General features: G+C 34.3%; 8 protein-coding genes across 13 annotated transcripts; 6 read left to right on the top strand and 2 right to left on the bottom strand.

Annotated features, from left to right (window-relative positions):
• The first annotated feature begins 5190 nt into the window (after positions 1-5190).
• Positions 5191-9984, top strand: LOC112293993 (agamous-like MADS-box protein AGL11). Of its 2 annotated transcripts, none has more exons than XM_073539985.2 (10): positions 5191-6231; positions 7237-7303; positions 7447-7508; positions 7612-7711; positions 8115-8156; positions 8323-8364; positions 8543-8739; positions 8854-8924; positions 9083-9188; positions 9608-9984. In XM_073539985.2, the coding sequence occupies exons 1-9, from the start codon at positions 5861-5863 to the stop codon at positions 9130-9132; spliced, it is 1002 nt and encodes a 333-aa protein (XP_073396086.1). In that variant the 5' UTR covers positions 5191-5860; the 3' UTR covers positions 9133-9188; positions 9608-9984. The 2 variants fall into 2 exon arrangements, with proteins under 2 accessions (XP_073396086.1, XP_073396087.1); XM_073539986.2 differs by having other exon boundaries at positions 5193-6231; positions 9493-9984.
• Positions 9985-35243: 25259 nt separating this feature from the next.
• On the bottom strand, positions 35244-39303 carry LOC112294700 (protein S-acyltransferase 8). 2 transcript variants are annotated; one of them, XM_024545451.3, is made up of 5 exons: positions 38891-39303; positions 37489-37671; positions 36981-37286; positions 36505-36738; positions 35244-36345 (listed from the first exon to the last, which is right to left on the bottom strand). In XM_024545451.3, exons 1-5 carry the CDS (start codon positions 38954-38956, stop codon positions 35794-35796), a joined length of 1341 nt encoding a protein of 446 aa, XP_024401219.1. In that variant the 5' UTR covers positions 38957-39303; the 3' UTR covers positions 35244-35793. The 2 variants fall into 2 exon arrangements, with proteins under 2 accessions (XP_024401219.1, XP_090100229.1); XM_090244103.1 differs by having other exon boundaries at positions 37489-38757; positions 38891-39091.
• A 1209-nt stretch (positions 39304-40512) lies between these two features.
• On the top strand, positions 40513-42117 carry LOC112278610 (signal recognition particle subunit SRP54 2). Its single transcript, XM_024512209.2, has 5 exons — positions 40513-40621; positions 40750-40850; positions 41010-41167; positions 41353-41467; positions 41640-42117. Exons 1-5 carry the CDS (start codon positions 40584-40586, stop codon positions 41975-41977), a joined length of 750 nt encoding a protein of 249 aa, XP_024367977.2. The 5' UTR covers positions 40513-40583; the 3' UTR covers positions 41978-42117.
• Positions 42118-43315: 1198 nt separating this feature from the next.
• On the top strand, positions 43316-47206 carry LOC112278609 (signal recognition particle subunit SRP54 2). The gene is made up of 9 exons (XM_024512208.3): positions 43316-43841; positions 44189-44288; positions 44430-44583; positions 44806-44956; positions 45406-45554; positions 45683-45783; positions 45943-46100; positions 46286-46400; positions 46573-47206. Exons 1-9 carry the CDS (start codon positions 43611-43613, stop codon positions 46908-46910), a joined length of 1497 nt encoding a protein of 498 aa, XP_024367976.1. The 5' UTR covers positions 43316-43610; the 3' UTR covers positions 46911-47206.
• Positions 47207-48322: 1116 nt separating this feature from the next.
• LOC112294781 (pre-mRNA splicing factor SR-like 1) lies at positions 48323-50605 on the top strand. Of its 3 annotated transcripts, none has more exons than XM_090244102.1 (2): positions 48323-48461; positions 48849-50605. In XM_090244102.1, exon 2 carries the CDS (start codon positions 49124-49126, stop codon positions 50453-50455), a length of 1332 nt encoding a protein of 443 aa, XP_090100228.1. In that variant the 5' UTR covers positions 48323-48461; positions 48849-49123; the 3' UTR covers positions 50456-50605. The 3 variants fall into 3 exon arrangements, with proteins under 3 accessions (XP_090100228.1, XP_090100227.1, XP_024401375.1); XM_090244101.1 differs by having other exon boundaries at positions 48330-48469; XM_024545607.3 differs by having other exon boundaries at positions 48336-48474.
• A 56-nt stretch (positions 50606-50661) lies between these two features.
• On the top strand, positions 50662-56272 carry LOC149987519 (uncharacterized). The gene is made up of 4 exons (XM_090244009.1): positions 50662-50843; positions 54127-54163; positions 55323-55376; positions 55748-56272. Exons 1-4 carry the CDS (start codon positions 50662-50664, stop codon positions 56129-56131), a joined length of 657 nt encoding a protein of 218 aa, XP_090100135.1. The 3' UTR covers positions 56132-56272.
• Positions 56273-60457: 4185 nt separating this feature from the next.
• On the top strand, positions 60458-62934 carry LOC112294000 (uncharacterized). The gene is made up of 3 exons (XM_024544056.3): positions 60458-60915; positions 61131-61466; positions 61809-62934. The coding sequence occupies exons 1-3, from the start codon at positions 60730-60732 to the stop codon at positions 62610-62612; spliced, it is 1326 nt and encodes a 441-aa protein (XP_024399824.1). The 5' UTR covers positions 60458-60729; the 3' UTR covers positions 62613-62934.
• A 3787-nt stretch (positions 62935-66721) lies between these two features.
• Positions 66722-68000, bottom strand: LOC112294337 (uncharacterized). Of its 2 annotated transcripts, XR_016498136.1 has the most exons (3): positions 67424-68000; positions 67115-67218; positions 66722-66876 (listed from the first exon to the last, which is right to left on the bottom strand). XR_016498136.1 is itself a non-coding variant. In XM_090244099.1 (2 exons), the coding sequence occupies exons 1-2, from the start codon at positions 67952-67954 to the stop codon at positions 67180-67182; spliced, it is 570 nt and encodes a 189-aa protein (XP_090100225.1). In that variant the 5' UTR covers positions 67955-67999; the 3' UTR covers positions 66722-67179. The 2 variants fall into 2 exon arrangements, 1 of the variants encoding a protein (XP_090100225.1); XM_090244099.1 differs by having other exon boundaries at positions 66722-67218; positions 67424-67999.
• Positions 68001-70664: the final 2664 nt, after the last annotated feature.

The following is a 70664-nucleotide window of genomic DNA, read 5'->3' as shown; positions in this document are numbered from 1 at the left end:
TTTGTGGGGTAGAACAAGAGAAAAATAACTATTGGATACAAGTCCACCACACACAAGGTTCTAGTATCACTAAAAGTCAAAAGTTGTGGATTGATGTCTATGTTAGCTCAACATGAAGCTATGATTGTTAAATGATGAACAAATAGAACAATAATAAATAAAATACATTACTTGTTTATCTTCAAATACACACAAAGTGGATACCAATATCCACCACATAAAAACTAGTGTGCATTCAATGTTCTTATTCAACAGTCAACATCGGTTTCAAACTCTCTTGTATTTTGGGATCTTCACTTCCGCACACAAACTGCATATGGATGCATAAATCTTGAAACAACAAATTCAGTGATGCAAGCATTAGCTGCAAGACTAATTTTTTCTCTTTAGAAGGAGAAAAAGATAAACATAAACACAAACATACATGCAGTAGTCTAGAGAAAATCTTGACCAAGTGGATTCTTAGTTGAGGTGACATCACATGATTAGCTTTCCCACTGCAGTAGCAAATCACACTTTTTTAGCCCTAAATTAACTAACCCATGGGGAAAACAGCTTCTATTCTCGTGCAGGCTGCTACACTTCATTTCTTAACATAGTATGAATTGGGTGTGCAAGGAAGTTACCAGCCATCCAGCAGTGTCAATTGTCAAGTTTCACCTTGCAATAAAGCAAGCTTGGTTTTTGTGTATTTTGAACAGAAAATGTTCTCACGTAGCTGTGGATCTCAACTGCAGATGTGCGTTCAGTGCAGTCACAAGGATACTAGAGCTTCCACGACTTGGTTGCTACTTTGTTGTTTTGTTACTCTCTGATGTCCTGACAATCCACTTATTTTTTCTTGTAAGTGGTCATTTCTCAGATCATTCTTCTAGCATTTCTGAAACAAATATATTAAGCATTTATTTCTTTCTATAATTGTCCTGAAATAGACACTAGCATGTGGGCAGATCACCTTTACTCTGTTCTCCTTGCAGCAAAAAAATAATAATTCTGTCCAACACCATCTACCAGGAAACACACAAATACAAACAAATTATTAGTCAAATTGATATTCCACTAGTATGATGACATTAATCGGAAAGAAAAAGAAAAAAATAAGACAATTATGCTTTTGTAAAATTGCAATGGAAAAATTTGTTACTTTGTGTTGACCATGAATAAGCAACCAGAATCACACAAATTGGCCCTTGCTTCCTATAGAAAGATAAGGCAATGGCCATACAGAACAAATGCCAAATGATTTGATCAAGGCTAATCTTGTTAAGAATATTGGAAGTGTTGTCATATGGCATGATTCACAATTTGGGAATACATTGGGTATCTAGCTATAGAGAGTTTAGCTTTAACTTATTGGCCAAGCTCCAGTAAGTGATTTATTCTTAATGTAGAGTGCAAATAAATATAACTATATCAAAAAATATTATATTAATAAAAACCTTTTATATTTAAGAAATTTTGTACATAAGACTTTCTAAAGCATCTAGAAATTTCTTAACATCCTTTGCTATACCAAATTAAGACTAATCATTTGTTGATAAGTCAGATTTTCAATAATTTCAAAGAAAATCTATAATCTCCTTTCAAAACTTATATTTATATCAAAATTTTATCATAGCTCCATGTATCCATCTTGACTCCCAAAAATCTCTTTACTTCATAGAAAATGCTTAAATTATAGCAAAATTCTTTCAAAAATATTTTTTCTATAATATATATATATATATATATATATATATATATTCTTTCTCAAACTTTAGCATTTCATATTTCTTGATCCAATAGTTCAATTTTTTTCAAATTTCTAAGTAATATAGAATTTATTTTAAAGTTTTATTATAGAAAAATAAACCATAAACTTACTACCAATTATTTGGCATCTTAGAAATCCTAGTAGATACTCTAAATCCCAATTTATAAGTACTCAAGTACTATTTTCTTCATATCTCAAAAATCCAAAATTTCAATGCGACAAAAATATTTGTATGCAATTTAATAGTATGATAATACATATTCTTAAAAAAATTGAATCAAAATCTTGTTAAATTACTTGAGATATAGCTCAAAACACAACCACTAAAAAATTGGGTTACTTATTGTTCTTAGATTTTAAACACTAACTTCAACTTCCAATATTTCCTTTATTTTAACTTAAAATTTATTGAACAATTTAAGTAAAGTGTAGCAAAGAAAGTGATTTCTCCAACTTCAATTGCCAATCCTTTATTGCTTTTTATACACATGCGTTATGTCCCAAAGAATGACAATAGGTACAAAATCAATACCTTAATTTTGAGCACCCATATCTCCTCAAAAAAATTCCAAATTATATAAAATTTGCACCAAAACCATATCCAAAATCTAAACTTATTAAACCTTGCTTTTGATGTTTGATTGTCCTTAAAAGAATAATCCTAATCTCCAATAAGGCCTCAAGCAGCCTCCTTCAAGCACATTAGACATGAATTTTGGCTAATAAGAATGGAAATTTTTATCATCCATCACCATTCATCCATATAGATAGTCTAACTACTCTTTTTGATATCAAAATTTTTTCTAATTCTTTTTTCTAATAACTTTTATATAATATGTATCCTAAACATCAAATAAAAAATAAAAAATAAGATTTTAAGAATCACCAATGTATAAAAAAGGTAGCTCTAAATATATAAAACTATTATCAGCATAAAAATCAACCTCAATAGTTGCCATTTTAGACTAACTACTTCAAAGTAATAATTTAATCACATTTTATAATCAATTAAAATCTAATTATATGGCTCTTATTACATTATATAGTAAATTATATTTTAAATATGTGTGTACATTATTTTCACATGATAGCTGAACCACAATATGTCAATGCCAAATCTAGAGAATTTTCAAGGCAATTGATGGCACATAGTGCTTACTGTTGCAGTAGCAATAATAATGATGTGGCCACACTAGACTAAAAATAGCAAGAATAAGCAATGGAATGATGAGATTTTAATATACAATGAATATCTACTACATACTATTTTAATATTTGGTTCCAAATTAAGATTTTTACTCTCTTTGAAATAATAATGACTAATATATATATATATATATATATATATATATTAAAATAATCCAAGATTTTATTAAATCAATCCATTATATTTTAAATTTTTATGCCAACCTCTCCGATTCCTAATTTGAAATGATACATTGATGTAGAGGGCCATAAGTGTGGTGTGGCATTTGTTGATCAAATGGAGGCTGTAGTGAGAATCAATAGCTCCATCTACTAAATAATAATGAAGACATTACTTGGAATGTATTGAATCATAAAACCATCAATCTCCTATAGGCACCTCTAATTCTATTTGATCCATATGCCATACAGTTGTGCACTTGCAGACTATACCAAGCTATAAATTATGCATTTGGATTTTTTGCAATCCACATGCTTAGGTTGTGCCATTTACAAGTAAATCCAATTAAAACTAAACTAAAATAAAATAAAATAAAAATATTCGTAATTCATTTGACTATGCAATATTTCAGATAAAAATTAAAGAAGCTTTAGACTATTTAGTAGAAAAAACTTCATCTGATGAAGAAGAGAATATGCCTATAGAAGAAGATGGTTTTTCTTATTTCAAATTTTGTTCATGCATTGATAAAGGTAGAGCTTGTTTTGTAAGAGTTTTATTTGAAGGACTTGGTATTAATTTAAGAAATAACACACAATCATACAATAACTATACAATGACTATATTAAAAACTTTGGCTCATGTGTGTTGTTACTCCACCTTTAAAAAATGTTGGAATTTCTATTTATTAAAATTAGATGTTTTGCTAATATCATCATTGGAAATCAACATGAAGCCATCATTTTTAAAATGAATGATTACTTTTTAAATTAATGTCTGAAATTGCATTTTTTATGTAATTGTTCCATTATCCATATGTAAAACAAGGATTAGAAAAGAAGTGGTAGGTGATAAAGATATCCATCACACACTGTTGGCTGCATGTATTTGTGCTGTTGAACTTGTACAATTGAGCTATGATCACATACTTGCTAATGGAACAATATTATAGAAACCCTCTTTGCTCCTTCAAATTCTTCATTCTATACTCACAATGATACAAGAATGGGCTTTAGTCGTGCTTTCTACTCATAGGCTCTAGTGTAGTTGAGAGGGTCTTTCCTATTTGGTAATGGTTAGCATGCTCTTAGCAACAATCAAGACATACATGATAAGCTTGCTAGTATAGTCAACATGTTTGTTTCATTGTGATTTTTTTCATGTATTTTCATTTCAAATTTGTATGGAGGTTTGTTATCTAAAATATAAGATTCAATGAACTTGTGCTAATAAAGCCAGATGATTTCATCAAGAGTAGTAGCAAGAAATTGGAGTACCCTTGTGAAGGATATCCAGAATTTGCGCTGGTGGGGCATTCAAATGTTGAAAATTTGTCTCTTATTAACACATTGGTTGCAAGGAGCTTGCACAAACATCCAAGCAACTTGGTTAGTGTAATCTTTGCATAAGATTTCACTTGAATGTCCCACCAGTGCAAATTTGAAATGCATTCACTTTCACTTTGCATAATCTTTGCATAAGATTTCACCTGTGTAGGTTGCTCAAAATCAGCCATGGTTTTATGGTTCAATTCATGCCAAGCAGTGTTCTCACTGCTCTTCAATAGAGGGAGTTGTTGATCCTCACCATAGCCTCCATTTGCCCAACAAACGCCACACCAGGCCCACTGCCCCCATATCAACACATCACCACACTGAGAAGTAGGGAAGGGGGGGATCAGGATAAGAATTGGGAATGGGAGGGGTTGGGATCAACACTAGGAACGGGATGGGTCGATTTAATAAAACCCTGGGGTCACTTTAACATCTCCCTAGCTAGACAGCTAAATATATATATATATATATATATATATGCTTTTCTCATCACGAATTGGTAATAGGCGCAGAGCGATGGTGTGAAAAGTTGAAAGGAGTTGGAATCGGGGAGGAGCTCGGGGGCAGATATATGTTCCGCCCCGGAGCCCGCTCCATCTTTTGCGGGGGCGGCACCAATCCGCCTGCCACATATCCAGTGTTAGTATGGTAGCCTAGGCCAGAGCGCCGCTCTGCGGTGCCTACATATCGTAAATTTTGGGAGAGTGTCAGGCACTAGCATCTCTCTTTTCTCTCTCTCTCTCTCTCTCTCTCCTTATTTTATTATTTTATGCCTGCAACACCCATCTCACTTGGGGATCTCGCTCGCTCGCTCTGCGTATCCTTCAGATTCAAACATCCCGTTCTTTTGACCCTGCTGGGCCACTGATCACAAACATGGTGGACGACTCTCTCACTCTATCCCTGCAGACCCCACCTCGAACAAGTGCTCCCTCCTCTCATCGCTCTCCTGTCTCCACCTGCTGTCAAGAATCCGCCTCTAGAACCCCACCGCGAAAGTCCAAGGCTGGGGCGCCATTTGGCTGAGTGACAGCCGTCGCGGACTCTTGCTGCAGACAAGTTGAGGAAGTTGAGGAAGTTGAGAGTTGGTTCCATGGTCGGCGGGAGCAGAAGCAGAAGCAGGAGCAGCAGCTGGAGTGTGTAGTTAAGTTTAATCTCGAGGCTTTGGTGGAGTGCTTGAAGAGTAATCCTCAAGTGCATTCTGCGAGAGGACAGGGGCTGTTCAGGGATTGATTGGAAGGAACGATGTTTGGTGAGCTGGTCTGGTTTAGTATCTATGTGCAGCGGAATATAAAGTCTGGCGCGAGGTTAGAGGCGCGGCTTTCATTGCGAAGGTCGAGCGATGTGTGTCGAGCAGTAGAGGAAGTAGACGAGGAGACGTGCGAGTCGTAGTTAAGAGGGGAATGGATGATGACAGCGTCTGGGCAGTGCAAAAGCTTGTGCTTTTCTTTGTCGCTCAATTCTTCCAATAAGGGGTCACTTGAGCTGCTGGGAAGAGGCTTGGAAAGTGGCGGAGGGTGTGACGTAGTCACGGCGGATAGCTCGTCTCCCGGTGTGGGAAAGGTGGATCCACCCAAAGAGCGCGAGGTGGTTATGGGTCGCGGGAAAATAGAAATTAAGAAGATTGAGAATCCCACCAGCAGGCAGGTCACATTTTCTAAGAGACGCGGAGGGCTGCTCAAGAAGGCTCATGAGCTGGCTGTGCTCTGCGATGCCGATGTGGCCCTCATCATTTTCTCCAGCACAGGAAAGCTGTTCGAATTCGCCAGCTCAGGCAGGTAGGACGATCATGCAGACTTTCTCAGCGGAATGATCCCAACTTCTTCTCTGCGGGACGCTTTTCTCTTTGACTCGCAGTTTAAATTTTGTTAGATGCTTCAGCTCGACTACGGCTCGATAGTCTTCAATCATTAGCCGAAGCACTAAAAATGCTCTCGTTCTGTATATCCCGAAAATTCCTCTCCATCCCCTGGTGACTAAGCGATTCATGTTTCTGTCACTTGGCATTCTGGGTTACTTCCCCTCATCAGTGCTTACCAATTGTTAAAATTTAATCATCCGCCTCGCTCGCTATTTGTCGTCAGCGTGCTCTATGCATACATAGCTTCTTCCCCTCTCGGTTCCTCCATCCCAATTTCCTCAGGGTTGGGTATGTGTCCCATCTTTTGCTCCACGCATTGAGCTTAACTAATTAGCACCTGGTCTTCTGTACGTTGATATTGGACGACTTCTGCAACTGGTCCTTCCGTAAATGTCCCACTCAATCTCCAGTATGTTCATTAAGTGTCACTCGCTGAGATCCCGAAGGTACTGATTGACATCGGAACCGCAGCGTGCAGCAGTAAGTTCTGAGCGTTTCCAACTTATCCGGCATTGTCGATGTGCAGCTTGGAATAGCATACGCTGAAGAGTAGCGCAATCGCCATGTGATTACGCTTCTGCACTTCGAGAACAGTGTAATCGTCAAATTCATAAATTTTTACAGGATAAGCGCACTGTAGCAACTAGGGGCCTGCAGGGGATAGATTTCTGTAGGTCGAAAGACTTGAATCCTGCTACGGTAGACCCAGCAATTGTCTGATTTTATAATAACGAATTTCCCGTAGAGTTTCGTGTTAGGGTTTAGAATCTCGACAACATTTCATGATACTTCTGTAATGTTCTGGCAGTTGATTATTTAAAGTCGAGACGGTCGAGAGTGATTGATTGTGCGTAGTGCTCCGATCCATTTAAAGGTTTCTGATCCCCTCTTCGTCTGTTGTACCCTTGTTTGCCTTGTGCAGCATGCGCGACATTCTGGAGCGATATAGTAAGTGCCCTGATGGATCCCAGACCGGCGTTAACAGTGACGTACGTCTCATTTAACTCCCTGACGACATTAGTCGTTCTAATGACAGACGAACTTAAAGTGACAAGTTTATTTCGTTCCAATCGATTAGAGGATTCAATGCACTTGCAGCTAGTTGACAGTGTTCTTGTTTGCTCATTGGCAGTTCCTGGGTCGGGAAGTGGTGAAGCTGCGACAGGAGTTGGAGCGGTTGCAGCATTCTCAAAGGTTCCCTCCTCGCAATCCTTCTAATTCTAAGTTTGAATCAAAAGCCTCTGTAGAGTTTGTAGTTTCAACTCGAAACTGAGGATGCGTATACTGTCTGCTGCAGACACATGCTTGGTGAGGATCTCCAAGTGTTAACTGTGCCTGACCTTCTGCAATTGGAGCAGCAACTGGACATGGGTGCTTCTCGAGTTCGAGCGAGGAAGGCAAGTGCCACATTGCTGTTGCGAGGAAATGGAAGGAAGTGTATTTTTGGTGCTATACAGGATTGAAAGGCATTTCTCATGGATGTACATTAGTCTTGACTTACTGGTAGTCCACATTTAATACGTGCAGCGTTTCTCAAGCTTGTGTACTTCGAGTCACGAAGTGAGTTCATGCTGACCTGTGTTATAAGTGTCCTCTCTCATTCTCTGGCCAACAGAGCTTAAAGTCGAGCTTTGTGCAGCTTACGAGTGAAACATTAGGGAGAAGATTGCTCATAATCAGCTGTTTGACGTACAAGTAACTTCTGGATGGCTGTTAGAACACAATCAGATAGAGTGTCGGTAGCTATCAGCAGCTCTACAAACTGAATCACTGATTCATTTCCGGGTTTCACTATTGCAGAACCAACTTTTACTGGAAGAGATTGAAGAGTTGCGTAGAAAGGTGTCCAAACCTACTTAACCCAATCCCCTCCCCGGTTCTTCTCTTTAGGTATCAATAAAAAACAGGGCACTGAAGTGCTTCGTCTCTCGATTAACACGGATTTATGAGCATTGTGTAGATAGCATTCATCATAGATCTGAACCTTGGATTTGTGTTATATTTGCAGGAGCATGACCTGCATGCCGTAAACGAGGAGTTGCGTCAGAGGGTATGCACATGCTCTATTTTTAAATTTTTTTAATGAATTATTTGACCTCGAGCTAAAGGGAAGACGATACGTAATGATAGTTTTGTGCTTTTCCGAACTATCTTGAATTGAAAAATAGTAGACATGTCGCCACCGAAAATAATAATGGACCAAAGGACCTCGTTGTGTTTGTGTTTAGCTTGCGGACGTTAAGGGAATGCTCAGCTTAGAAGCTGGCCCAGCCCGCGCTGCAACATCAGGAAGCCCCGGTGGGCAAGGCGTTAGTGCTCCAACACATGAAGTTGGCGGCAGCTCACAGCAACAGGCGGTCACAGTGTACCCCACACGTATCAATCTCCGAGACCCGCAGACTTCTCAAACCTCTCTACATCTAGGGTGAGCATGCAGCTTCTCATTGGTTTCTCTACGTCCCGCTTCAAACTTAAAATCGGTCACTTGTTTGATTTAGTTTCTAGAGCACAGAACACAATTAATGTGATAACTCTTCAGGTTATTTCCGGAATCATTCATGCCGAGTACAAGCAGAAGGCCGTCCCAGCAAAGTCCAACTGAGCCCGAAGGTGCCAGATAAATTTCACTTTTTTATTGTGCAAATTGTGTACTTGGGTTTGGCTGCTGCTACTTTTCCTGCTTGTGTGGACCTCATGTGAACCTAGACCTAACCAAGTCAAATTTCAATTATTGAATCAATGTATTTGCATGTTGCTAATTGCTGCAGGTGAATCTTCCATGAGATGGGAACATTCACACTACAGAAGTCAGAAGTAGACTCCATGCAATCTTTCCACCACAAGGAAAACAGTATAAGTTACATTGTTCATTTGGTGAGTGATCATGACAGCATAGGCATCACTTAATTTTTTCTAAACTATCATAGATAGATGGTCCCCTCTTATGTCGTGTAGCCTATGATAGCTCTATTCCGAGTTAAGTGCATGCGCTGTAACATGGTTTCTTTCAAACTCACCTTGAATTTCTTTTATTACCGTGCTGCTGACACATAATTAATAGCTTCGATTTGATATGGATGTAGTCAATTGTAGTTTCTTAGTACATTAATATAGTCTCGTGCTTCGACGACGAGTAATCCAGTACTTTATGACAGTATTGTTCTTCTTTATTTGTTAGGAATAAGCACCGCGTGCTGGAGGAGAATGAATGTGGATGGATTTAGGTGCCATCCTTGGCTAAGAGATCCGAAACACTTATTTAAATTCCTCACACGTATCCTGTTGTTGGCCAGGATTTGCACTGGTCTCCAGACAGGCGTTTGCAGATTCATCTGCAATGGCTTGCATGAGTGGCTTGAAGGAAGCTTGCCGAATAGAAGCTTGCAGTATTCTTCAGCAATGTTCGACCCAACTCTGGTAGTGCTTTTACAGTGTGACTTCTACATCTCTTCCACATACATCCGAATTCAATTAGTCCCTTGAAGGTGCTGCCTTGTTTGTGTGTCTCCATACAATGGACTTGCAAACAAGTTGGCACCTATGGTAGGGAAACGAATTCACTGTTAGAATAGCGGCCATTGTTGCATGGTAATTGTAAGCAATTCAACCATTTTTTTGCTGTAAAGCAACATTTCCAACTTTGTAGAATTAACTACAAAGTCTGTAGTCATCTCGTGACCCACTCTCGCTGCCTTACCTCTGATATGTTGTCCACTGTCAAAATTCATGTCTCAAGGTGGGATGGAATGTCACCCGTTTCTTTGGTTCTGTGGATTGCTTGACAAATGGTCGTGACATCAAACAGGAACATATTTCTGCTGAGAGGATTAGTTGTTACATGGGCTTGCTTGAAGTGCAGCAGCAGAATATGTACCCAGCTCGTACATGGTAATGGTTGAATAATAAATGAAATAGGCCCTTTGCACCAAACCATTTTAATCAATCCTTGATCCTGTCTAATTGTTTGTAAATGATTTTGAATTTTTTAAAAAATGATATCAACTCTTAGTCTTCCATCTCTTACATCGTTATTCTAGAGACCTTTAAGAATTCATTGCTTATTAAAATATAAGCACTTGTTGAAAATCAATAAACTTTGATTTAATTATCACTATTTAGAGTTTAATTTTAATGACATGCTGATGGTCAAAAGGCAATAAAAGCTTAGTACAAGTTATTAATGTAGTAGTTAGAATTGTGGGTGGTATCCAAATGAAGAATAATTTAGTGTTTGATTGAATGTAGTAAATTAGGATGAAGATAATTGTATATGAAATCTATCTATTTTTTAGATAATTTCTCTTACTTTGTTTTCTTTAATAGGTTAAGGTCCCATATGCATTTGTTTGTGATTTTTGAAGTTTTTTGAAGACTTAGTTGGCTTGAGAGATAGATCATTTTGATATATATCTTTACATTTTGGATCTTTTAACTTTCAAATTTAGATCTATACTTAAATCTAATTTTTTAGTTTGTTATTGTTGAGTATATTTTAATTTTGGTGTTTATTTTATACTTTGAAGAAATGTTTTAGAATACTAATGTTATATTTTCTTATTAAGTTAGAACTTTGGTAGATTAGCTTTAAAGTTTAAGATATGAAAGAAGCTTGAGGTACTTAATTTATAAGAATAAATATAATTTAAGAGTAACACATCTAATTTATAAGGTTTATATTATTTACAAGACTTGTGAAAAAACTTAAAGAAAAGTTGAAAGTAATTTAAGATATAAATCACTATATATATATTTATTAAGTGGGAATTCTAAGATTTTGTGATAGTAATACCTTCTTGCCCATTTTGAAAACTTTAAAATTCATTTTGTTTCTTTTTAATACATCTCTTCTTTAAAAATGGCTTCAAGTAAAGATAAAGACTTGAAAGTAATTGAGATGTTTAGAAGTAACAATTTCTACAATTGGAAGAAGAAAATTAAACTTTTGATTGCTTCATTTGATCTTTGGGATATTATAGATGAAAGTAAAATCCTCAAAACATATATGTTAATAAGTATAAAAAACAAAAGTACAAATGTCATGAAAAGAAGGCTTTTAGATTGATTGCAATTAATATTGATAAAGCAAAATTTATCATATTATTTTTAAAAAGAACCAATAAAATCATAAAAGACTCTTTGTAACATTTGTAAGAAGAAGAATTCGTCCAACATTCTTTACACAAGCAAGAAGTTTATTACTTGCAAGATACAAGAAGATAAAGACCTCATGGCATAAACATATAAATTTACCTAGATTAAAGGAGTTAGATAGAAGTAGAAGTAGATTCAATAATATCTTATATAAAAACTTCTTAGAAGCTTTATTAGCATTGATTTGACTTTATACATACGTATAGGTGATTGATAGATTAAAATATTAGCCAACAAGTTGGCCACATTTTGCACATGTTGGTGACTTGTGGTACATGTTAGCTACTTGGTGCCTAAGTAGGAAACTTATCTTGTAAGATAGACATGTATTGGAATTTTTATAGAATGTCACCACATAGCTTCTAGTTAGATAGTATAAATAGAAGCAAGAGAAAAGCCTTCTTTATTCTTATTAACGCCCTTCTTATCATTATACTTGTTTCAAGAGTCTTTGGTTTTCTAATCTTCAATAATAACTATTCTATTTTAATATTATATCATCTTTGAGTAATTATCTATTCTTTTCTAGTGACATAAGAATGTATTGATTTTTTTTTTATTGTTGTAATTCATATCCTTGATAATTTAATAAGAATGCTAATTCATTGTTCTTGTTTTGTTTTACAAGTGAATAGATTATATCACTTTTTTTTATTATATTTTAACAATTTTGAAGCATCCATCTTTAAATTATTTTTTTATTTTATAATATTGATTTTTTCTTTCAAAAAAGTAGACTATCTTTCTTTGTGGAAATTATTTTTTGATATGAAAGATTGTAAATTACCTTCATTTAATTTGACTTGAAGATTTGTTGAAGTTGTTAGTTATAAAGATTGAAGAGAAAATTATGTTTACTAAAGTAGGCTAAAGTGAGAATAGATTTGTAAAAATGACAAATCTTTAGGAATTTATCAACACTTTTAGAGTATAAATCTTACATATTATCAATATTAATCATAAAAGTACTATTCCTATGCTTGTTGAAAAAATCAACAATTAATTTCAATATCTACATCAAAAAATTATGCACTTATATCAATCTCAAAATTAAATTTAAAAAACCTTACTACTACAAGTGTGAGAGAAATAAGGTTTAATATGTCAAAGAAGTTTAATGGAATAAGATCAAAATGTCAAAGATTTATACAATAAGTTAAGCTCTATCTAAAATTAAATCTTCTCCAATATCTTCATGGATTTACTCAAGTTGGATTCATAGATACATTTCTATTTGAAAGTGTTTTCTCTTGATTTGCAACTTTGATAGAAAAAAAATTACAAATATTTTATAATTTAAATTTATTCTTAAAAGTATATATGGTGGCATTTGAAGAAAGTGATTAAAAAAAAGGAGATATAAAACTTCTATTTTTATAGTAACAATCATGTTTAGTTACTATATATATTATTGAATTCCAAAATCTTTCTTGCAACATGGATTAGAATGACAAAATCTTTATCAATAAATTTTGATATGGATTGAAAGATAATATCAAAGACTTATTAATAATAATGCAAAAAGCAAAGTTATTATAACAATTTTTTGTTTAAGCCATTGCTTGTAATAATAAACTTTTTGAAATATGCTAAGAATAAAGATTTGGATGAAGAAGAATAAGTCATGTCCTGATAATAATTTCTAAATTTTTAGAAATTTATTCATCAACGCCAAAATTTAGACAAATTAATACAATATATTTTAAATATTTCATTAAGCTAATTTAGACTTGAAGTTGTGAAGAAGAATTATGCTTATATTATAGAGAACTTATATACATTGCTCAATATATCCAAAGAAGTAACACAATCACAAAATAAAGAACATGGTTGCTAAATAAGACAATGTATTGTAAAAACAAGTTTGTCCAATTACAATAGAAATTATGCTACTAGAATCTTATACAACTACCAATAAAGATCATATTCTCTCTTCACATCCAACACCTTGATTTATAATAGATATTTTTTTAGGATCAAAATATTATAAAGTGTTTGTCTTATTAGATTTAGGAGTCTTAACTTGTTTTTATAAACAAAGGCCTTGTTGAAAAATATAAAATATTTTTAATTTAGAAAAAAAATCTTATATATGTAAAAATTATAGGTGGTATATTTTTAAAAGTATAGCAATTAATAGATATAATAGCTTAGTAATATTTAACTTTATTAAATCTCCTTTCAATCTAATTATTTTAGATTAATTATGGCTAAAAATATATATTCTTTGAATAAACTAAAAAATTTATAACCTTAATTTTTTCTACAATATAATCCATATTTTTATTATCTAAGTAAAAATCATAAGTCCAATAGAACCAAATTCTTATTGATAGGTACAAAAACTTTCATTTGTCTTATAAAAAAAGATTCATATTTTTTATTTATGCCAAATCTATTTTTTACAATAAAAAACTTCAAGTATCATTTTAAGCCAATACCAAGATTATCAAGACATTTTTTAGAAGAAGAATATAAATATTCTTTTATAGCATTGTTTTTATAATTACTCAATTGATTATCAAGTAAGAATTCAACTACCATTTGGATCAATTTATAGCTTATTGCAAAACGAGTTGACTGAATCCAAGGAATATATTAACAAGAATCTTACTAAAAACTTTATATACCATTCAAAATCTTTAACACGAGCTCCTATCTTATTTGAAAAAAAAAATGACAAATCAATGCCAATATATATATGAATTGTCAATGACTCTAAATGATCATTATTAAAAATAGATTTCTTCTATCTTTGATATCAAGACTTTTTGAATAATTGAATTAAGAAAAGATCCATATAAAAATAGATCTATAATGAGTAAAAAAAATCTAATATATATTAAAAAAGAGAATAAATATAAATTTTTATTTATAATCAGGTATAGATATTTTAAATATACCATCATGCTTTTTTGACTCACATATGTATCAATTTCTTTTTAACATCTTATGAATGATGTTTATTAAGAATTTTTAGATGAATTTTTTATATATTATTTAGATATAATTTTTATTTACTCTAAGAATACATAAAAGCATGAATTTCATGTTTATTAAGTGTTACAAAAATTTAAAGAAGGAAGACTATACATTAACATAAAGAAATGTATAATTTACACAATTGAAGTTGATTTCTTAGAAAAAATTATTTAAAATGATAGTCATATGATGGATTTGAAATGATTGTCATATGATGAAAGAATGATGCCATTATCTAAATGGCACTTCAAGTTTGATGATCTTTTATACATATCACAAGAACTTCAAATATTTCATATCAATATGTGTTTTAAATTTTTTCCAAATTTGTTGGAGTATGTCTTTATGAAGATTTCAATTCAATAATACTCATCAATCAAGAAAATAACAAGCTTTGTTAAACGCCTTTTTTAGATGTTTTTATTTTAGACCAAAAGAAAGAAATATATTTTTTTTTATCAATGACAAAGAATTTTTTTGAAGCCAAAGGAATTTCATCTTCAAGCAATGAAATAAACATTGATTATTAATTCAAGCTTCTTTAATCAAGGTTAATCAAGTATGTCCTGACATTCTTGTACTCTTGATATTAAGAATAATCTATATAAATCTCATAATATTTCTAAGTTTGAATTCATGAATAGTATACTTTATTTTAAAGAACGCTTATATGTTCCAAAATATAAAGCATGAATTTAGTTTTGAAACAATATTTGAGATGTACTATCAATTACCATCAAGATAAATATATTTTTTTATTATTAACAAAGTTTGCATATAATAACATAATACACTCTCCTATTCAATAAATTTATTTTTTTTAATTATGGCTATCATCTAAAACTTAATATTTTTGACTTCTTAAAAGTTAATAATCATATTATGGGAGATTTGGCAATTTTTTTATTAAAGCTACCTATAACAATGAAAGCACAATTAAAAGAATCTCAAGAATGACAAAAGATCAAGAAAGATGCCTATTATAAGGAATAACTTTAATTCCATGTTGACAAGAAAGTATGATTATTTTGTTATAATATCAAGACTAATTGCTCTTATGACAAGTTGGATTATTATAGATTTTAATCATTTCCTATTTATAAACTAATAAATCTAATTACTTATTAATTATACCTATCTAAGTCTATGAAGATCTACTTTATATTCTATGTATCCATTTTGAACCAAATAAAATAATGGATGTATTATGAAGAAGAAAAATGCTATTTTTTTTATAAAAATGAACAATAATTAAGAATTTGAGGTTTAAGAAGTCTAAGACTCAAAACAAAACTAAAATAGGTTAAAAGATCTTAAACATTGACATGATGTGATATTAATGAATGCATGTAGAAGCTAGCAAAGAATTTTTTTTAATACATAAAAAAAAATTAATGCTTTTCATTAATGACATCTATTAAAATCAAAATAAATAATTAAGTACTTTCTTGCTATAAATAAAATAAGATTTAATAAATATTATATTCTATTTTTTATACTTATTTGTAGATTTTTTGTATTCATGGTGCTAAAAAGATGAAGAATTAATAACTAGCAAATTCAATTCAAGAGCTATTATTTTCCAAGTTATTAGTCAAAATATGGAAATTATTATAGCCTTCAAGACAACATAATAGACATGAAGACTCTTAAGAACAATATATCTTTTTTTTAGATAGATGGTGAAATACAATGTGTTTAGTATTATAACTTTATAAGAGATTTTTAATATTTTATGATATAATTGGAAGTAGAAACTAGTCTTAAAATTATTCCAAATATTTTTTTTGAAAGAAGTTATAAAGACATCAATAATCATTAAATATCAAGATAATCTTCTTGCATTAGTATGTCAACGAGATGAATCTCAAAAAAAGAAATCTTTAATATACTCTTGTGATACTGAAAAGAACTAGAAAGTCACTCAAAAATGATATATTATTGAACTAGAATGGCTATTGCCAAAAATAAAGAGACTAGAAAGTCTTAAAATAAGACTAAGAATTAGAAAGGAATTAACAAGAGTGAAGAAGGCTTCACTCTTGCCTCCATATATACTCTTAATTAGGAACTATGTGGCAATGTCTTATAGGACCTCTAAAATGTGTTTACTTTGTAAGACACATATCTTAACTTGCAAGGCAAGTTTTCTATATGTAATCCACATAGTTAGCTTGTTCCACAAGCTACAAAGACGTGGTTAACTTATTGACTAAGTTTCTAGTCTACCAATCAACTACAAGTATATATTAAGTCTAAATAATGTCTATGAAGCTTATAAGAAGCTTCTTTAGAAGGTATTATGAAATTATTATATTTTTATATACTTCTACTTAATCATATAGGTGTTTACTAGAACATGTATGCATATCCATGACATTATGTCTCCTTTTAGAAATGAATTCCACAAGGAGCAATCTTCATATATTGAAGAAATCAAAGATGTGACAAATTATATTTGCTAAATATTCTAATCTTTGTTTTCTTCAAAGATGGTTGATAGGTCCTTTGAACCATTGATAGTATTCAATACTAGAGCAAAAAGACCATTGTTTTTGTAATACGTGAAGACTTGCTTGAAAATGCTTCGGACACTTGGCTGTAGAAGGTAGAATGGAAATTGCAACAATAAAATCCTAATTCTAATAGAACACTAACAATGCTAAACAAGCTTTAATCAAATTCAGAGAAACTTCAAAGGAATTCTAAAGAAACAATAGAAAATCTTAAAGAAATATTAGAATAATTACAAACATATTTCAAATATATCTCAATTCAATCTTAATTTAATCCTAGTTAAAATTTTACTTCATTCAAACTTTAAGCCAAAAACTAACCAAATCTTAAATCCTAAACAATCTCAAATAAAATCCTAAATCCTAAATCAAATCCTGATCAAATCCTAATCAAACCTTAATCCTAAATCAAATCTTAACCAAATCCTAAATCAAATCTTAACCAAATCCTAAATTCTAACCATAATTCAAATCCTAAACCAAATCCTAATCAAATCCTAATTCTAAATCAAATCCTAATCAAACCTTAATCCTAAATCAAACCCTAATCCTAATGCTAAACCTTAAACCAAATCCTAACCAAATCCTAATCTTAAATCAAATCCTAATCAAACCTTAATCCTAAATCAAATCCTAATCAAATCCTAAACCCTAAACCAAATCCTAATCCTAAATCAAATCCTAATCAAATCCTAAACCCTAAACCAAATCCTAATCCTAAATCAAATCCTAACCAAACCCTAATCAAACTTTAACCCTAAATCAAATCCTAACCAAATCCTAATCCTAATCTTAAATCTTAAACCAAATCCTAACCAAATCCTAATCTTAAATCAAATCCTAAGTAAACTTTAATCCTAAATCAAACACTAATCAAATCCTAAATCCTAAACCAAATCTTAATCTTAAATCAAATCCTAACCAAATTTTAATCAAACCTTAATCTTAAATCAAATCCTAATCAAATCCTAATCCTAATCCTAAATCCTAACTCAAATCCTAACTCAAATCCTAACCAAATCCTAATTCTAAATCAAATCTTAACCAAATCCTAACCAAATCCAAATCCTAAATCAAATCCTAACAAAATCCTAGTAATTTCTATAATAGAATTAAACCTCAATAATTAATGAATGAACCATTGATCTTAACTCAAATTTTTCACACTTTTTAAAAATTAAGTTGAAAATAAGCACAAATTTTTTGAAAATGATCGAAATTACCAAATAGACGATAACCTCAAAAACGTGCTTGGGTATTGGCTGGCCTCTTTCTCCAACCTTGATACCAATTTCCCAGAGCCAATATCTCTCTTTTACATCGTTTGATTGATTTTAAAATTCTCATATATATAAAAAAACAAGTCTAATATCCTTTTACATAAATTTAACTCCAATCCAACTAGTAGATTGCAAGAAATCTTAAAAACCCTCACTAGACCTAAAATTCTATTTTTTTAGACCTTGACTCACTTAAACCTCAATAATCCTCAATTCAACTATTAAATCAAGCTTAGATTCACAAAACATATTAAACACAACTATGACCATTAACCTACAAAATTTCAAGCATAGATCTATTACAAAACTCTTGAAATCACTAGAAACATCAATCCTATTTTATTTCACAAAATCCAAGTCATTCAAAAACAATCTTAACTTTGTAAAGCTCTTACAAAGTCATAACAACTCCAAATCAACCAAGACCAATGCTTATAGAAACCTTATTCAATCTGCTATCAAATTCCACTCTTTGATTTGCAAAAGAACTCTGGAGGTGTTGTCGAGACTCAATTTTGTGCCTCAGGGTCTGATTTTGATGTTGGTTCATAACCAGCCCTCTCCAGGTATCAATATCTAGTTTTTCTAAATAAATTTTGCTAGAATTTACTCTTAATTTCATTTTTAAGATGCTTATATCATTTATTTTTCCAATCTACTTTGTTTTGCCTTATTTATGGTCCTACAAAGTAAGTAGAAGTCACCTTTTTAAAAGGCAGCATTAGTACCTTTTAATTTTACTACCTTTTGACTATTAACTATATTTTTAAGATAATTTGCTCTAATACTTTGAACTAAGATCTCTTACATTATAATAATTTCTACATTCTTTTACCTATTAGTCATATTACATCATGACACCATGTTATTTGATTATTATTGAGACCTTCATAACTTCCTTCAAATGAAACATTTGAAATACCATCATGATTTGTTCTTATCTCTAATAAAATCATCAAACATTGAAAGTCTTTTCCAAGGACGTAATATCAAACATGTTGTATCTTGCTATCTGTTTGAGAAAGGACATGTCATTCTTCAAGATCTTCATCTCAATTACGTCATCTTGAAGGTTGTGACAATTATAATGTCTTCTTTGATAAATCAGCAAATGAAAGTTCTTGAGTTGAATCTGTTGATTGTTGGTTCTCTATCTGTTTAGCATTATAAATATATAAAAGCTACAAAGAAGGATAGAAAGTAAAGTATTATCTTCCTTTGATCTTATTTCTTTTATAGCAAAGATTTGTAATTCTTCATCTTAGTTTTGATGGATGTCGTTAATGAAAAGCTTCAATTCTCTTTACTTCATTTGTAAGATTTTTTGTTAGTTCACATGTGCATTCAGTAATATCATATCGCCACCAATGAACAAGATATTCTAACCTATTTTGATACTATCTTGAATTTAAGACTTCTTCTACCTTGAACTCTTGATTACTATCTATTTCTATATAAAAAAGTGATATTTGTTTTTTTTCCAAGATATTCATTATCTTAGATGGCTCAAAAATAAATATATAAAATATAAGGTGGATCTTTATAGACTTCGATAGATATAATCGATAAACAATAGAATTGACTTATTTACTTATAGAAAAAGGTCTAAGCCTATAATAGTCTAATCTATCACAATAACAAGCAATCTTGATATTGTGACAAAGTAACCATATCTTATCACTTATGTTGAATTGTGGTTGTTCCTTGTAATAAGCATCTACATTAATCTTTTATCATTTTTGAGCTTTTTTTAATTATGCCTTCATTATTGCATGTAACTTTGACAAACAATTTTTTAAATCTTTTGCCATAGGATTATTAACTTTTGAAAAGTCAAAAGTATCAAGTTGTGGATAATAACCATAATTGGCAAAGAAAGGTATTTTTTAAATGGATGAATATATCAAACTATTGTATGTAAACTTTGCCAATAGTAAAAGAATTGTCCAATCATCTTGTTGATAGTTAATGGTACATCTTAAGTACTGCTTCAAAACTTTATTCACTTGTTTCATTTGCCCATCAATTTAAAGATAAAAAGCCAATGAAAGCTTCATATCCACCTTTAAAATCTTGAAAAGGATTTTCCAAAATCTTGATATAAATTAAGTCCCCCTATCCAATATAATATCTTTAAACAATCTATGATAGCGATAGATATTGTTAAGAAAAAATTTAGTCATTTCTTCACTTGTAATATATTTTGTACATAGTAAAAAATAAATCATCTTTATAAAATGATCTACTACCACAAATATAGAATCATATGAATTCAAGACTATAAGATTTGTCATAAAATCCATAGAAATGGAAGACCATGGTTGTTCTAAAATAGTTAATGGCTAAAAAATCTCATAAAATTGATGGCAAGGAGTTTTAAATCTTGAACAAGTATCACATGATTGTACGAAGTCTTTGACTACCTTTCAAATTTGAGGCCCCCAAAAATCTCTCAATATTAGTTCCAAAGTCTTGATATATCCAAAATGTTAAACTACTACAAAGTCATGATGAATTTGAAGAATATGCAATCGTGTCCCACCTTCTAGAATGTATAATCGTCCTTCAAAATAAAATAGGTTGTTCTTGAATCTAAACTTGAAAGTATTATAAAACTTAAAAGAATTATTTTTGATATCATCAATAAGAGGATCAAAGGACATACTTGATTGAATTTACTTAATAAAAGTTAAATAAATAGACAATATTGATTTTATTGCTCAAAGGAGAAAATACTCCAACTTCAAGAGAATTATTCTTTGTTGATAAAAAAAATACATCTCCTTCTTTTGATACAAGATAAGAATGTCTAGAAAGGACGTCTGACAAATCTTATTGTTTTTTAAGTTGATAAGTGATCTTAAAATCAAATCTTCATAAAGACATGCTCTAATGAGCTTAGCAAAGATCCAAAATACATGTGGACATGAAATACTTGAGGTTCTTGTGATTTGAATATATGATGACTAGATTTAAGGCACCTTCTAAATAATGATGTTATTTTGAAATGAATCTATAATTATAAGGAGCTCTTTATCGTAGATGCCATAGTTAATCTTAGTTGCTAAAAAAAATTAAAATAAAAAACTACTAAATGGAGTTTATCATTTGTTCCTATTTATCATAATACTATATTTAAGACAAAGTCAAATACATTTGTTTTTATGAAAAATAACTTGAAGAAGTCAATACAATATAAGATTGGTATAAAAATAAACTCTTTTTTTAAAGCATCAAATAATGCTTTGGCTTCTTTACTCCACTCAACTTTGTCTCTATAAATCAAACATATGTGTGAAGCAACAACTTGAGAAAAATTCTTAATGAAGATTTGATAGTAATTGGCAAAGCCCAAAAAGCATAGCATGTCTCTTACTATTTTTGAAATCTTCCAATCCAAGATAGTTTCGACTTTCTTTGGATCCATCATTAGCTCATTTTTGAAAATAATGTATCTTAAGAAGTCAACTTGAATAGTGTGGAATATAGACTTTTCTAACTTGGCATATAATCTTGCATCTCTAAGTTTTTATAATACATGACAAATATAAACTTCATACTCTTTTATATTTTTAGAATAGATTAAGATGTTCAAATTACAAACAAAAAAATCATCAAAAAATTCACAAAAGACATCATTCATTAGATGTTAAAAAGTAGCTAGTGTATTTGTGAATCCAATAGGTATGACATTATATTCAAAATATCCATACTTAGTTTGAAATATAGTTTTTTTATTCATCTCTTTCTTTAATGCATACCAAATTATATGCTCCTCATAGATTTATTTTTGTATAGATCTTTATTTGATTGAGTTGATCAAGAAGTCTTGAAATTAAAGATGGAGGATACCTATTTTTTATTGTGATCTTGTTGAGTCATGGATAGTCCACACACATCCATAGAAATCCATCTTTTTTCTTCACAAATAAGATAGGAGCTTTGATTAGACATTTAGAATGATGTATGAAATTCTTAGCCAAGTTCTCATCAATGTATTCATTGTATATAGCCAACTTATTTTGTGATAGGCTATAGATTAGTCCAAATGGTGGTTGAATTCTTTCATGAAGTTCAATTGAACAATCATAAAGACAATCCTTTTGAAGAATATATATATATTTTTTTTTCAAAAACGTCTTAAAAATCTTAATATTGATTAGGAATACTACTTGATGTCTTCTCACCATCAAAAATAAGCATGGCATATAAAGCAAAAGATAATCTTTTTTTCGCAACATGCATAAAAGCTCTTGCACCTATCAATAAAGATTTGGATATACTAGACTTATGTATTTCTATTTGACTAAAAAAAATTTAGTTTAAACTATGAAAAAAATTAAGATTACAAGAAATCCAATCTATATGAAGATTATATTCTTTTTAATCAAGGTAATCCTAAATTAATTAGATTGAATGGAGATCTTATGATATTAAATATTACTATGCTATTATAATCTTTAATTGCTACATCTAAAAGAACACTCTTATAAATAATATCTCTAAAATATAGCAAATGACCATCTATGACTTCTACATGTACGGATTTAGTTTTTTTAATTAACAATATTTCTTATTTTTTGACAAAATCTTTGTCTATGAAATAAATTGAGGCTCCTAAATCTAACAAAGCTAAGACTTTGTGATTTTTTGGTCCTAAATAAACTTCTATTGTAAAATAAGATGGGGGATCTAAAGAGAGAATAGAATCTTTACTAAGAGTTATGTAAGATTTCAACAACATGATCCCTATTGTAGTTGAAGAAACTCGTTTTTTAATACCTCATCTTCTTTGGCAACCATGCTTCTCATTTTGTGGTTGCATTATCTCTTTGGAGTGTATTTAGCTTCTCTACAATATAAGCATAAGCTCTCTTGATATTGTCAAGTCTTTTTCTACTCCATGAGGAGTTTAAAACATATTATATCAATTTGTATCAATTGTAGTCTTGATGAATGTGTTTATGAAAACTTTGGAGTTGCCATCATTATTTGATTTATTCCTCTCTAGTCATATCTTTTTTCTTGATGTCTTTCAAATAATTGATTCTTCTATGCAATGATTTAAGCAATAAATTATTCCAAAGATTTTGCTTTTGGCAATATCAATAATAAATCTTTGACATTATCCTTCAATCAATATTGAAATTAATTGATAAGGATCTTTGTCATTCTAATCCACGTCGCAAGCAAGATTTTAAAATTTAGTAGCATATATGATGGCTAATTATGATTCTTGCTGTAAAAATAAGAATTTGGTCTCTATTACTCTTTCTCAATCACTTTTTCCAAATGTTGTCATAAATACTTCTAAGAATGAATTCAAATCATAAAATAGTTGCAAATCCTTTTTCATTAAAGATGCAAATCAAAAGAGAGTACTTCGTCATAAAAATATCCCTATGAATCCAACTTAAATAAATCCATCAATATATTGAAAAAGATGCAACCTTAGATAGAACTTGACTTATTGCACAAATCCATAAAATTTTGATCTTGTTCCATCAAACTTTTCAGACATACTAATCCTTATCCTTGTCATATTTATAGAAGCAAAATTCCTTGGATTTGGTTGTAAAGTGGTTCTACTTGTTTCTTTCAATTACACAACTTCTTGTCACAGTTGAAGGAAGCAAGTAGATTAACTTCACAACCAAATCCAAGGAGTTTTGCTTCTACAAGTATGATGGGGACAAGAATTATTATGTTTGAGAAGTTTGATGGAACAAGATCAAAATTTTGAAGATTTTTACAACAAGCTAAGTTCTATTTAAGATTCCATCCTTTCCAATATTTCAATAGAATTACTCAACTCACATTCATAGGTGTACTTCTATCAAGAAGTGATCTCTCTTGGTTTGTTTCTTTAATGAAAAAAGATTTGCAAGTCCTTCATGATTTGAATTCATTTCTAAAATTATTTACAACCATATTCAAAGAAAATAATTTGAAAAAAGTAATAAAGATCAAGCTCTTATCTTTATGGCAAGAATCACACTCAACCACCATATATACTACTAAATTCCAAAACCTCACTTATGATACAGATTAGAATGATAAAGCCCTTATCAATCAAAATCAATATGATTGAAGGATAATGTCGAAGACTTGTTATTGACAATGCCAAAGACAAAATCTTTGGAACAATTTATTGCTAAAGCCATTACATGTGACAATCGATTATTTAAAAATCGTCAAGAACAAAGATATGGATGGAAAGAAAAAAATCAAATAATGGCAACAGCTCCTAAGTTTTCATAAACGTATTTATTAAAGACAAAACCAATCCAAATTGATACGATACATTTTAAATCTCTGTCATGAACATATATATTTATCTCAATAGTTACTTATATGATTAAATAGAAGTAGATAAAATAGAATAATTTCATAAAGTCTTTTAGAGAAGTATCCTAGAAGCTTCATAGACACAATTTTGACTTTAGATGTATTCATAGGTTAGAAAATTGGCCAAAAAGCTAATCATATATTGGTAGCTTGTGGAACAAGTTACCTCCGTGTAGTAGCTTGTAGAACAAGCCAACTACATGGCATATACATAGATAACTTGCCTTGTAAGATAAGACATGTGGCTAACAAAGTCAACATATGTTGGAGGTCCTATATGACATTGCCATATGGCTCTTAGTTAGATAGTATATATGGAGGCAAGAGTGAAGCATTCTTCACTCTGGTCAATGCCTTTCTAATCTTAGTCTTGTTTCAAGACTTTCTAGTCTTCTTGTTTTTGGCAATAGCTATTTTAGTTAATATTACATCACCTTTTGAGTGACTTTCTAGTTCTCTTCAGTAATAGAAGAGTGTATTGAGGATTCCCTTTCTTCGAGATTCATGTCCTTGATAGTTTGACAAGAGTCCTAACATATTTTTTCTATCTTGTTCTTAAAGTGAATGGATTATTCTACTTCTATTATTATATTTTGAAGGTTGTAGACTATCCACCTTTAAACAAAAAAACTTATTTTTTAATACTGATCTTTTCCTTAAAGAGAGTGGATTACCATTCTTTGTGGGATTTGTTTTTAGAGGTTGCGGATTATCCTCCTCTAATTTAACTTTTGAATTTGCTTGAGTTGTCTATAGAAGGAAAGATTATGGATGCTACTCTCAATAGAAGTAAGAATAGATTTGTAACTATAATAGATCTTCATGAGCTTATCAATACTCTAAGAGTAGAAATCTCACATATTTCCAACATGAATCATGGAAGCACTATACCTACACCTATGGAAGAAGTTCAGAGTGTGCGACAAGAAGTTGTGTAGTTGAAAGAAGCAAGTAGATCAACGTCACAACCAAATCCAAAGAGTTTTGTTTCTATAAGTATAATAGAGACAAGGATTAGTATGCCTGAGAAGTTTGATGGAACAAGATCAAAATTTCGAAGATTTTTACAACAAGTCAAGCTCTATCTAAGATTGCACCTTTTCCAATATCTTGGTGGATTTACCCAAGTCAGATTTGTAGGTGCACTACTATCAGGAAGTGCTCTCTCTTGGTTTGCACCTTTAATAGAAAAAAATTCACAACTTTTTTACGATTTGAATTCATTTCTAGAAGTGTTTATGGTCACATTTGAGAGAAAGTGATCAAGAATGAGTAGCAAAAACTAAGCTTCTATCCTTACAGCAAGGATCACGATCAACCACTACATATGCTATTGAATTCCAAAATCTAACTTGCAACATGGACTGGAACGATAAAGCACTTATCAACCAATTTCAATATGGATTGAAGGATAGCGTCAAAGATTTATTATTAACAATGCCAAAAGTAGAATCTTTAGAACAATTTATTATTCAAGTTATTACATGCGACAATCGTTTATATGAAAGGCGTCAAGAACAAAGATTTAATTGGAGAGGAATAAGTCAAGTAATGGCAACAACTTCCAATTTTTCTAAAACATATTTGTCAAAGCTAGGACCAATACAAATTGATATGATACATTTTAAACCTCTCACAAAGCAACAAAAGACTCGATGTCACTAAGAGAGATTATGTTTATATTATAAAGAAGCTAAGCACACTGCTCAATATTGTCCAAAGAAGCAACACAATTACAAAATGAGGAGCACAATTACCAAAGAAGATAATGTGTTGAAAAATGAGTTTCTCCAACTACAATAGGGACCGTTCGGTTTGAATCATGTGCAACACCTAGTAATGGTCCTATCCTCTCTTTAGACCCCTCACCTTGTTTTATAATAGAAGTATATTTAGGACCTAATAATCACAAAGTCTTTGCCTTGTTAGATTCAAGAGCCTCAGGATGTTTTATAGATGAAGATTTTACAAAAAATCAAAAAATACCTTTAATGGAGAAAGTTAAATCCGTACATATAGAAGTCATAGATGGTCGTTCGTTATCTTCTGAAATGTTATCCATAAAACTATTCCTTTAGATATAGCAATTAAAGATCATAACAACAAAGTAGTATTTAATGTAATAAAATCTCCCTCTAATCTGGTTATTTTAGGATTATCATGGCTAGAAAAATATATTCCTCAGATATATTGGATTTCTCATAACCTTAACTTTTCTGATAGTATAATCCAAGATCGCGTCAGCAAAGTAGAAGTACATAAGTCCAATACATCCAAACCTTTATTAATAAGTGCAAAAGCTTTCATGCATGTTGCAAAAGAAGGATCATCTTTTGATACATATGCTACACCCATTTCTAATGGTGAAACAATGTCGAGTGGTATTCCTAAGCAATATCAAGAATTTCAAGACGTTTTTTAAAAGAAAAATACAAATATTCTTCTCAAGCATCAACCTTATGATTGTTCAATTGATCTACAAGAAGGAGCTCAACTACCATTTGGACGAATCTATAGCTTATCGTAGAATGAGTTAGCTGCATTAAAGGAGTACATTGATGAAAATTTGGCAAAAAACTTCATACGCCATTCTAAATCTCCAGCCGGGGCTCCTATCTTATTTGTGAAGAAGAAAGACGGATCTTTACAAATGTGTGTGGATTATCGAGGATTCAACAAGATTACCATCAAAAATAGGTATCTTTTGTCTTTGATTTCAGGATTTCTTGACCAACTCAATCAAGCAAAGATCTATACCAAAATAGATCTACGAAGAACATACAACTTTGTTCGTATCAAAGAAGGAGATGAATGAAAGACTACTTTTTGAACTAGGTATAGACATTTTGAATATAATGTCATGCCTTTTGGACTCACAAATGCATCGGCCACTTTTTAACATCTTATGAATGATGTTTTTTGTGAGTTTTTAGATGATTTTGTTGTTTGCTATCTATACGATATTCTAATCTACTCTAAGAACACAAAAGAACATGAGCTTCTTGTTCGTTGTGTGTTACAGAAATTTAAAGATACAAGATTATATGCCAAGTTGAAAAAGTGTGTATTCCACACTATTCAAGTTGACTTTTTAGAGTACATCATTTTCAACAAAGGCCTTATGATGGATCTCATGAAGGTTCAAACTATCATAGATTAGAAGATTCTAAGAATAATATGAGATGTGCAATGCTTTTTGAGCTTTGCTAATTACTATCGAATCTTCATCAAGAATTTTTTTCAAGTTACAGCTCTACTTATACGTTTGATTCGTAAAGACAAATTTGAGTAGAATAAAGAAGTAAAAGCATCATTTGATGCTTTAAAGAAGGGATTTATTTTTGCACCAATCTTATATTATATTGACTTTTCAAAGGCATTTTTTATGGAAACAAATATGTCACATTTTGCTATAAGTATCGTGTTGTCACAAATGAGAACAGATGATAAATTCCACCCAATAGCTTTCCATTTAAAGGAATTTTTAGTAGTTGAGATTAATTATGAGATCCATGACAAAGAGCTCCTTACAATCATGGATTCATTTCAAGAATGGCATCATTATCCAGAAGGCACCTCGAGTCCAGTTATTGTGTATACAAACCATAAGAACCTTGAGTACTTCATATTAGCACATGTCTTCAATCGTTGTTAAGCCCGTTAGAGCATGTCTTTATCTAGATTCAAATTCAAGCTCACTTATCGACCCGAAAGTCAACAAGGTCTAGTGGATGTTCTTTCTAAACGTTCTTATCTTGCACCAAAAGAAAGAGATGCATCTTTTGATTAACAAAGATCAATTCTCTTGAAGCCCAAGCATTTTCATCTTTGAGCTATAAAATCAACATTGACTATTGATTTAATATTTGTGAAGCAAATTCAATGAAGCATGTCCTCTGATCTTCTTCTTTTGGATATCAAAGATACTTCTTCTAAGTCCCATGATACTTCCAAGTTTGAATTCAAGAATAATCTATTATATTTTGAAGGATGCCTATATGTTCTAGAAGGTGAAGCCCGATTACGTGTTCTTCAAGCTCATCATGGCTTTTCAGCAGCAGGACACTTTGGGTACAATAAAACTTTGGAACTAATATCCAGGGATTTTTAGTGGCCACAAACGTGGAAGGCAGTAAAAAGATTTTGTACAATCTTTTGATGTTTGCTTAAGATCAAAAACTCCTCGTCATCGACCTTACAGACTTCTTCAGCCATTACTTATTCTAAAACAACCATGGTCGTTTGTTTCTATGGATTTCATCACGGATCTTTCAATCTCAGATTTTTATGACTCTATATTCGTGATAGTAGATCATTTTACCAAGATGGCACATTTTGTACCATCTATAAAATCTATCACAGGTGAAGAAACAACTAAGCTTTTCATTAATAATATCTATCGCTATCATGGATTATCAAGGATATTATATCAAATAAAGGAACTCAATTTATATCAAGATTTTAGAGAATCTTATTCAAGATTCTAAAGGTAGATATAAAGCTTATTTTAGCTTTTCATCCTCAAATTAATCGACAAATAGAACAAGTAAATCAAGTTTTGGAACAGTATTTGAGATGTATCATCAACTATCATCAAGATGATTGGACAATTCTTTTACCATTGGCAGAGTTTGCATATAATAATTTGGTACATTCTTCCATTTAACAAATACCTTTCTTTGCCAATTATGGTCATCACCCACGTCTTGATACTTTTGACTTTTTAAAAGTTGATAATCTTGTGGCAGAAGATTTAGCAAATCGCTTGTCAAAGCTACATACAACAATGAAGATACAATTAAAGGAAGCTCAAGAACGACAAAAGACCAATATAGATGCCTATCGCAAGGAGCAACCACAATATAATATGGGCGATAAGATATGGTTATTTGTAAGACTACTCGTCCTTGTGATAAATTAGATTATCGTAGGCTCGGATCTTTTCCTATTTGTAAACAAATCAATTCTGTTGCCTATCGATTACATCTATCGGAGTCTATAAAGTTCCATCGTGTGTTTCATGTGTCTCTTCTAGAGCCGTATAAGATAGTGAATATCTTGGGAAAAAGATAAATACCACCTCTTACTATAGAAGTGAATAATAACCAAGTTTGAAGTATAAGAAGTCTTAGACTCAAAGTAGGTTGGAATATCTTGTTCATTGGCATAGATACGATATTAGTGAACGCACATGGGAGCCATCAAAGAATCTTGTAAATACAATAAAGAAAATTGAAGTCTTTCATCAATGACATCCATCAAAACCAAGATGAAGAATAGCAAATCTTTGCTATAAAAAAAACAATATCAATGAAAAATAACATTCTACCTTCTATCTATCATTGTAGCTTCTGTGTATTTTTAATGAGATGGAGCACCAACAACCAGCAGATTCAATTCAAGAGCTTTTATTTGCGGACTTATTAGACAAGACATTACGATTGTCACAACCTTCAAGTCAACAAAATCAAGATGAAGATCCTCAAGAACGACATGTCCTTCCTCGAATAGATGGCGAGATATAACAAGTTTGGTATCATGACCTTGGAAGAGAATCTCGATGTTTAGTGACTTTATTAGAGATAAGAACTACTCTTGACGGTGTTCCAAATATTTTATTTAAAGGAAGTTATGAAGGCCTTAACAATGACCAGATAACAAGGTGGTCTTCTCACCTTGGTATGAGACACTATAGATGGTTGAGAGGACTTATCAACCATCTTCAAAGAGAGCAAAGATTGGAGTATGTAGCAAATATAATTTTTCGAATCTTGGACTTCTTCATTATATGAAGATCGCTCCTCCTGGAACTCGTCTCTAGAAGGGAGAGTAATGTCACGGACATATATATTTACCTCAATAGTTACTTATATGATTAAATAGAAGTAAGTAAAATAGAATAATTTCATAAAGTCTTCTAGAAAAGCTTCCTAGAAGCTTCATAGACACAATTTTGACTTTAGATGTATTCATAGGTTAGAAAATTGGCCAAAAAGCTAATCATATATTGGTAGCTTGTGGAACAAGTTACCTCCATGTAGTAGCTTGTAGAACAAGCTAACTACATGGCATATACATTGATAACTTGCCTTGCAAGATAAGACATGTGGCTAGCAAAGTCAACACATGTTGGAGGTCCTATAGGACATTGTCACGTGGCTCTTAGTTAGATAGTATATATGGAGGCAAGAGTGAAGCATTCTTCACTCTGGTCAATGCCTTTCTAATCTTAGTCTTGTTTCAAGACTTTCTAGTCTTCTTGTTTTTGGCAATAGCTATTCTAGTTAATATTACATCACCTTTTGAGTGACTTTCTAGTTCTCTTCAATGATAGAAGAGTGTATTGAGGATTTCCTTTCTTCGAGATTCATGTCCTTGACAATCTCTCACAAAGCAGGAAAAGAATCAACAATGTCGAGAGGACTTATGCATATATTATGGAAAAGCTAAACATATTACTCAATATTGTCTAAAATAACAACGTAATTACAAAATAAGCAACACAATTACCAAAGAAGATAATGTTTCAAAAAATGAGTTGATCCAACTACAATAAGGTAGTGCAGCTGGAATCATATGCATCATTTAGCAAAGATCATATTATCTCTTCTGATCCCTCACCTTGTTTTACAATAGAAGTTTGTTTAGGACCAAAAAACCACAAAGTCTTAGCCTTATTGGATTTAGGAACCTCAACTTGTTTTGTAGATAAAGACTTTGTCAAAAGATAATATATATTCTTAATTAAAAAAATCAAACATGTGCATGTAGAAGTAATAGATGGACGTTCATTATCTTCTCGAGATGTTGTACATGAAACTACTCCTGTAAAATTAGCAATTAGTGGTCACAATAGTTTAATAATATTTATTATTATTAAATTTCTTTTTAATCTAATTATTTTAAGATTATTGTGGTTAAAAAGATATAATCTTTAAATAGACTAGATTTCTTACAATCTTGATTTTTTCCACAATTTAGTTTAAGGTCTTGCCATGCAAGAAGAAATCTATAAGTCTAGTATATCCAAATCATTATCAGTAGGTGCGAGAGCTTTCATCGATGACACAAATGAGGGACCATCTTTTGCTATATATGCTACATCCATTGCTCATGGTGAGAAGATATCAAGTGATATTCTTAGCTAGTATCAAGATTTCTGGAACATGTTTTAAAAGAAGAATGCAGATATTTTTTTAGAGTATCTTTCTTATGATTGTACCATCGATCTTCAAGAAAGAACTTAACCACTACTTGGACTAATCTATAGCCTATCACAAAAAAAGTTGGTTGCACTCAAAGAATACATTGATGAAAACTTGGCTAAGAACTTTATATGCCATTCTAAATCTCCAATCGATGCTCCTATCTTATTTGTGAAGAAAAAAGACGGATCTTTGTGGATGTGTGTGGATTATCAAGGACTTAATAAGATCACCATTGAGAATAGATATCCTCTCATTTTGATTTCAGGACTTCTTAATCAACTAAATCAAGCAAAGATCTATATAAAAATTAATCTACGAAGAGCACATAACTTGGTCTGCATCAAAAAAAAAAAAAAAAAAAAAAAAAAAAAAGATGAATAGAAGACTGCTTTCTGAATTAGATATGGACTTAACTTGATTCAATGTGTTGACTTTGCATGACATGTATCTTAACTTGTAAGGTAAGTTTTCTATATGTGTATGACATAGTTAGCTTATTCAACAAGCTACTAACACGTGGTTAATTTATTGACCAAGTTTCTAATCTATTAATCAACTACAAATACATGTTAAGTCAAAGCAGTGTTTATGAAGCTTCTAGAAAGCTTCTTTATAAGTTAGAAAATTAATGTATTTTTATCTATTTTTATCTACTTCTATCTAAACATACAAATATTTACTAGAATACTTATGTATATTTGTGACATAGTATAGAACATTATTGATAGCTAAGATGACCTATCAACTATCTTTAATAGAAACAAAGATCAAAATACATGGAAAATATAATTTGTTGCAATTTGGACTTCTTCAACATGTACTTGTTATTCTTGATGAAACTTGTTCTTAAAAGGAGAAATAATGTGACAAACGTATATATTTGCTTAAATTAAAAGAATAGATAGACGTAAATAGAAGTAAGTAGATTTAATAATATCTAGTGGACAAGCTTCTTAGAAGCTTTATAGATGCAAATTTGATTTTATATGTGTTTGTAGGAGATTGATAGGTTGAAAACTTGACACATAAGTTGGTCAAATATTGCACATGTTGGCAACTTATAATACTAAGGTTATAACTACTAATATTCAAATTTTACCATTATAATTATAGATTTTTAAAAAATAAAATCTTATGATATTTATACATAATAGATTTGTATTTTTTTCATTTCTATTCAATAAATAAATTTTATGTTTTTTACATTTATATACATCTTTTATTGTAAGATATTATTTTGATATGTAATCTTTGTCTTTTCTTATTCTTAATTTTAAATTATTTTTATAAAATATTAAAATAGCAATTATTCCAATTATATATAAAAATAGAATAATTAGTACTATGTCAAGTACCATATACAATTTAATGTTAAAAATATTTTGAATGCAGTGAATGAACCATTAGCTTCCAAATCCAATTCCAAAGCCCATGTGAAAAATATGGATGCCTCAGTCGTGTTAAAAGGACATATCAGTCATGGTCGGAGCGTCGTCGAAAAAGCCGGCACCGTCCAACCAGCGATGTTTGAATGCCGACACCGCCCGGCCTGTGATCTGTAGGTACCGACTGCAGCAAGTCCTCTTACTGAAACGCTGGGTTGAATGCCGTGAACCTGCGAGGACCAACAATATGAATTGCTACATTGTGTAAGGAGCCTGATCATGAGCAATGCTGGCCACCACATCTTGCGCAGGAACAACGCCTGATCCCCGCAACATACACTTCAGTCCACCATTTCAAATAACTAGTGTAGATTTCGCTCGTCTTGTCAATGTCAACGTTGTGCAAATTTACTGACACTTTCCGTGCATCGTCTCGGATTTTGAGTGAGTACCTGTGGGGCAGAAAATCAGAGGCTGCTCGCGCTTAAAATCTTCACCAATCCGCCATATTCCCAGCGCAGATGCAATTTTTTTGTATCTGGCTGAAAGTTTCGGAAGACAAATACTGAGTCTGGCGCAACAGTGCTGTCTCCTACACCAACTTCTCACGCTCTCTCGTGGAAGAAAAACGTACCAGAATGGAGAAGTCCTGACTCTTCGCTCTCATGGTTTTACGTGAAACAAAGAATTTCATGTAATTTTGCTTCTGTGGGTACCAGGGTCAACCAAGTTTGAATGATGTCCAGAAACTTGCACCAAATCACATAGCCACTAGAAATGTACTTCCATCTCCCACCAGATGACCTCCAAGTTCATGTGGAAGCATTATAAGCTGACCAGCAGACCCTCAAATCACAAAATCATTATTCGAAACCTTCACTTTCTCTAAACCATATCAGTGTGAAACATCCAATTAGCTGGCCAAAAAGCTACATTCTGTTTGAGCGAACAAAATATTATTTCAAGTGAATAGAATGATGAAGAAGAATCATATCACAAGAAAAAGAGAAACGTGGCTGAGGCTGTTGAAGAAGTTGGTCTGTCATCTTCGTGATATGAAGAGGTGAAGGAAATCATGAAGAGCACCGTAACACTAAAAGAGAAACGTCACATCGAGCTCTGAACGCTGATCATGACGTGTAGCAGAAAATCCTGACTGAATCGCTAGACAAAGTTTGAGTCGACGGCAGAAATTGAACATGCACAGGAAATATGCACCTGTTCTTTTCATTCTCAACCTTCTTGATTCTGCATGTAGAAGCGATGCGACACATGGGGGTACCGACAAAGATAATGTCTTCATCGAACAGTAGTAAGGGTTCTACGGCATTCATGTTCTACAGCGAAATCAATCTTTAGAATATGGAAAACGTACGAGACTTCGCCAGCAATGCTGAACAAGCTACTGAAAACGACCAAATCATGAAATTCATGCTGAGACGAAGTGGTGATAACAGAGTGACGACGAAACCAGCTACATAACCCGATGTCGACAGAGCAATTCGTACGAACTATGGTATACACTGTCGGTACTGCAGCCTGCCGCCATGCATATGTTATGCATCATCATCAGGGCAAATGACTACATGTCTTACTCTTGCATACCCCAAACAAAGAGAACAACTCCACAAGCCTCAGTTTCAGTCTTCAAATTATAATAACAGACTCAAGACACAAATAGAACTCCGCCGGCACTGCTGCAGGTCACCAAGACGACCCCACACAACTCTGATAGTGCAGGGAGTTGATGCAAGCTGTTTCAATACAGAGCTCTGCAACTTTCACAGTTCATGACAGGCTTTTACGAAGATGTGTCGACATAAGTAAATAAAGACTAGAAGAGACTTCTTTTCGCTATCACATAACAGGAGCTGTTTCCAATCAAACAAGACCACTCCAGCGGGTGCTAAATGAAGGCATGGGGGAATACCCGATTCCTACTGTACAACAGGAAAGAGTCTCACTGCAGCCGCAAATGACTTCCAACGATCAAGGCAGAATATAAAACAACATGATCGTCCATAGATCGTTGGAACAAAGGCACTTATAGATTCAGATCATAGGTCAAAAAAATTGTCCAATTAATAACAGGCAATACATTACAATCATTGAGCCACGCTATGCGCTACGAGTTGAACAACCTTACATAATACCTGAACAAAGCCAGTCCCCGAACAGGGGTTAAGACCAACACGACACACGGCTGGTGTTCGTGTTTAAAACAACACAAATCAGGATCCTCTGTTGGTTGCACATTCGAATAAAGGATCAGTTAATCATCTGCTGCTTTGCATCAGAAGCACCAATGCCAAGAGTGATATGAATATCGCTTGACTGTCCTCCGCCATCCATTTCATACTAGCCCATAAACGGGAAATCATTTTCTTCACAGGCGATGCATGTGCATCTTCATTCTATCGAAGTGTCCACAGAACTTATTCTACAAGAGCATGACACCCACCCACCTTCACTCATGCTGTGGATTGCATCGAAGAAGTTTCTCAGCTACAACACAGATCCATCTTCCATCCCCCACATTGCTACAATTCACCTCTATTCGATCCATCCCTCCTCTGAAATCGTGTCTGGCTCAGAAAGGGCGAACATTGTCATTGATTACTGATCGCCGTTGACTCTCCAGTGAATCGACTTTGCAAGCGACCACGACCGTGGTTGTTATGACCTCCACCCCCTTCACTAGAAGACATGGCCAAGATGTCAGGGGTGATCTCCCAACTACCACTCTGCCGGCCCCTGCTAGTCCGACGGTTCGCTACAGCTGGACGGCCTTGCTCGATAGGACGTGGGTCAAAAGTATCCTTCATTTCCATTCCAAGTTCACTTCCAGTGCTAACCCGACCCCCAGCCATCTCCAGCTCACCCCCTTCGCCGACCATATCCTCGGCATTGGGCCAAGTGGCTTTATATCCCTGTTCCAAATCAGACTCTTTAGCAGCACTGGATCCATGTGCTTCTCCCATATCTCTTGTCTGTTGAACACGTCCCATCTGTCTGGGGATGACTTCTTGTACTCTACTTCTGAACTGGTTCTTGGAAGCCGGAATCGTTGAGCAGAAGATCTCGTTGAAGTTCGATACACACCCTCGATTGTAAGGATTCACCTTGTTGTCATAACGGTAACGGAAGTTCTCATAAGTTGTCTGTAGTTCAAGGAAACAGGGCCAGGATACCATCAACGCTCAAAGAGAATGGATAATAAACCAGACCAACATGACATAAAAAATGAACATTTGAACTCGTGACTTAAAATCATCGCACATCACGTTACAGCATAGGTGCAGGATCAAGGAAATAAACACCTGGTTTGTACCAATGAGGTACAGATGGAACACGGTAAGTCCACCCACGAACCATACACAAATGAAAGTATACACCATGAGGACAATGGAAGCTGGCGACTTGGAAAGAGCTTTCCAAACTGTGCGATCTCCTTCATCCACCAGGATTTTTATGTACATTGCACACATTGCAAAGACATATACACATAGTAACAAAGTCGAAGACACGAACATGAAAAAGAATCGATAGTTTCTCTGCGTACAAAACAGTACAACCCATCACAAGAAACACGCGCAACAAACATCAGGAACTCTTGCAGCACCATGGTCAAAAACGACGTTTTCGAGAAATTGAACCAAAACGCAATCATCTTAGAATTTTCCCACCACAAGAAGCTCGCAGAACCCACCACGCGTAAACAGTACGATAAAAATGATTCTTAAATCACCGGGCACATACTAACGTAGTATACGTGCAAAAGCAGAGAGGTGCATACCTGGCCGATGCATTGCCCAACCCAAGGGCAATGATGATCAAATCGTAGAACGCAATTGTTGCATATGGAGCAGTGGGAACAACGGGGTGGACGATAAAGCATGCAAGTGTCGCAGTACTTTGTTTTCACAGCGACTCCATTGACAATGACATCCTTTGTTCGTGGCAGGCGTGAGCGTGGAGTCTGTGCTCCCCATTCCCCTGGAGAATTATTGGAAACGAAGTCTTCTTCAGGTTCAGGGGGGTGAAGGTTACGAGGAATAATCCCTGGATCCCTCCCGGAGGTCAGCAGCAGTAATACCAGGACCTGTACAAAGTACATTCCCCGTACACGTCATAATGCATGAGCTTAAGGCGGAAAGAACGCACCGATTCACTAACTTAGAGATATTCAAATAGCCCAGCAGATTAAAACTCAGCGACGAGCTGAAAATATGCAAACATAATCCATAGCATACACATAATGACTTTAACTTCAGAAGCTAGCACCAGAAGATTTGTGCACTTACATAAGCCGTGTAGATGGCGGTAACTGCAACAATTGCAACTCCCCCATTGTTGTTAAAGTGATGAAGCAGGTGACGACCGACAAAATTACAGAAACACACCGAAGGTGCTACGATCAAGAAAATTGTGACCGCTAGCGACCTTACATCAGGACCAAAAATCAATCTCCCACAAAGAAAGAACCTCTGCACATCAATCACTTCGACCATCAGCCACTGATCACTGTAGCTCCCAGCATAGGTCAAGGAGTCTTCATGCCCAGATATTCTCCTACGCAAACCACCACCTTCGCTGAAGGATACCAGTGAGTGCATTCACATTGGTTATATGATCAGGGACCCGGATAAAAACCCTCAAGGTTTAATATAATTCGATACCCTAGTCCTCAACTCGAAAGATAAGCGAGTTTTCAAGCCTAACCGGCAACAATAAACCAGATTTTTGCTTCGATTTCGTAATTCATGAAAGAAAACCGTCAATATCATTCCCTACGCTACCCTACAACCTTGCTGAAAATTAGAAAGTCACCAATAAAAACTTCTCCCGAGATTTGTAAATTTTAAAATAACATTATTTAGATTTTAAATAGCGATAAGGTTCATTGATTGGACAGCATTCTAAAGGTGCTTATTCAATGATGAATCAGTACCATAACATAAGCATGATGTACGACAGTGAACTATAGCTCCGAAAATTCCGCAGCCACACATGTAGCTAAAAATAATTGAAATCATAAGCGTGATGCATTCAATTGTCTCGTAGGTTGATCCCCTCTACATGAACACTCTGGGCACCACTGATTGCCCTACAAATTTCTAGGTCTCGGAAACATGAGGAATCTAGGTGACCGTTGCCACACTTCCCTGGCGTAATGATAGGAAGAAAAATAAAAAAATAAAAAATAAAAATAAATAAAAAAGCCCCATTGGCAGAAAGAGCAATGCACCTGGTTTGAGTTACAAATACCACCTCACACAGGCATGTAAAGCACGCACGAATATTACAAGAAAACTCTACGATAGATATTCAGCTCTGTAACACGTAAAAGTTCCCCATTCCCTTCTGACATAGAAGAACCCACTCCGTTAATGTAGATCCTGATTGACAACCTCGAACTCGCATAATTTTCTCACGCCCCAGAATTCCACAACAGACTTCCCATCGATACCCAGACAGCGCGCAATACAGGGGGTAGCATTCGACAAGACAACCGAGTGCGACAGCTCGTCCAGATAAAAAAGCAACAGTTTTCGAGTCAATCGTCGTACACACTACACACCATAACCAGTCCACCAAAAAACAAAAATAGTAAAAACAAACCAAAAAAAACTCAAAAAACATATAAATAAATAAACAAATAAAAATTCGAAAAACGACAGTGAAAGAAGAAGACTCCGCACTTACATTACTACCCTTCCAAACTTGATACACTCGTTGGCCCATTCCTCTCTGACTAGGGTCTTCTCCCATCGCGATTGCCCTACTACTCCCGCGCCACCGACGACAGCTTCTTCTGCCCCTGGCCGATCCCTGTCCTGTCGTTCCTTCCTCCCCTTCCTCACTCCCACCTCCTCTCCCGGTGGTGATTCTCACCCGCCTTACGCCATCTCACTTGACCTGCTGCTCGTAGTATCACCACCCCCTGATCTCATTCCTCCTCGCCATCGCTGGCCCCCTCCCACGGAGCCCCACCATGCGCCACTGCTCCCGACAGTGAACGCAACAGCAAATGAGGGAAAGAGAAGAAGCAGAAGAAGAAGAAGAAGAGCACCAATAGCAGCAGCGACGCGTAGAATAGAGAAGAGCTCTTCCAGCGTGAATTAACTACGCTGGCAAATGCGAGCGCGTGCGAGACGATCGAATTGCGGGGCACGGGACAAAGCAAACGCCCGTGGAATAGGGTGGCTGATCATCCATCCATATATTCATCCATCCATTACAGCACTAGCCAGTCTAGCCGCCTCCTCACGACTGTCGGCGGCATGCAGCCAACTCGGAGGATGGATGAATTAATGCGACCCGATTTGTTTATCATTCATTCTCTCCTCATCCGTGAAACTGCGCGTGCTCGGTTCTCCTCCCTTTTCCAATTCGACCCACGCGGTTGCCACCTTGGCTCCTCTTCTCTGACAGCTGGAGGTTTGCTTTTATTAATGAAATGTTGTTAGATAGAGTTGGGTTTTTTTTATTACTTTCGATTTAACGTGGCTTGAAATATTTGTAGATTGTACATAAAAGACTGAGTCGTTGGATGAGTGTAAGTTGCCTTTTCAATAAATGAATAAATAGATAATTGGGGTATTGAAGTTTATTACGTTGGAAATCATGTTTAAACATGGGTTCTGAGTATGAACTCTTCTGGCACACATTTGTAGGTATATTTTTCCGGTACACATTTGGTGAGCAACTTCAATATCCACTGTGATATGATTGGCAACTATGAAAATGAATAATAAACAATGCTAATGAGCTTGTCATTAATTAAACAAAGAACATAATAATAACACTAATAGTAATAATAGTAATAATAGACTCTTCATCATGACTACATGATAGATAATCTACAACACCCTGTAAAAAAATACAGGAAAATCTTTGCACATTCATGAACATACATAAATTAAATAAACAAAATTTCTATCTACTGTGAGAACAAATAAACAATCAAAATAACTTAAGCACAAAAACATCAAATTAGATAAAAATGGATGTTGATTGCCCTATACTTCAGATTGTATTTGTAACTTTTTAATCGTCAAAATATAGATATAAATGATTTGGGACATTGTTGGCTTTAGAGTTTGTTTCAATCATGGTGTTTTTCGTTTCTTGTTTTTTTTTTACTATACTCTACATGTTTTTATTAACTATGTATTGGGATATCTCTCTCTATATAAGTATACACATACCCAAATATTGCCATTGATATATTTCTCCTTTAAAACTTACCAAGTTCAAAAAGTTTAAAATCTTCGAAATGTTTAACAACATGCACTGATATTAATAATCTAATGTGGTGACATGTGGACAGGCGGCTTTCGATCAAGCTCAGGCTTTCAAGCAAAGTGTAGCTGTCGGGGCAGTTATTGTAACTAAGATGGATGGGCATGCCAAGGGAGGAGGTGCTCTCAGCGCGTAAGTTTGACCTAAGTAATTTATATCTTTTATCAAGGATAATGTGTAACTTTGTTGGATGATAAGTCAGGGCAAACTATCAATCGTTGTCCGGATTACAGACCGCTAAACATGGCCTTTGGTTTCAGAGTGGCAGCCACAAAAAGTCCGATTATCTTCATAGGTACAGGAGAGCACATGGATGAGTTCGAGGCCTTTGAGACCAAGACCTTTGTAAGTCGACTTCTAGGTGAGTTTCATGTCGTTTATATTACATAACGCTGTGTTGTTGTATTGTGGGCTACAATTTATGTCTGATCTAGCTGATCGATTATAATGTCTGTCATGTCGCTCCTTTCCAGTTTTCTTTAGGATGCTGGAAGTAATATTGGAATTTTCTCGGGTGCAGGTATGGGTGACTGGTCAGGCTTTATGGAAAAGATTCAAGATGCCGTCCCAATGGACCAGCAACCCGAGCTACTCCAAAAGCTGTCCGAGGGCAATTTTACTTTGCGCATCATGTATGAGCAATTTCAGAACATCCTGAAAATGGGTCCTCTCAGCCAGGTGACTGACTACTTTCCGATTTTTGTTTGCGTTTATTGCTCATCCTGGAATTTTTCTGAGGGGAACTTTTTTGTTTCTAAACAATGGAGGTTCGATAGTTGTACATCTTCAAGTTAATGGTTATTTTAAAAAAAAAAAGTCCTACTTTGGACATGTACTGAAGTGCCTGTTGTGTTATTTGGCAGGTGATGTCAATGATTCCAGGTTTTAGTCAAGAGTTTATGCCGAAAGGTCGAGAAAAAGAAAGCCAGGCTAAGATTAAGAAGTTTACGACAATGATGGATTCTATGACAGATGAAGGTATCCTTTCTTGGTCTTTCTCTGTGGTCTCAAAATACGTATGTTTCCTTACTGGAAGTCGGCTTGTTTCTTTGTCGTCCTGTTTACACTTTTGCTTGATCAGTTTTTCGTTAGTGAGTTCAACGATGTTATTGGCCTCATATTAATCTTTGTGTAATTTCTGGTGGTGCAGAACTAGACAGCACAAACCCAAAGCTAATGACGGATTCACGCATATACAGAATTGCGAGGGGTTCTGGACGTGGCTTGCGTGAGGTTCATGAAATGCTGGAGGAATTTAAGCGATTGGCCAAGATCTGGAGTAAGATGAAAGGACTTAAGATTCCTAAAAAGGGTGATATGAGTGCTATGTCTCGGAATATGAATGCACAGCACATGAGTAAGGTGCTTCCACCTCAGATGTTGAAGCAAATCGGAGGAATTGGAGGCTTGCAATCGCTCATGAAGCAGATGAACTCCAAAGAGTTCTCCGGCATGTTTGGAGGTGGTGATGGTTTAGATATGAAGTAGTGTACTTGAACTGTAGGTTTTATTACTCTTGATTGGGTGTAGCTATGGGGGACGAGATCTTCAAGAGTGCTCTACAGGGTTGTAAATTACCCCGTGTTGATTACAGCTTTTTCAGATAGTACCCTCCTGCACTCGCCAAACGGAAGCTTTTTCTGTGTAGAAACCTACCTTCGTCAGGTTTAATTTAATTGATTATGTTAATATGTTTTCATCAATAAAATCACCAAATGAATGTTCTTAATTTGAAAGCAAAATACAAACTACAGAAGTTAAAATTATAAATTTAAAAAGATAGATCTGAATGATTTGCTTTTGATATCCACAATAACATAATTTGCATTTGGGTGCTAAGTTAAATGGTGGCGGATTGATAGGCAATAACCTCATTAGTTGTCAACATCAATATATGATGCAATGCAAAGTCATTCTTGTCTATAATTCTGTCAATTTTTGGAATTGGCACAACTTATCCACTGTCTAAAGTATAGACTTGATATTCACAAAATACAAGTTATTGATAAAAGACATACAGTAAATAAAAAAATAAATAAAGAATTGTATAAGTATTGCAAATGCCATTCAGATAAGAGCAAAAACAAATAGAATCAAGTAATGATTTTTCAAATTGTTGCAATTAGTAAACATGTGCTTACTGAAGCAAATAAAGAAAACATGCATTACTATGAAAATTAAATATAAATGTACATGGTTATATATATATATATATATATATATATATAATATGAAATAAACATTGTATATCTTTAACAAGGTTCACTATCATAACATGTTTTGCAACTTGTGCATAATTCAAATCTTACAATTATGGTGAAAAAAGTCGCCAACGAATAAATAAACATCCATGTTCTAATGAGTAGCTGCCAACCACAAAGTCATTATAAACGATTTATAAAACATGTAATGCATATGAAGTGTTTGATAAATGTGTATCATAAAAGAATTAAAAACACACAATACTAAGGTAAACAAAGAAAACGATAAAGAAAAAGAGCCAAAAAAAAAAAAAAAACACAAAAACACAAAAAACACAAAAAAAAAAAACAAAAAAAAAATCAAATTTTTATCATGCCAATACCATTTCAATTATTTTCAAAAAATCAAACATCACTAATACAATGACACTTGATGAGAACATATAAAGTTTTCATAATCCATTCCACCTACAAATTTTAAAAATGAAAAAGTATAATATAGCCTTTAAAGTAAAAGTGAGGCGACTCACAAGGACAAGTCGTAGCAAAAGCTATGGCACCAACAAACGCTTACAAACAAACAAAACACGCATGAAGACGACGATGATGCTTCATTAGATGAGTCGAGTCGTAAGCCAGGCTCTTCGATCTCCGCTTGCGTTTCTCGCAAACCCTAATTCTTGGCACATCCCCCTTTAGTCATCTTTTGTTTGCACAGTGGATCCCTCTCTGGTCAGCTCTAGGGTTTGTTTTTGGTGGCATCGAGAAGCGGAGCTGCATCGACTCGGTGTGTGCGCGTCGAGGTTTCACACATCGGCACCGGAGTGGCGTCGTCGCACGAGAGGCTTGGGAATTGGCGGTGAGGGTCTGCGGTGAGATTGAAAGGATTTGAAGGGGAGTGGGCTTAACCGAAGGCCAAGATGGTGCTCGCGGAGCTGGGGGGCCGCATCTCGCGTGCCCTCCAACAGATGAGCAGTGCCACTTTTATTGATGAGAAGGTGCTGACGGAGTGCTTGAACGAGATTTCGCGAGCGCTCATGTCGGCTGATGTGCAATTCAAGATGATCGGTGCCATGCAATCGAATATTAAGAAGACTGTGAACTTTGACGACCTCGCGGCTGGCCATAACAAGAGGAAAATCATCCAGCAGGTGTGTTTTCTGAGACCTTGTTCTCAGTGTGTGTGTGTGTGTGTGTGAGAGAGAGAGAGAGAGAGAGAGAGAGAGAGAGAGAGAGAGTGAGTGTTGACCTAATTAACCATTGTCTGGATCACATGGATTTGTACTCTATTCGCAAGCGTGCTTTATTAGCACGTGAGCCGGAGGGCTTGAATGATGGCTAGTGGTGTTTCATGATGTGAAAAGTACTAGTGTAAGTTTTTGCTCGAGAACCACCATACGATTTCGTTTTAGAGAAGGAGTTTTAATTAGCTGAGTACCGAGCAATGTTGTTTTGTTTTGTTTTTTTTTTCTGAAAAACTTTGTATCAAATTATTCAGGCTGTCTTCAACGAACTGTGCAAAATGCTCGATCCTGGGAAGCCAGCATTTGTACCGAAGAAGGGAAAACCCAATGTTATCATGTTTGTCGGTTTGCAGGGTGAGCTGTCAATTGGAACCCCTTTCTGAAACTTTACTTGAGCTTTATTTTGCATTGATAATCAGGTTCGATAAGACGTGCAATTGTTGGCGTTTTTTCGGTTTAGAAATGAGTACTCACTCGATCAATCTTGTCCTTCAGGTTCGGGAAAGACCACAACTTGCACGAAATATGCATATCATTATCAAAAGAAGGGATGGAAGCCAGCCCTGGTTTGCGCTGATACGTTTCGAGCGGGTGCGTTCGATCAGCTCAAACAGAATGCGACGAAAGCTAAAATTCCTTTCTATGGCAGGTAATTTGTGTTCTAAGCAGTCTTTCTCGACAAATGTATTGCCAGTAATTTGTACAAAATGAGTTGTAAAACGTCTGTTGAATTCGATTTTTCTAGATAATAGGAGATAAGTCACTTGTTTTCAGTTCAATTTGGAACGATGCCATTTCACTTGCAGGTGACCAATCACGAATATCTGAGGGGAAAACTGGTAATAAAGCCGTTTCATTTTTTTCTCTTCAGCTACACAGAGACAGACCCAGTCAAGATTGCTCAGGAGGGAGTTGAGAGGTTCAAGAAGGAGAACTGTGATTTGATTATTGTCGATACTAGTGGGCGGCACAAGCAGGAGGCATCTTTGTTTGAGGAGATGCGTCAACTTGCTGAAGTCACGGTAAGTAATTTCATGGCAATCATTTAACGATGTAATGAGCTTAGTCAATTGCATGGCTTCAGAGTCATATAATTTCACACGCTAAAGCTTAGCTGGAAGATGAAGCTTAAAGTGATGATTTCCAACTAGATTGTCATGCGATTTTAGCGATTTGTAAGTGTTTTGTAGATTCACACGACCTTCGAATTCCCTGGTTTAAATCGGACGAGAGTGGAATTTGAGGAGACAAATGTCATATCTCTTACGGATATTTCAGCCTTGCGATATTAGTGTTGTAAGTTACAGAGAAAATGGTCCATCATGGTGAAGGAACACACATAAATCGTGGGTAGCCTTGTTAAAGACATGAATGTCATTCGGAACGTGCACTGCATAGTTTTGTAGAGAGTGCCCTTATCCATGGTTAATCTGGAATCAGGCTGACAAACAAGTGTGCTGCGTGAGTGCAGAGTCCAGATCTTGTGATATTTGTGATGGATAGCAGCATAGGACAGGCGGCTTTCGATCAAGCTCAGGCTTTCAAGCAAAGTGTAGCTGTCGGGGCAGTTATTGTAACTAAGATGGATGGGCATGCCAAGGGAGGAGGTGCTCTCAGCGCGTAAGTTTGACCTAAGTAATTTATATCTTTTATCAAGGATAATGTGTAACTTTGTTGGATGATAAGTCAGGGCAAACTATCAATCGTTGTCCGGATTACAGACCGCTAAACATGGCCTTTGGTTTCAGAGTGGCAGCCACAAAAAGTCCGATTATCTTCATAGGTACAGGAGAGCACATGGATGAGTTCGAGGCCTTTGAGACCAAGACCTTTGTAAGTCGACTTCTAGGTGAGTTTCATGTCGTTTATATTACATAACGCTGTGTTGTTGTATTGTGGGCTACAATTTATGTCTGATCTAGCTGATCGATTATAATGTCTGTCATGTCGCTCCTTTCCAGTTTTCTTTAGGATGCTGGAAGTAATATTGGAATTTTCTCGGGTGCAGGTATGGGTGACTGGTCAGGCTTTATGGAAAAGATTCAAGATGCCGTCCCAATGGACCAGCAACCCGAGCTACTCCAAAAGCTGTCCGAGGGCAATTTTACTTTGCGCATCATGTATGAGCAATTTCAGAACATCCTGAAAATGGGTCCTCTCAGCCAGGTGACTGACTACTTTCCGATTTTTGTTTGCGTTTATTGCTCATCCTGGAATTTTTCTGAGGGGAACTTTTTTGTTTCTAAACAATGGAGGTTCGATAGTTGTACATCTTCAAGTTAATGGTTATTTTAAAAAAAAAAAGTCCTACTTTGGACATGTACTGAAGTGCCTGTTGTGTTATTTGGCAGGTGATGTCAATGATTCCAGGTTTTAGTCAAGAGTTTATGCCGAAAGGTCGAGAAAAAGAAAGCCAGGCTAAGATTAAGAAGTTTACGACAATGATGGATTCTATGACAGATGAAGGTATCCTTTCTTGGTCTTTCTCTGTGGTCTCAAAATACGTATGTTTCCTTACTGGAAGTCGGCTTGTTTCTTTGTCGTCCTGTTTACACTTTTGCTTGATCAGTTTTTCGTTAGTGAGTTCAACGATGTTATTGGCCTCATATTAATCTTTGTGTAATTTCTGGTGGTGCAGAACTAGACAGCACAAACCCAAAGCTAATGACGGATTCACGCATATACAGAATTGCGAGGGGTTCTGGACGTGGCTTGCGTGAGGTTCATGAAATGCTGGAGGAATTTAAGCGATTGGCCAAGATCTGGAGTAAGATGAAAGGACTTAAGATTCCTAAAAAGGGTGATATGAGTGCTATGTCTCGGAATATGAATGCACAGCACATGAGTAAGGTGCTTCCACCTCAGATGTTGAAGCAAATCGGAGGAATTGGAGGCTTGCAATCGCTCATGAAGCAGATGAACTCCAAAGAGTTCTCCGGCATGTTTGGAGGTGGTGATGGTTTAGATATGAAGTAGTGTACTTGAACTGTAGGTTTTATTACTCTTGATTGGGTGTAGCTATGGGGGACGAGATCTTCAAGAGTGCTCTACAGGGTTGTAAATTACCCCGTGTTGATTACAGCTTTTTCAGATAGTACCCTCCTGCACTCGCCAAACGGAAGCTTTTTCTGTGTAGAAACCTACCTTCGTCAGGTAGAGATTGATTATGTATGTGTCAAGCCAAGTAGGATGCTGATCTTTAGCTTGTTGCCTCTGCTTTCGTCATGAATCTGATTTTGATTACATACTTAAAATAGCATTATTTTCATTGATGTTCTTCTTTTTGGACATGTTACTTTGGAAAGCTTTAACTGGTGAAAGAGGTAATTTAAAAAAAATAATATCTCGAGCAGATTAAATTGACTGTCTTCCTGGAGATTATATTTTGTTGCGCTGTATTTACCGCCACTACTCATTATGTCTAGTGTTATTTCACGTGAAAGAGTGAATGTGCTTTTCGATTTTGGCACCAACAAAATACAAAATTTCGATTAAATAATGTGATTAGAACTATCTTTCAAGATTTTGCCTTGACAAGTACGACCAATGCAAAAATTACCACACAAAAATTCTTTCTTTGGAATTATAAGTAGATAATGCTTGCAATAACTTTTTTCTGTATAGTGATTTGTGGTATTGTGAACGATAGTGCATAAATGAGTCTTTTTTGGTTTTGGTTTTGGTTATTTGTTTATTTTTAAGATATTTATTTCTCTTCCTTTCTTTTCCTCCTGAAACATTAACTGCCTTCACTTTCTGATGTGTTTGCATATTTTGTGAGTTATCCTCTACTGTATTTTCTATTACATGGATAATGTTAGAAACAGAAACTGCATTCTGATGATTTCAAAAAATCTTCGCATATGTGAATAAACATGACTAAGAATCAAGAAAACTTTCCGTTCACACAACCTTTTTTTTTCTTCAATTTTTGAGGAAAAAATGAGAAAAAGTAGATAACGATGTTTTATGAGGAATACAAGCATACACTTTTATTTATTTATTTTTTAACTTGGTTTCTTTTCTCAAATAAGAACATCGATGTTTCATTCATAACTTATAAATTTTCTTCCAGAATCAACTGCATATGGACTTATCATCCGAAAGAAGGACGACATCCTAGTTCTGTAACTCCAGAAGAAACCCTGGTATATATAATGGAGGCAGTCAGAGCGAGAAAATACGAAGAAGGAAGGACAACACTGGATTTTGTGATACAGTGGCACTGGCCAAAGTCCCCTTTCATTCCCTGCGCGTTGTTTCACTCAAAGGGTTTCCATTCCACCAAGCTCTCCATAGCCCTTCCCGCTTCCGCCTCGCCGTCTCCGCGCACCTGACTGACCCAACTCTCCTCGCCCGCTCAAATTTCGAACGAATCCCTGATACCCATTTCCTGGGACATTTGCACTGCGCGTTTTGGTGGAGTATCGCGCCTTCATGATGCATTCTGAGTAATGCGTCAGGCAACCGGCTGTTGCCGGCGCATAAGAGAGAGCTATGCTGGGTCGGCGATGGCATGAAGGCATGGTGTGTTAGTAAGGTTCCGTGGAACGCCTTTTGTGTGTAGGAATTGCAGGCTGAAATTTAGAGAGGAAGCAAGAAGAAGAATTGCAGCATGCTCTTGCGTGGTTGCTTGTTAGGGTTTCTTAAATGTGATTTGTGCGAGGGAATTGAGTCCACTTGGTTTTGGTGCTCATGATTTTCATGGTAGGAGTGTTGTAGTTGGGTTTCTAGTTTTGTTTACTCGCTTTGATTCTTTCGTGGATGTCAGTTTTGAGAAGGCCGAGGCTTGTATAGGTTCCGTTGTAGGTGATGGCTCTAATGGAAACGGATGATCGCAGTGTTGTGCCATTTTTTGTCTTCTCCAACACTCGCTGTTTATTCACTCATTTTAGTTGTCGCGCTTTATTGCAGGTGTTGTCTGATGTTCCTATACTTTTCATGGAAGGGGCACATTTCGACCAGGGTTGATATTCTCCGCATGCGTATGTTTGCGGGAGTTTCGTGGGAGGGGCGAGCTTGAAATGGGAATATGAGGTTAACAGCTTAATTTTGTCAATAACCCGTGGAATGCTCAGAAAAAGGCTAATCTTGCTCTAGGTTTTGGGGTCGTCCTGGAATTTGGATAGGTTTTCTGTTTTTTATACAAATATTTATTTTTCGAGAGATTTAAAGGATTACTGCCCAGGATGAGTGCACAGGAAGTTCAAACGTGCGGGAAACCTCTAGATACTCTCATTGAAAGAGTGCTATGCACGAACATATTGTCTTCTGATTACTTCAAAGAGCTCTTTGGTCTTCAGACATACACCGAAGTTGTGGACGAGATTTATAATCACGTGGACCACGTGGAGCCATGGATGACTGGGAACTGCCGTGGTCCGTCAACAGCGTTTTGTTTACTCTACAAGCTATTTACTTTGAAATTCACCGTGAAACAGATGCAAGATATACTTGACCATCCAGACTCTCCATACATTCGGGCTCTAGGGTTTTTATACCTGAGGTACGTTGGAGACCCTAAGACTATCTGGGATTGGTTCGAACCATATGTGAAGGACCCGGAAGAATTTTCTCCAGGTTCGAACAAGAAAATGACAACAATGGGTGTATATGTGCGGGACATTATTTTGAATCAGTACTATTTCGATACTCTCTTTCCCCGCATTCCTGTTCCTATTCTGCGGCAAATCACTGCATGCCTTGAACGTATGAAGCTTCCAACTCAACCCTCGGGAGTTACTGGGAACAGTAGTCGACATGGTTCAGATGATACAGCTAGAAGACCACCCTCCGTCAAGGCAGCCTTGTCAGTGTCTTTCGGGCAGCGAGCTCCCCACCGGGCATTTACTCGAGATTCTTCTCCTGTTCGCCGAACAGCACCGATTCGGGAGGCTGGAGGCGCAGACGCTGAAAGAGACAAAAACAGGGATTATGGTCGAGACAAAGGGAGGAACTCTCGAGACAGGGACAGGCGTGACAGTGAAGCTCGGGACCGTGGGCGTGACGGGGAGCAGAAGGATAGAGCCATAGAACGAGAGAGAGAAAGGAGTAGGGATTATGATCGTGAAGGAAGTCGCGGAAGGGGTAGAGATGAAAGGGACAGAGACAATGTCAGGGATTATTCTAGATATAGGGACGTAGACAGAAGTCGAGATAGTGAACGGGACAGATCAAGGAATAGAGATAGAGGGTGGGAGAGGGAGGATGACAGGTCTAGGGACAGAAGGAGAGATCGTAGTCTTAACAGGGATAGAACAAGAGAAAGAAAGTATAATGGTGAACGGCTCCGTAGTCGAACTCGCAGTCGCAGTCCTGCGCATCACAGTGAAGGTGTGGATCGTAATAGATCCAGAAGCCCCGCTAGGGCTGCTCCTGCGTCAAATAATCTGAAGAAGTTGCTGGATGTCTATGGAGATGCTAGCCATGCAAAGAGTGAGAATGATACTACCAGTGGCTTCAATTCAAAAGCGTCAGTTGATGATGATGTCATTCATCTTGGAGGCTCAAGATGGAGGTAGTTAGGATCTTGAGGGCCGTGAGTTTTAGTGTGCACTTTGTCTGCAGAGTCTCTTGAAGTGATATAAGGACTCATTCTGACCAGTGTTTAGGTTCTTCCAACTCTTTGCAGTGCCACGGATTGAAAGCTTTCGGCAGTCTTTTGTTCTTAATTCTCACTTGAGACTGCCATTTTACTATTTCTACGATGGGTTGATAAATACTGTACATGGATATTTGTGTGGGTATGCTGTATCGCTCTACAGCCCTGCCTGTCAGACGTGCCTTGGCCTTTTCGCCTTTTTCAGTAGCTGCGTACAAGATTGCAGGTAGCCCCAGGCAGAGTAACTTTCATAGTGGATCCAGCATTGAACCTCTGGTGCTGGGTTTCAAGTACTGCCAGCATCATCGGTGTGGCGAGTTTTTCATTTTCGAAACACTTTTATTTATTTATTTATTTTGGCCGGTGTGGTTGTTAGTGGTTCATTCATGAGGCATCGGGTGCTGACACCACGAATACAAGTTCTTCGTAATGTCCTGATAGAGATTTCATGAAGGTAGACGAAGGAGTGTTTAATTGTCCCGCCGATTATCATTGGAACTAATGCAAGTTTTATCGTTCCTCGTCACATTTAGTATGTTCTACCACATTGGATGAATTTATCGAGCTTGGATTCTACTACAGGCAAGTAGTAACTCATCCAATGGCTCAAATGTACTTTAGTGGGAGGTTGTTTCTGGAAGGCTGTGTGACTTCTGCATATGATGACTTCGGTTGTCGTAATTGTCGATGGAAAGTCGTTCCATTCAGCTCGATTTTGCGAAACTGATCACCTGAAGTTTCCACTATGTCTTTAATGAAGAGATCCTTCCGGGGTCGTATCAATTCCAGTATCAGATTGTCATAGACGTTTGTCCTCTATGAAGAGATTAGAGCTCCTATGTAAACGCGTACTCTGTCATGATGTACTTATCCCTAGTAGTCTTTAGCATGGCCCCAAAACCTGGTTTTTACTGTCAGACATCGCGTTTGCATAGGAGCTCGAATCTGTTTTTTATTAACATAGAGCTCTTGTGCTGAATCCGAATTCTGTTCTGGGAGAGGTCACTGGTCTTCTTTATCATGTTTGCATTTATGTGAGTAATAGCATCCTATTTCCAACGTATGATCATGTAGCGTATGAGACTTCTCCTGAACACCATAGTGCATGAATAAGGTATTATCACATGACCGTTTTAAGAATCTGTCTAAACTTGGGTGGTGAAGATTCTTGTTTCTTGACTGAGGCAATTAATTACTCATATGTTCGTGTCTGGTGCATCAAATATGAAAACGTGATTAGTTACGACCACTGAGTGAAAGTTTCCTGAATACAAATTATTTATCAGATCCAGACAGTTCTGTTCATCTGCATCAGATAAAAACTGTTTACAAATGTAGCAAAACTAATTGTTAGATGTTTAATGTTCATCATATATTAATTTAATAAAAGTTGTAAATATGACAAGTAAAATAATTGAATATCAGTACATACAATGTGCACAATTATATTGTCAGCACATTGAGTATCCTACTATTCCATTTGTATATTTTAATTTTAGTTTGTAATGACAATTTTGCATAGTTTTAGAGCATAGGGAGTAAGTATGAAAGATTGAGTTGTTTAAGGGTTTAGTAACAATCAATTGTTCAATATTTAATGGTTATAGAAAGAGAAAATAGATTTGTAATGTACAACATATGTAGCACTTGTAGATGAAATTGAGATTAGTTGGTTAATATGTTCAAAATCATAACTACTAACATAATTTGAACATTATTATTTGATGATAGTTTAGTTATTCTTGTATTTATTTATTTAATTATTATTCTTGATTTTTTCCTTAATTTTTAATTCAAATTTTAACTTAGTGTCTAAGTTACAAACATTAGAATAATTTCTTTTCAAATTTTGACAAAAATAGTTCTTAATGTTTAGATAGATTGTTATGTTGGGCTTTTAAAATTATGGCTTTATTTTGTGATAAGTGAATGCCTTTACTTATAACATTAATGACTAAAAATATTCCAAACTAATATATCAATAAAATCAAAATTTAATCATTAGAATATTACAATCACATAAATTGATTTAGTTTGGTTTGATTTGATTAATTTCAATAATAGATTCTAAAAAATTCATGATTATTTATTAAAAAAATAAAATATTCATGACCAGAATTCATTTTTTTAGAAGTTTAATAACATTTTGTTTGAGCCATTGAGTTTAAATTAAAATTTCCTTTAAAACCTATAAAAATGCATTTGGGATGAAAGCTGCCAAGCCTAAAGTCAGGTCAGGTTTGGCGCAGGTTTGGTTACGGACCCACAACTGGCGGGACTGACCATGCCTCGTCAGCCTACGCCTCAGCATGGGCGGTAAGAAAACCATAACAATATCCGGTTTGGATCAGGGTATCAACTTCACTAGGTCACAGAATGTGTCAAAATTCATCCATCTGTTTTTTTTTATCGAAACCTCATTCGTTCCTCCAAAATGGGGTCCGTTTGTTGATTATTTGATGAGTCAATCCCATCGTAGCATGTGAAGGAAAAGATTGACCATGACCAATGACCAAGAGCTCTCTTATTTTATTTTATTATTATTATTATTATGTATATATATATATATATATATACATACATACATACAGTGACAAACAAAACCGAGTACAAAATCTGAAGTGCCAACTTTCAAGAGCAATTATAGAAATTTCAATGATTGCTTTATAAATCTGAAAGTTACATGGAATAATATACACAGTCTTGTACATATGTACAAAGTTGCACATCAAATTGATAACTAAACATCCTTCTACAAAGTCAAATCAACAACTATGTCTTGTACTCAGTATTGTTCAAAGAAAATCTTCAAACTTCAATATTTAGTCCAATAACCTTTTGCTTCCAAAACAACTGAAATCCTTCTTAGCATACTTTTGTATAGTTTCTCACAATCTTTTGCATCAAAACTAGGGTAAATACTACAAACATTCTCCCACAATTCTTGAACACCTCTTGGCCTTGGAGTGACTTGGCTTAAACGCTGTTTGAGAAGGGCCCAAAAATGTTCCATTGGATTCAAATCTGGAGATTGAGCTGGCCATCGAAGGAGCTGAAATGGCTAAAAAGAGAGCCAAAACTGAACACTTTTTGCCATATGTTTGGGATCATTATCATGTTGAAAAACCACCTTAGTAGGATCTAAGTTGTAATTCTGTGTGGTACTTTGCAAGTAGGTTTCTAAATTTTTTTTGTACAACTGTTGCTCCATTCTACCTTCAATTTGATACCAAGCACCCGGCCCAAAAATAATCATACAACCCCAAATCATAATTGAACCACCACCATGTTTGACAGTTTGACTAACATGTTTAGGTCCAGGTCGTTCTCCTTCTCTCAACCAACACCAAGACATACCATCTGAGTTGATTAGGTTAATCTTTGTCTCATCACTGAAAATAACCCGTCTCCAATCATCAACGGTCCAATTTTTGTATTTATGAGCAAAATTCAACCTTGCAAGAACATGTCTTTTGGCAAGTAGAGGCTTCTTTTGTTGCACACAAGCACCCAAACCAGCTTCTCTCAAACCATGCCTCAAGGTGATGTCTGAGAAGTGTTTACCTGTTTTTTCTCGAAGTTGTTTTGCAGCTGCACTTGCCGTTTTGAGACAACCAGCAATGACAAGGTGCACACCAAGTCGCTTCTCTTGCCCTCCTAAAACCTTTGGACGTCCTCCTCTTTGCTTTTCTATTTCACTACTAATCTCCCTTCTCAGATGAGCTATTGAAGACTGACTCATTCCAAGTGAGTCTGCAACTTTTCTTGTAGAAACACCACTCCTAAGCTACACCAATGCTTGGTGCTTCAATGATTCACACAACCGAGGCATAGAGATACAATTGACAAATCAACTTTCACTATAGATAGTACACAACAAGAGCAACACAACAAACAAAAAATGCCCTCAAATCTTGCAACAAGGAGTGTACATTGAAATTTCGAAATTCAGCAAGAAGAAGCAACCAAAACTGAGTATGCACGTCTGTGTGCTTCTACAACACTTTTCTCATAAACCCTACCTCAAATGATAATGAGATTTTTCATCCATGTAGAGAACTGGATGAATACACACAATAAAAAAGTAATTCTATCAATTGACTTATGTGTCAGTTGGAAGGATCAATGAACTATGAGTGTTCAGATTTTGTACTCGGTTTTGTTTGTCACTGTATATATACACATTAAAGGAATTGTTAAATTGACCCAAGTATTTACTAAATTGACGCATCCATCCTAACCATCGTCAAAAGCTTTTCCACAGCTGGATCTATATTGGTCAAAAACCAATGAAAAAATGGTTGGATTCTTAACCTATTGTAAATATTTGGGTCAATCTAACAATTCCCTATCTATTATATAAAACAAACTTCAGTTTTCGTAAGATAAAGGAATGTTCGGAAGGGTTGTAACTCTTCTAAATACTTTCTGTGATTCATTATGTATTGATTCCTGCCGGTATGCACCATTCAATCAGAGATGTTGTCCACATGGAGTTGTATACTGTTCAGAAAACCATATTGTAAATATTGATTGGTATTGTAGCTTGTAATCCATCTCTTTGATGTCACGGTGAGTCTTTTACATTTTCAGACCGTTAGAAACTTTGTTGAGTTTTGGTTGTGAGTTCTTGGCTCAATGCATGATTTTCTGTGTTTTTGATAGTGGTCCTTCAACCACGATTCCTAGTAAGTATCTTACGAGATATATGACCCAGTTGGAACCATGCTAAATGTAAATTTTCACTGGCATCACAAATTCCTGACTTTCGATGACCTGACGTGCAGGTACCTGGGTTTACAACACTCAAAGTGAAAGAGACGAAGCCGAGAGTATTTCCCGTTTCCACGTCGTGGATCTCTCTGACTTCTGTGCAAAACTGAAGTAGAAGATTCTCACGGGGAAGAACGGCAATCCCACACCCCAGCCGGATTGGGTCACAAATTCCTCCCTGCAAGGCGCGAGGCGTGAGCTGTGACGGAGGCGCGTTCCTGTTCGTTTTGTGTTTCTATGCTCAGCCTGGAAAAAAGTATAAATCAGCATTTTATTTCTGCTTAAGACACTTCGAGGAGTACTTTCATGTGGCATTGATCGTTATCACCACTTGATATTGATGTTTGAATTTCACGTGATGGCACTGTAATGCTGTAATATAACTTGATTGCATTAATAACAAGGTGGATTTTCACATTGTGAGCAATGTAACAAGCAGCTGGCGACCAAGACAGTACGCAAGTCTGCGCTGGCTACAGGAGGTGTGAAGAAGCCTCATTGCTCCAGGCCCGAGATGATGGCCCTACGAGAGATCCGCAAATACCAGAAGTCGACGGAGCTGCTGATTCGTAAGCTGCCTTTCCAGCGGTTGATGCGTGAGATTGCGCAAGGCTTCAAGTGGGATCTCCGATTCCAAAGCTCCACGGTGCTGGCATTGCATGAGGCGTCGGAAGCGTACTTGGTTGGTTTGTTTGAGGATACAAATCTGTGCGCTATTCACGCGAAGCGGGTGACCATCATGCAGAAGCACATTCAACTTGCTGGATTCAATGAGATAATGACGTCCTGTGTATTTCATTGCAATCAGGTTTGGAGGCTGTGATCCGTGGCACTAGCTTTCTGTGCATTGACTGCAAATTACTTTGTGTAGTAGGACAGAAATGAACATTGAAGAACAGAGTGTCGAAGTCGAAGTTGAACGCCGGACCTCTGTGCATGTGTGTTCATGTCGCCCAAAACAATGACCCCTAAGTTGGGCGCCGGACCTTTGTGCCGCAACACTTATGAGGTAACAGACTTCTAAACCTAGGTAATTTCATAGTTTTCTTGAACAACTGTATTGAGATATTTGAAAAATATATGATGCCATTTCTTAGTACTTATGAATACATGTTTTGCAGAGTGTATATCATGACGCAAATAATGCAAAAATTCCAGACCTGCAAAGGGTGCTTGGGGAGCTGAAAGGTTCTATGGAGAGTGTGAAGATTTGGATTGAGGTCCAAGGCAAAAGATGGCAGAATCGGGTTGATCGTGTAGAGAAGGATCTGGAGAAAGTTAAGGAAACAGATCAGACAGAGTCTGTGAATTACAGTGTTTGGAATGAATTCCAAACAAAGCTCGTAGGGTTCACGTCAGACACTGAAAAGCTCTTGCGATAAGTGAAAGAGCAAGTATTTATAATGTTGCAATGGAGGTTATTTTTTGGTTCAGAAATGACTGCAAATACAGAATCATTGTGACGCATTATATAGTCACTTTAGGATTATGTTCCACATTCCGCACTACAAATTCAGGAGCGGCCAGGTGATCTTCTGGCATTACCAGGTGCAAACAATGATTGAAGAGAGGATAGGGGAGCAGCTGAAGGGAGAGCTGCTTATCAGTGTATAAGCATATATGCAAGATGAAATACGTCTTCTGTGGACTGAAGTGAACTCTTTAATTAATAGCAAGGCGGACATGGCTGAACAAGTTGAACACCTCACGTTTGTCACCAAATAGGTGAAAGAACAGTCCAGCCTAGAACATGAAATGCTAAAATCTGAGACTTTTTATTTGTGCAAACAATTGCAATCTCTTAAGGGTAATGGTGTTCAGGTAATGGTTGTATTGTATTGTATTGTATTGGTTTTGGTTATTTTGATTAATTCAGAACCATTTGCAAAGGAATCTGGTGGCTTCCTAATTGCGTGGTGATATTGGTTATTGAATGGAAAATCATTAGTGTGGAGAAATCGAAATATTATTGTGGAGAAATTGAAGAGTGAGAATGGGGGCAAACAAGAAGAGAAGTATACTCTAAAGATGCTAAAAATGGACAAGCCCTTTGCAATGGCAACCCACTTGAACAAAGTACTTCATTGTGCACCTACATTATTTATTGTGCTAGACATCAGTTGAGCAAAATTTGTTTGAGTAGAATCATTTTGTTGCTACTATAGGTGAGTTGATGTTGTCAAATTGTGGTCTATGATACATCATGTGTATTGAAGCTAAGGAATTGTAGATTGTGGATGTTTTCAAGTTGAAGTTGTCTTAATTGAGTTTGTTAGTATGTGCACATTACAATTTGAATGAGCTTTATATGCTTTACACCAACACAAAGTTAGATAATTTCGTCTATCTATTAGGAGGTATTTGCTCACCTCTTGGTGCATTGGCATCTACTTAGATTGTCTTCAACACAAACATGCCTATTAGAGGTGCATCTAATGAAGAATTGTGATGTGAAATTGAAGTAATGAAGACATAGGGAACAAATAATGGTAGATTAAGTAGAGCATCCCCACTTGAAATATAATTCTTCAACTATAGCAAAATTTGATAGATTTGTTATTGAAGAATGGTGACAAAAAAGACAAGGTCCACTTCTAAAATACTCAAGGTTTGTAGACCAAGAATTAGAGTAACAAACTCTTAACAAAAGTTAAAGTTTATTTATCTCATCAACAAAATGATACAATATGGAGAGAGCAAGGATTTTGAAAATCAATGGCATCTTTTGAAATTGGAGTCTTTTAATTGAATTTGACAACTTTCACATAAAAAAATTAGCTGAAATGAGTTGAGAGACAGTAGAGAGAGACTTTGTTATAAATCAAAGTAAACTTATTTGAAACAAGAAATATGTATGAATTTGAGAGTTGAAAATAAATAATTCTATTATTAAATTTAAACTCCATGCATTTTAAACTTTGAATGATTTATTTCCAATTTATTTTTGGATTATGATCATTGTATTTTTAAAATATGTTAACCTTCAAATATGAAAAAATAACAAAATAAAATACATTATTTTATCATATGATATTGTTGTATGTTGTGGAAATTTGATGCAATATTTTTTTGGTACCATATATTGAAAATAATGATGAAAATGAACCTAATTAGAAAATTTACTTTATTTTTTTTTTAAAAAAATATACTTTTTACTTTACATATCCATATTAATGGCATTTATAATATCAAATTAATTTACAAACAAAATAACTTGACTATTTTTGATAAACCAAAAAAATAAATTCTACTTGATTTTGAACAATGAAATAATGATAAGACATGTTTTAGAAGACATTAATGATAAGACTGATTTTGAACAATAAATTATTCATAATGCATGTTTTATAAGCATAATTGATTACAACACCAATTGTTTTTAAAAAAGGTTAGTTACATTTAATAAGAACTCAAGGAATGCAAAGAAACCTATGGGAACTTAAAGAACTCATGGAAATGCATGGGAATCCATAGGAACCCATAGGAACTCACAAAAACATACAAGGACACTTTTTTGTGCTTAATGGTATAGATTCAGACTTCTCCAAATATGATCAAAATCTTATATCCTAAAAATATAAAATATAAAAAAATCACCATAAATATGGTTTATCTCAAAGTTCTTTTAACTTTGGTTATTTAAGTTGTAGTAAATAAAAATTATGTTTTTCAATTACAATGTAGAAACATAAATGGTTACATTGTTATGGATATTTATTTATTTATTTATTAGTCAATATTTCTTTACAAGTAGTCAATTTTTTACTAAGAAATCACAAATTAAACTTTTACTTCTTTTTTGTGGCCAACGACATGGGTTTCTACTTTATATATATATATATATATATATATTCATATAAATCCCTTGTAGCATAGGAAGATTCTTAGTTCAGAACCTCAAAAGAGGATTTCTTAAGCCATTTCAAAGCATAACCTGGAAACTTAAAAAGTCTTGTCAAGTTTCTCCATTTTGTGAGTTTTTATATATTTATTTTGTTAAGATTCGATTTATTTTTTGGTATGTAATTGATGGTTGTAATGCATTAATGAAAAAACACAATAAATATATAAATATAAATGTAATTTTAAAAATGTACATAACAATTTAGTAATGTATTATTATGTTTCCGTTGAATCAAATGTGAGAAAAAATAAAAATAAAAAATGGAAACTTGATATTTTTTAGACTAAAAGTACTATGTTCTTTAAAAAAATGTTACAGTTTGAATGTAGAATGCAACCCAGAAGTCATTGTTTTTATTATTCTGTAGGAGGCGTAACAAACATATGGTGTTATATCATATAGATTCTATGTGCTTGTAAATTAAAATTAAAATCATATTAAAATAAAATTTACATGTTTTATACAATGTAATCAAAGATTTTACAAAGTACGCTTTACAAATTACTTTGTTAGAATTACAGTCTGATCTAAACTTGAATTAGAATCATTCACCAAAGAAATTTAAATTTTAAAAATTGCAACCATCTTTAAAGGTGATTACAAATTTCAGGATTAGTTCTTTGCATGTTTCGTTTTTTGAAAAAGATCTTGCGAGAGTTTTTACTACATAGATAGGTTCTCACACAGTCACATGTAACTAGAATAGGTTTTATTCCACACATGATTAATTCATTTTTGTTAATTAAAAGTAGCAGAACAGGAGAAATACCATAAACAAGGCTAACATATTTCTCAAAATAATTCGCCTTCTGCAACAGTAAATTTATCATAATCACCATTCTCTCGACAAAAAATAATAATATTAACGTTGTTATCAATAACAATACAAAACGTAAAAGAGAGAAAAAGAAAAAGAAAAAGAAAGTGATGCAAAATGTCTTGTTACTCCAAAAAGTAAAAAGATATAAAAGTATGGAGTGAAATTTTAATGCAAAATTTTCCACACTTAGTTTCCAAGTGGCAAGTTCTGTGCTTTTCCTGGGAGAAAAAAAAGAGATGACGTGGAAATTACTGATGAGAATAAGAAACGTGTCACTTGCCACGGTTCCATGTGGCCAATATCTGGACCGACGTACGTTGACGTAGATGCTCGACGGAGTTGACAATGCCGACGATCCGTCGGGACTTTCTCGTCGTCACGGGCTGGGAGTATGCTTGTTGAGGACGCCAGTTGCAGGGAGGGACAGAGCTCTGCGCCGCAGGCGGAGCTCACAGCTCTCGAGATTGAACGGGAGTGTGATGCGGGGCCCAGGGTGAGAGTTGACGCCGCGTAATTGCAGTGGGAAGAGACCGATTGAACCTTCGTATTGGTTTTTGTCTCGCGGAAAACTTTTGAGAACTGGGTCAGGTCGAGTCAATTGGACTTGTCTTGGAGATGGTGAAGGAGAAGCTGGTTATTTAGCGCTCATTGCGAGTTTTTGTCCGCAAAATGGTTGCGTAGCCTCGGATAGTCTTGTATGATGACGGTTGTGGTGTCGAAATTGAGTTGGATTGTGTCTGTGGTGTTTCTCATTAGCGTTGTTGCCTTAGTTGGATACCAATTTCCGGCCAAAACTCCGTTAGCGCATTACCAGTTGTGGTATCCGCTTTCCACAGCGAAGGAAAATGCTGCTCCGGGTCCCAACACATCGAATCGTAGCGAGGTTTGTGTCTTGATGGATGCTCTGTTCCACCTTTCAACCTGTAGGTTCGGAGGAGGTGATTTATTTGTTTTCTTTGGTTTACTTGATTTCGTGCAAGCGTAGGTGTGTTTGTGGCGGGTAGATGTTCATGATCTATTGAAGCTCCATGGCGTATGATGGTGTTGTGTCTTGGTTTCTTTCCTGTGGAATCAAATTTCTATCCTTGGTACGTGCAGCTTTATGTTGGGGAAGCTGGTTTGGCGGCTGCCTCACCGGTACCGCTTGAGGGGCGTTTTGAAGAATCGACAAGGTCGCGCGTTGCCGTATGCCTGGTTGGGGGAGCGCGAGCCTTTGAGTTGACGGGCAAGACGTTGATGAAATACGTCTTGAATGCTTACAACGACACAGATGTATTCCTGCACTCGCCCTTGGATAAGGATTCCCACAAGTTTTCATTGCTGAGTGGGGCCTCGGGGCTCGCTAGTGCCCGCGTTTTCATTCCAAAACAACTCCCAGAGAGTAGATTGCAGCGAGAAGTACTCACGGCGGCAAATTCCCCTAATGGGATACAGGTTTGCCACCTTAAACGTGGTCACATATGCAATTCATGATGCAGATAGGTTTTCTGCCATTAGGCATTTCAGTATTGCGAAGGGGTTTCCCTTGTAATCTTTAGGTGATTTTGGTTAGAAATTAGGCTGGTTTTAGTCTTTCTGGTACTACAGCCGTCTTTCGCATTTTCAAACCGTGTTTATATCTTTCATTCAATGAAGACTTAGGGACTGAGTCGTAGTCAATTGGTATAATTCTATTATACTCCCTGCTTCTAGAAGTTTGGAAGAGATTGTGTAAGCTTAAGGGTAAAATCAACAACCTATATTCTGATTCACGTTGCACTGTTTTGCATGGTCCAGGGTCTGTTGCAGTACTTTCATTTGGTCGAAGGCTGTCTCGAAATGATCACTGAGCACGAATCGAAGCACAATATCAAGTATGATTGGATTGTCCGAACCAGGGTTGATGGCTACTGGAGAGGGCCACTTCCACCCTTGAGCTCTTTTAATTCTTCTGTCTACTACATCCCACACGGATCTCATTATGGTGGCCTCAATGACAGGCTAGGCATTGGGAATTCTGAAAATTCGAGAGTGGCTTTATCGAGGCTCAGCCTTCTACCACTTCTTCACAAGCGCGGTGCTAGAAACTTGAACTCCGAGACGGCTTTTAAAGCGCAACTAAAATTCACCAATTTGTGGTATTCATCGACAAATTTTCCTTTCTGCATTCTTACTTATCGGAAGTATTCTTGGCCTCCAGCTTATTTCGGCGTTCCAGTGGCGTCGCTGTCGACAAAGGGTGATTTGAACGGGGCGAAGTGCAGACCCTGCACTCCCAAGTCCAGTGGTTCGGAAGCGCAAAGATTAGTTTCCAAACTTAGCAAAGGTTGGGGGTGGCCTGGGTTAATAGATGGGCTTGAGCTTTGCGATGCTCATCAGGACTGGGAACCGCAATGGCGCACAGTTTATGAGAAGGAATCTGGCGAGCAGCTCTCTGGTGACGCTCAGCGTGTCACGACAAGGTCTGTGTCGGAGTGTGTGCGCGATATGGAAGAGTTTCAAAAGCAGTGGGAGGTTTGGGACGCACCTCCACCCTTAAAGATTTGTTCTGAGGGCAGGGAAGACGAGGTGTATTCTGATTCTGATGAGTCTGTGAATTGAGGATTTTGGGAGATGTTTGGCCGGGTGAGAACATGTCTCGCAGTAGGTATGTTGAATTTGTAACAACTGGGAGAGAAACGATAAGGGATTGAGCTGCGGAAGGTGTAGTCAATGTTTTTCCTTTAGTATGAGTTAAGATTTTCAACAACTTATGCATTGAAGAGTTCTAGTCTTGTCACACGCAGCCAAAGCAAGTTTTTTTAGAGCGGTAATCCTTGGCAGTTTGTAGTGTGAGCTGATGCCAAATTAAAGTAAGAGCTGCAGGGATGTGTGATCCGTTTAACTTTTTGCTAGGGAATGAAGGAAGAGCTGCTTATCTTAATTTACTTGGGTTTTTTTAATGTAAATCAAGCTGGTACAATATGTTCTAAAAAGAATTGCCTAAACAATAGCACTAGTAGCCATATTTAGAAAAAATTCACTAATAAAACAATAATTAACATTTTTAAGGTGAGAGCTTCAAATTAAAAGATGTAAAGGCATGAAAATTGTCTACAAGAAATCAAATTATAAGTATATGAATAAGTGTATATATAAGTATTTTTTATTTTATGAATATAAATGTAAACATATAGATATAGATGTAGAAGAATGATAAAACAACCCAAATATTTACTAAAGTGACTTACTCTATCTTAACCATTATTGCATCATTGCAGCTTCCATATGTGTTTTCAATTGTTCCTTGTTCCCAATTGTTGCTAAGAATGGGGGCGGGAGGTTGAAAATGTTAAGAATGATGTGATAGTTGGAAACAAGAGAATGGCTAAGAATGGAAATGGAGTTGAAAGGGTACAATGATGGTTTAAACATGTGGGTTGATTTAATAAAAAATTAATAAAAAAATTTTAATCTTATTTTTTACTATTACCTATTTTCATATTTAGAACATTCATATATAAAAGATAAAAAGATAAAAACTTATCATGGTCATTTTTAGTTTTATGTACTTTTTAAGGCACATGTTATTAATTATAAAATATAATATTCTTGAAAATATTTTTTAATTTATATTTACATTAATAATAATTTTTTATTTAAATAATTTTTTATTTTATCTAGTATATTTTATTCATTCTATGTATTGTTTCATAATTAGGTTATTTTTTAAAAAAAAAAATAATGGTTTGTAGTTTTTATCTTTATTATTTATTAAATCTCAATATTCTATATATATATTTTTAAAAATCTTAATGTAGTGATTTTTTAAATTTATATAAATTTTTATCTTTTATAATTTTATTTAATTATTTCAATTATTATACTTTCAATAAATATTCCAAATTCATTCTTAAATTTAAAAAATATTGTAAAAACATAGATATGTTGATATTTTTTGATTTTTATTTAAAAATATTTGCAATTAAAATTCTTTTCGTAATTATTGTTCTTAGCTCTTCAACAACTTTGGTGTCTTGTGTATTTAGAACAACTTTAGGTGCTTTTGATAAAAAATCTAAAATCAGTTGCTTAATCTCTTAGAGACTTAAATCAATTCTTTTTAAAATAACTCTTTGCAAGGAATTCCTATCTAAATTGATTTCATAGAATCAAATAAAATCTTATTGTATATTGTAAACATAACACTTTGATCTTAGTCTATTTTGTCTAAAATCCCTTAATTTCTTAACAAATTGCAAAGTTTAAATACTTGCTTTTATACTTTTTATGTGTTGAATACCTGTTTGTGGTGTTGGTTTTTAATAGTCTTGTATTACTTTAACTTTTTATCCTTTTTTTTCAATTTTTTTCTTTTGAAATTCCAACATATAGTGTTAAGGTCATTATTGAATTTTCAAAATATTTTCTGAACAAAAATTTAAAATTATATTAGAAGAAAGTTGTATAATTATACTTTATTTATTTGTTAAACCAATTTGTTATGTCATAATTTATTGATAGTAACAACATGTAATCTTAATTTAATGTCATCACTATGTTTTGTTATTTCTTTTGAATTCATTTAGAACCTAAATCATCTAGCAACCAAAAGTAGCCTAACTTCTAAATACTTTAGAAATATAGAATAATTTTATCTTTTTTTGAGTTATTTCAAAGCTCTATAGCTGCAAATTACTTTTGTATTAATTTGTAAAGGTTTAAATGTGAGTTTTAAAAACTAATAGTCAAAATAATACACTTGTACCAAACAATATGACTCCAACTTTATAATTTAATTTAAGATTTATTCTAATCTTCTATATGGCATTTATTCTTATTGAATGATATTTTTTATTGCCCCTTAACTTCATACAAATAATTTTACTTTGGAAGAAATTTGGTAGAAGCTGTAAAATATAGCTTATATACGTGCAACTTGACATGTTTGTTAGAAGAAAGACATATCTAGAAAAAACTTGCAAAGAAATAAAACTCAGAAATAAAATAAGTAAATAAAGAAAATCAATTATTAAATAGAATTTTAAGATACTATAGAACTATAATACTTGTTAATAAGTTTTAAAAGACTAAAAATTTCCAAAATAAGAATATATTAAAAATAATTAATTTTTATAATCAAAAAATAAATTTCCTCTTATTCTATTCATACTTCTTAATTAAAAAGACACAACAAAGCCTTTTAAAGACTAAAGACTTGTATGGCAAGTATTTAATTTGAAAATACTATTGTGGTAGTATTTTGGACCTAAAAATGCTATAAAAAAATCATTTTGGCTATATGACACATCTAAAGATATTTATAAATTAATTTTACTTTTACAAAACTATTATGTTTGTCTTCAGTTAAGATATTATTGACTAGATTAATTTTTTTATTTCTATCCATATAATATTATATTTTTTAAAAAATTCTTTGTCTATTTTTTAATTGATACGGCTTTAAATTAAAAAAATTAATGTACAAAATTAATATAATATAGATAATATATATTTAAAATAGTTTGATATATAAATATTTTTTATTTTTATTATAGAATTATAGAAATATAATAATTTTATTAAAATTTTAAATAAAATCATATTAAAAAATAATAATATTATAAAAGTAAAAATTTATTTCATTAAACTTATTAATTTTAAGTTTCAAATATCTATATTTAAAAGATAATATTTTAATTTTGTATCACAACACTTTCTAAAAACTATTTGCACGAAAACATTATAAAATACCAAACCTAACTAATTAAGTTGGCTTTTATAAATCTAACTACATAAAATTTTTAAATCTAAAATATTGAGTAAATATATATTAATTTACTATTTATATTTAATTATAATATTTTATATTTTTTGTAATGCTAACTTAAATAAAAAATATTATATTCATATTATTATTATTTTTTAACCTCTATTATATCTAAAAGTCATATTAAAATCAATTTGTTGAGGTTGCTAAGCAACAATACTAAATTCTATATAATCAATAATCTTTGATTACTTAATTTTGTAACCAAAACCAATTCTATTAATCTATCTACTATTTTTGCAAATATTACCAAAGAGATTTATCATTGTAATTCTAATAGTTATTAATTTCTTACAATTTCTTTGATAAATTACCTATTCTTAATCATATACATACATATATACATATCAAAATTTCTAGCAAGTGTGTGAAATTTTGATATGTATGTGTTGATGAAAAAAAGTGTGTGTAATTTTTTTCATCAACACACACTTTTTTTAATTTAGATACATATAGAAAAATATTGTAATGTGATATCTATTTCCTAATTTACATAGCACATTAATTTTCATACAAAAATATGTTAGAAGCCTTAATCAAGCTATACTGTTTCTTTTTGTGAATATATATAGGTTGATTGATTGATTGGGTTTACATAATATGCATCAAATAAATCCTTATCAATTGTCTAAAATAATAAGCACACTTTTTATGACGCTTATTAAAACTCTTCCATTTCTAATATATGCATAGTAATACTTCTTCAAACTCACCACTTTCATTCTTGCACTTCCTTCTTGTTTCGTTTTTTTTTTTTTTTTTACTAGCATCAAGTATTTCCTAAAAATCCAACCAATGTTACCACATATCTGGCTTGTAATTGCAACGAATTATAAATTTAAAGTATCCCTCCAACCTAAACTAGATACAAATATCAAAACCATAATCAAGAATTCTGCTCTTTTTTGTTGGAAAGATTTTATTTATTGCAATAGCATCATGAACATCGACATTTCTCAGAATACTCTCAGGAAATCTTAATTCTGAAAAATTATTTCTGTTTTCAGCTAGAATACAAAGCTCCATCACCAATTTCAGCTCTTCCTCGACATCCACCTTCAACAATGCCCACCATCACGGTCCATCAGATCGACAGGATCGACAGGATCCACAGGACCGACAATCAACTACAGCATACTCCGAGCAATTCTGCAGGTCAAGGTTATGTTCCTTTCAGCACTGGGCGCACGCATAAGACGCATTGCACATCACTTGGCTCTCTCCTGGACTTCTCCAGCCGGTGCATCCGGTGTAGAGAGATCACCAAATCACGGCCATCGTCTGATCCTCTCACCTGAGCTTCGAAAAGTGGCTGAATGGCCCGGTACACATTGAGAGCTTTATCCCCGTACAGAATCATCACCATGGCGGGATGTCAAGTGTTCTTCTCCGACTTTCCTGCAGGCCGCATCATCATCAGTCAGGCGTCTCCATGGGTCGAAATGCAAGCTTACGAGCAGCGATGGGACTTTGTCCTGCCTTACACCGCGAAAGGCTCAAGCACTTTTCCACAGTGGACGACGTGTTACGCAACTCGGAGCACTCCAAGTGCAAGCATCTCTACTCAGCGGAAGAAGCAGAGCATGTATGTTACGTGCCGAACCTGGAACAGCAACCAACAGCCTCGGCTAGCCATGATCGGGTCTACCAGAGGTGGAGAGACCGATACACCAGGCCCTGCGAAAGACCACAGAAGAGAAAGAGGCGGAGGACGTGATACCCACCTTTGGAGAACGGATTGGCAGTGGTGCAGAAAAAAAGCGAAGTCTGTCTTGCGCACAATGGGTAACGAGTGGGTGAAACGTGATTGAATAAGCCGGACAGCCGGGTCGGGTTTAAGAGGTCGTGTACAGTGCCATCCGGAACGGACGCGAGAAACGACCCCGCAAGACTGGATACTCGTCTCGAAGGCTTCATCCTGGTGAGCAGCAGATGAGCAACCAGGGTGAGAATGTGGGTGTGTCGTGCTCATTGTCAGATCGTTGCGGCGTGAGCTTCCAGGTCGACTGGTCAATGCGATGGTGCACAAGATGCGATGACGCTGCCCCACCGATCCGACAAGGGCAGCCGTTTTAATACGTGAAGCTTCAGAACGTGATTCCTCCGTGTACGAAACCATCTCAGGATCTTGCATGTTTTGACCAAATTCTTCAGTTCATGTGTTCACTAAAGTCTTCAACTTTTGTTGTTTTACCATGCAAAAATTCTAAAGTTGTGTGTAAATTGACATTGTGCATGGAGTAAAAATGTTTTGGATACATATAAAAAGTTATCAAAGGTATAGGACGTTATCAAATATCAAATTAAACATTTGACAACAAATTAGTTTTGGTGTAAAACAATTAAATATCACCTTTTGGTTAATTTATTGTCTATTTTTTATATGGTTGGATTTCTTCTTGTTAAAGTTGATGTTAATTTTGAGATTCATAAAATATTTAAAGGTTTTATATTAAATAGCAATAATCTATAATCATTGATTATAGTCATTATTTAAATGTAATAACTTTAAGCAATTAGAATAAAGAGGTGGTCAAAGTGTTAAGTACATAAAGAACTAAAAGGTCAATATATTTTTGGTTGTCAAGGATATGAATCTCAATGAACCAAATAGTTAATACACTCTTGTGTCACTTAAAAAGAATAAATAATCACTAAAAGATGATATAATATTGAACTAGAATGGCTATTGTCAAAGTCAAGAAAACTAAAATCTCTTGAAATAAGATTAGGAATAAGAAAGAAATTCACAAGAGTGAAGAAGGCTTCGTTCTTGCCTCCATATATACTACTCAAGTAGAAGCTACATGACAATATTTCATAGGACCCCTAACACATGCCTAACTTGCAAAATATGTGTCTAACTTATACCACAAGTTATCAACATGTACAACAAATATCCAACTTGTTGGCCAAATTTCTAACCTACCAATTAAGTACAAATACATCTAAAGTCAAATTTGCATTAATGAAGCTTCTATAATGCTTTTCTACAAGATATTATCAAATCTATCTTCATTTATTTTTTATCTAACACTTTGTAACTAGGTAATTATATATTTTTATAATTTTACCTCTTTTTTCCAAGAAGAAGTTTTACAAGGAATAATGATTATATGTTGAAAAAGTCCAAGATGCAACAAATTTTATTTACTACATACTTTGATATTTATTTTCTCAAAAAATAGTTAATATGTCCGGTCTACTATTGATACTTTTTTACACTAGAACATGAAGACCATCCTAATATTTGATCATAGTTGAGGTCTTTGTAACTTCTTTCAAATCAAATATTTAAAAAACCATCAAAAGTGGTTCCCACTGCCAATAATATAACCAAACATTGAGAATCTCTTCTAAGGTTGTCATACTAAATACATTGAATTTCATCATCCATTTAAAAAATAATATGTTATTTTTGATGATTTTTATTTCTATTACATCATCCTAAAGATTGTAACAATTTTAATGCATCATTTAATAATTCAAAAAAAATAAAAATAAATAAATAAATAAATCTTGAATTGAATAAGCTGGTTGTTGATTCTTTATCTCTTTTAGCACCAAAAAATATACAAAAATAACAAATAAAGATTGAGGATAAAATACAATCTCTATTGAACTTTATTTCTTTTATAGAAATACTTGCTTGACTTTTCATCTTGATTTTGATGGATATTATTGATGAAAAGTATCAACTTTCTTTTATGTATTTGCAAGATTTGTAGATGGTTTTCATGTGCACCAATGTACCGAATATTCTTACCTATTATGACATTGCATAGAGCCTAGGACTTCTCCAATTTCAAAATCTTAATTATTATCCATTTCTATTTTTTTTTAAATGGCATTTGTCTTCTTCTTAGTATATCTATTGTCTTGTATGATTTGAAAAGAAACATATAGAATATGCAATGGATCTTTATATATCTTGGTAAATATAATTAATAACCAATTGGATTGATTTATTTTTAAATAAAAAATGATCCAAGTTTATGATAATCCAACTTGTCACATATTCTTGAGTTTCTTTTAATTGTCTCTTCATTATTACATGTAGTTTTAATAAATAATTTGTCAAATCTTTTGCCACTAGATTATCAACTTTTGAAAAGTCAAAAATATCAAGTTGTAGATGATAACAAAAATTTGCATAGAAATGTATTTCTTGAGTTGAAGAATGTATTATATTATTATAAGCAAAAATTACAAATAAAATATATATATATATATATATATAATTTTATTAATACATCTCAAATCCTATTTTAAAACTAGATTTATCTATTTTTTTATCTATTAAATTAAAAATACAAAGACAAAGATAATTTTATGTCTGTTTTTAAAATCTTAAAAATGATTCCTTAAAACTTGGATATAAATTTGATTCTTCTATCTAATAAAGTATTTTTTGGAAATTCATAATAATAATAAATATTATTAAAAAAAATATTATTTTTTTTAGCTTTAATAGATTTTGTAGTTAATAAAAAATATTCTATCTTAGTGAAATAATCTACTTTCACAAATATAGAATCTTAAAAATTGGATATTAAAAGATCTATGATAAAACCCATAAAAATAAAAGACTATGATTATTTAGGTATATGTAATGGTTGAAGTAGTCTATAATTTCAAGAATGAGGAGTTTTTGTCCTTGAATAAACATCATATGATTACACAAAGTTTTAACTACATTTTACATTTGAAGCTACTAAAGTTTTGTTATATCCAAAATTTCCTATAGCTAGAAAGTTGTGATGAATTTAAAGAGCATGTAATTATACTTCATGTTTTAGAATATATAATCATTCTTTGAAATAAAATAGATTATTTTTAAAGCC

This window comes from Physcomitrium patens, chromosome 17, assembly GCF_059467195.1.
Source record: "Physcomitrium patens ecotype Gransden chromosome 17, ASM5946719v1, whole genome shotgun sequence".
In the NCBI taxonomy this organism is placed as follows: domain Eukaryota; kingdom Viridiplantae; phylum Streptophyta; class Bryopsida; order Funariales; family Funariaceae; genus Physcomitrium; species Physcomitrium patens.
Note: the sequence above shows the minus strand (reverse complement) of the source record. Positions and strands in the feature narration are given on the sequence as shown.

Bases quoted from the DNA above. Each gene is read 5' to 3' on its own strand.
- LOC112293993 (XM_073539985.2), top strand. From the start codon at position 5,861: ATGATGACAGCGTCTGGGCAGTGCAAAAGCTTGTGCTTTTCTTTGTCG. The intron at 7,712-8,114 runs GCAAGTGCCACA...TCACTATTGCAG, and splicing joins CTCGAGTTCGAGCGAGGAAG to AACCAACTTTTACTGGAAGA. The intron at 8,157-8,322 runs GTGTCCAAACCT...TTATATTTGCAG, and splicing joins TTGAAGAGTTGCGTAGAAAG to GAGCATGACCTGCATGCCGT.
- LOC112294700 (XM_090244103.1), bottom strand. From the start codon at position 37,800: ATGCACTCACTGGTATCCTTCAGCGAAGGTGGTGGTTTGCGTAGGAGA. The intron at 37,287-37,488 runs GTAAGTGCACAA...TACTTTGTACAG, and splicing joins CCGCCATCTACACGGCTTAT to GTCCTGGTATTACTGCTGCT. The intron at 36,739-36,980 runs GTATGCACCTCT...TTTTGTACGCAG, and splicing joins TTGGGCAATGCATCGGCCAG to AGAAACTATCGATTCTTTTT.
- LOC112278610 (XM_024512209.2), top strand. From the start codon at position 40,584: ATGGATGGGCATGCCAAGGGAGGAGGTGCTCTCAGCGC. The intron at 40,622-40,749 runs GTAAGTTTGACC...CTTTGGTTTCAG, and splicing joins GGAGGAGGTGCTCTCAGCGC to AGTGGCAGCCACAAAAAGTC. The intron at 41,468-41,639 runs GTATCCTTTCTT...CTGGTGGTGCAG, and splicing joins GGATTCTATGACAGATGAAG to AACTAGACAGCACAAACCCA.
- LOC112278609 (XM_024512208.3), top strand. From the start codon at position 43,611: ATGGTGCTCGCGGAGCTGGGGGGCCGCATCTCGCGTGCCCTCCAACAG. The intron at 44,289-44,429 runs GTGAGCTGTCAA...CTTGTCCTTCAG, and splicing joins CATGTTTGTCGGTTTGCAGG to GTTCGGGAAAGACCACAACT. The intron at 46,101-46,285 runs GTGACTGACTAC...GTTATTTGGCAG, and splicing joins AAATGGGTCCTCTCAGCCAG to GTGATGTCAATGATTCCAGG.
- LOC112294781 (XM_090244102.1), top strand. From the start codon at position 49,124: ATGAGTGCACAGGAAGTTCAAACGTGCGGGAAACCTCTAGATACTCTC.
- LOC149987519 (XM_090244009.1), top strand. From the start codon at position 50,662: ATGGATATTTGTGTGGGTATGCTGTATCGCTCTACAGCCCTGCCTGTC. The intron at 54,164-55,322 runs GTGCACACCAAG...CCTGACGTGCAG, and splicing joins AGACAACCAGCAATGACAAG to GTACCTGGGTTTACAACACT. The intron at 55,377-55,747 runs GTTTCCACGTCG...TGTAACAAGCAG, and splicing joins CGAAGCCGAGAGTATTTCCC to CTGGCGACCAAGACAGTACG.
- LOC112294000 (XM_024544056.3), top strand. From the start codon at position 60,730: ATGATGACGGTTGTGGTGTCGAAATTGAGTTGGATTGTGTCTGTGGTG. The intron at 60,916-61,130 runs GTTTGTGTCTTG...TGGTACGTGCAG, and splicing joins ACACATCGAATCGTAGCGAG to CTTTATGTTGGGGAAGCTGG. The intron at 61,467-61,808 runs GTTTGCCACCTT...TGCATGGTCCAG, and splicing joins ATTCCCCTAATGGGATACAG to GGTCTGTTGCAGTACTTTCA.
- LOC112294337 (XM_090244099.1), bottom strand. From the start codon at position 67,954: ATGCAAGATCCTGAGATGGTTTCGTACACGGAGGAATCACGTTCTGAA. The intron at 67,219-67,423 runs GTTCGGCACGTA...TGCGGCCTGCAG, and splicing joins GCTGTTGGTTGCTGTTCCAG to GAAAGTCGGAGAAGAACACT.